General features: G+C 41.8%; 1 long non-coding RNA gene across 1 annotated transcript; it reads left to right on the top strand.

Annotated features, from left to right (window-relative positions):
• The first annotated feature begins 32,482 nt into the window (after positions 1-32,482).
• Positions 32,483-50,674, top strand: LOC123850423 (uncharacterized). The gene is made up of 6 exons (XR_006792343.3): positions 32,483-32,562; positions 33,130-33,327; positions 34,780-34,953; positions 46,399-46,494; positions 50,188-50,273; positions 50,361-50,674. It is a non-coding gene; the product is annotated as an uncharacterized LOC123850423 (long non-coding RNA).
• The last annotated feature ends 21,415 nt before the right edge of the window (positions 50,675-72,089 follow it).

Raw genomic sequence — 72,089 nt, 5'->3', positions numbered from 1 at the left:
CCCTTCTTTATATAAAATTGGATCTTAGCATTCTCCAAAGGGTGGCAACCCCTGGATCGCAGATGAAAAGGGCCCAGTTTTCCCAGTGAATAATCTGGGACAGGGACGTGGAGGTGAATGGCTTCCTGGAACTGTAAGAAATCTCCCCAGCCACCTCCCAGGGGACAGAGGGAATCCTCTGGGGTCAAGGATCTGAGTCAGCAAGAAGCAGGGAGACAAGAGAGTCGGAGGGAGGCTGGGAGTGGGAGCTGACACCACACAGCCCCTCTGACCTCCTACCTAATCTGGGGCTCAGCAAGACTCCCTGGCGTTCTTTCTATCTTCTCCAAATGCCAAGAACAGGTTGAAAGAGGAAGCACTAGGTAAGAAGATTGTGAAGAACTCCAAACTTGGAAGTATTTATCGATTGATTCGTTCATTTATCATTCAGGAAGTATTAAGTATCCACTGTGCATTAAACCAAGGCCAAGGTTGGAGGTACAGAGAGAAATGATTCCCAACTGCTGTCTCCAAGAAGCTTCCAGACTAAGGGCCCAAGAAGAAGCTGCATCTCACCAAGAGTCTTGGAATTGTGGCTGCCTTTGTGTTCGGGGTTCCTTACTCATTGTTAATTTACTGTGCCAACCTTTTCCAATGTATAGGGAACACCAGTATCTTTTATTTTTTATTTTTTATTTTAGAGATTTTATTTATTTGACAGAGAAAGAGACAGCGAGAGCAGGAACACAAGCAGGGGGAATGGGAGAGGGAGAAGCAGGCCTCCCGCCGAGCAGGGAGCCCGATGTGGGACTCGATCCCAGGACCCTGGGATCATGACCTGAGCCGAAGGCAGACGCTTAACGACTGAGCCACCCAGGTGCCCGGAACACCAGTATCTTACAAGATGATGGAAAGCAATATAACCGGCATAACCAGGAGAATTTAGGTAGCGGCTGGGCCTCAGGGCAGGGCTTAGGGTGTGGCAAGCGAGATGCCCAGGGCACAACATCTGTGGAGGAGTCACAGGGTCATGCTGTGCTGGGTCTGCCTAATGCTGATGGGTAGAGAGATGTCGTACAAGTCATTAAACTCTCTGAACTTCAGTTGCCCGTCTGTAAAACAGGGACATGCTTACCTCATAGATTTGCTGAAGCAAGTGATAATATAATATTTACAAAATGACATAAACATGTTAGTTTTATCAAAAGTAAGAATTGTTTTTGACCTTTTTCATGAAGCACAATGATGTCATTAATAACCACAACCAAAACATGCTTTGTGGTAGATGCAACACATTGTATTGGGAATGGACTATAGAAATCAAATGATCTGATCCTATGCTTTAAAGAAGCAAGAGTTAAATATAGTTAAACATAATATAGTAGTTAAATATAGCAAGATCTTGAGCAATGGACTCAGACTTGGATTTTTTTTTTAAAGATTTATTTATTTGAGAGAGAAAGAAAGAGAGAAACAGAAACAGAGACAGATCTGAAGCAGACCTCCTGCTGAGTACGGACCTTGATCTCATGACCCTGAGATCATGACCTGAGCGGAAACCAAGAGTCGGATGCTTAACTGACTGAGCCACCCAGGCGCCTCGAGACTTGGATTTTAATCCAGCTCTGTCACCTACAAATACTTAAGCTAGCCTCTAAAGTCTCCCATTTCCTCACTTGTGGAAAGGGAATCATAATAATGGCCCATAGGGTTGCTACTGAGGACTCCGCGAGACTATGTGTGTAGCACTCAGACTGCAGGGCCTTGGAGGGCTCTCAGTAGACGCAAGCTGTGCAGCTGTGCAGGCTGCAGCCAAGCCAGTCCGTGCTGGACCAGAATGGCTCCTGACATACCTCATGTTTTCCAGTTCCCGTGGCTGAGCTCATTTTACACCACTCTACATCACAAGGACGTTCTTCCTATGGGCTTGGTTTTAGGAATAATTATACTAAGTGTTGTGTCTTTCTTTCCTAAGTTTCTCCAGAATTCTAGCTGTGGTATGAGTGCCCAAAATGGAAGCTTTGAACTTTTCCCTTAAAAATAGGAACAAGGAACTACATTAACGGAATCATGTTTTTATCTTATTAATTTAGTGAGTTCAGTATTTACCTTAAATATTATTTTAAGTTGGCAATTTCAATATTTATTTAAGTTTTTTTTAGGGCAGAGGGAGAGGAAGAGAGAGAATCTTAAGCAGGCTCTACACCAAGCGTGGAGCCCAACGTAGGGCTTGATTTCATGACCCTGAGATCATGACCTGAGCTGAAATCAAGAGTCCGACACTTAACTGACTGGGCCACCCAGGTGCCCCTATTTCAATATTGATTTTAAAACTCAATTGTGAAGCTGAAAGTGAAAAAGAAAGACACACTGTGCTGCCTTTCTCCTGCTTCTAGCTGGAAGCTGGAGGCATGAGCTGGGCTGGTGCACAGAGAGACACATGGGGCTCTGACAGTCGGGCTTGGAAAAGAAATATTGTCCTCGCCCCAGAAGGAGGAGCAAGTTTGGACTAAGAGAAGGCTACGATCCAGGCTCCAGAAGGGGTCAGACAGTACATCCATGGGTTTAGGGAAAGACCTAGTGGCTCGGAGAGGATGTGAACCCCTTCTCTCAGCAGTACTTACTGAACACTCAGTGGCACCATCAAAACCGCAGGTAGCCTGGACATGACCTAGACCCCGACCCTAACAAGCTTCTGTCTGGTGTGAAGGCAACAGTATTACACACAGGATAGAGGAACTCACTCCCACAACCCCGGCATACAGAGATTCACAGGTAAAAATGGTTACAGCTCATCAATTTGTTTTTTTCTGGTCATATCTCATTCTCTCATCTTTAATCTATCAGTTCCTGTTGGCCATTGCCTTAATCCAACTTCTGGCCTAGAATAGCCCTTAAGAAAAAGTTGTGAATGGATGAATGGATGAATAGATGGGCGCTTGAGGCATGTCTTAGCCCTGATATCCTAGGAAAGGGATTTTTTTTTTTTCCAAATCATTTATTTTACAGTTGTCTGGTCAGATTCAGTTAATAAATGAATCTTCATATTTCATGACTGATTTTTCTCACATTTGCATATAAAACAGGGCCTAATTTACACAAATCTTTTATTTTTTAATTTTTAAAAATTTTAAAATTTAAATTCAACTTAGTTAACAAATAGTGTATTATTATTAGTTTCAGAGGTAGAATTGAGTGATTCATCAGTTGCATATAACACCCAGTGCTCATTCCATCAAGTGCCCTCCTTCATGCCCATCACCCAGTTACCCCATCCCCCAACCTACCTCCCCTCCAGCAACCCTCACTTTGTTTCCTATAGTTAAGAGTCTCTCATGGTTTGTCTCCCTCTCTGATTTCATCCTATTTTATTTTTAGGAGAGGGATTTTTAATGAGGATGAGCCACAGGATTCTTCTTCACCAGGGAGAATTTTGGGCACTGTAAATTTCCAGTTATTCTTGAAATGTAGTTAATCAGATCATTGGAGGGATGTCCTCTCAGTTTCATAGAATGCATTTCTATGCTCAAAAGATATCAAAGCTGAAGACTGGGATGTATGCTGTCAAGATCCATGTGATAATTTTTTCCTTGAATTTAAGTTTAGAAATAAATGTGTCTCTGAAGATGGATTTAAATGTTTTGGATTTGTAGTTAATAACTATTATTAAACAAATGTGCTTCCCTTTTGTTTTTTGCCATCAGTGTGCTTAAAATGGAGAGCCCAGTTGTGCTAAACCTACCTCAGTGCCTGATAATGCCAGGATAGGACCCATAAAAAGTCACTTCTAGCCAATGATAGCCCACAGACTGCATTCCTCAATAGTTCACACTTTCCCACGATTTCCCGTAAGACCTTTGGCAGGTCAAACATCACAAATCCTTCCATGCTAAAAGTTCTGTGGGAACTGCCATTGACTTTCCTGTTTCCCTGTATTGCTTTGGAGAGCTATATAATACTGGTGAAGGAGGTCATTAGAAGAAGCCGGAGTGTAAGGACTGATAATGGAAATTCACAAATAGGGCTGGTTTCCACCTCTCTCTGGCTTGTCTTCTCACATTGCAAAGCTGCACGGAGAGTGTGGCTAGTTGATTTCTAAGGTACTTTCTATAACTCCCTTTGACTCCTGATCACTGTTTCACTTCTGGATACTCAGCAAATTCTGATACAGTAAATTTTTCTCTTATCTTGATATTACACAACCCCAAGTCTTCAGCTTTGATCACAATCACAAGATAAGGCAATCATCATAAACTGCAAATCTGGGCAGGGTTTGGGATGGTTGTGCTTAGTAGGTAGTTACAGCACCAACAATAAGTCTAAGAGGAAATTAAAAGAGATGAAGTCATTTCCCCAAGGTCACAAAATAACAAGAGAAGCAGAGATCTAAACCCAGGCCTTCCCAAATCCATGCTCTGAAACACTTTGCAAGACTATGAAATGGGGAAGAACATTCGAGAAGGTCAGTTATGAGATAAGGGGCTGCCTTGGGTAATGACATCACACATTAATTAAACACCACTTCTTCATGACAGCAACTGGACTCCAAGACTACCCTGAGGTGCTGCCATCGGAACCCAGGACACAGAGTCACTTCCAGTCTCCAGGAAGCCAAGGGTGTTAACTGAGCAATCCTAAGTGGATTTGCCAATTTAAAATTAGAATATGTAATAAAAATCTTGAAAATAAGAAATGCAAACACTTTGTTTCCATGGTTGTGTTTTAAAATTTTAAGGATATAATCAGAGATGTAGGCAAAGTCGTACATACAAGATGTTCATTTCAGTGTTATTTATAATATAAAAATGATAGAACTAAACTGATGGTCAACAAGAAGTCTGAGTAAATTATGGCATGTATGCACAATGGGTCTTAGCCCCTGTTTTGGAAGAATATAGACTGACAGGGGAAAGGTTTCTTGCAATGTTACTAAAGGAAAGGATAGGTTACAAAACAGTATTTTTATTTCTGAAAAGTATATTGACAGTCTAGAAGAAAGATTTGGGTAAACAAAACACAATGCCCAGAGTGGTGGAATTATGGTTGACTTTTGTTTTCCTCGTCATGCTTCTCCATGTTCTCCAATTTTTCTGTAATGGGCATACACTACTTTTGTAATCAGAAAAAAATGTCAAATAAATGTCATTTATTAAGGATACAAAGCCAAATCCTGCCCTCCAGCACTCAGCTGAGGACACCCATGAATTATGCTGCTTGATGCCCTCCGTCTCGTATAGGAGCTCTGGCCACACAGCTATTGAAGAGACCCACGCCCTCTGTCCTCCTGAGGACTCAGGACTGGCCCAGAGAGAGCCGGGCTGGAAGACAATTTGAGTGTCACCTTCCCTACAAGGCCATGCACATGATTTCATGCACCAGACCCATTCCTCCCGAAGAAATTCCTTCTCCTACCCAGTGTGTTGCCTCACGGAGGGGGCTCTCTTGTTCCCCCTGCCTGAAGGCTTCTCACGCTGCAGGATGTGGTGATGGTCAGCACTGGCTTTTCCAGGGGGTTCCCGAGGACCTCCTGCAGAGGAGGCTCGTGGCAGGCCAGGACATGCTTGGGCTTGCCGAATTTGCACAGGGTAACACCCAGGCTCTGCTGTGCTGTATTTTCATGAATAAATAACAGGTAATCCTTTTGGAAGGAGGTAGGATTTAAATCACACGTTAATGGCCATATACCCAGAGTAAGCTATTGGCCATACCCACTCCTCTACGTCCTCCCTTGCTCAAGATATTAAAGGTAGTTGGTTAGACAGGCTCAGAGTTGTAACCGGCAGGCTATGTATGGGCTGAATGCTTTTGAAGGGCAGCTGAGTTTCAGCCTTTAGAAATGCTGTCATTTGCTAGGAAATGGCAGGTGCTACGCCTCCAGTTGAGCTCTCTCTTGCCTGCTGGTGTCACGGAGAAGATGCCCAGCCCCAGGAGCACGGGCTCAAGCGGGGGCCGGGTTTGCAGCCCAAATAGGAGCTGAGGAGAAGGGTGGGCACTCGGAACAGGAAGAAGCTGGAGAGCAGCTCTTTTCACAGTGCTGTGACTGGGGAAGGAAAAGTCTGGGATGGACCAAAGACCAACTGCTTTTGCTCTTCTGAACTTGTGACCTGAACTTAGCCAAGTGCCTCTGTGAGAGCTCAGAGGGCAACGTTCAAAGTTCCACTGTGCTTGTGTTCCCTTGGTTTCCTTGCCTTTCTTCTCCCCTCTTTGAAATGAAAAATAAAGCCACCTGTCAAACCTGGTGATGTGTTCAGACCTGTAACCCACACAGATTCAGGAAGACTTCAAAGTAGAAACTCCTCGGATCAGATTTCATTTCACTGCAGATGGTAAATTTATGCCCTGAGCTCCCACCTTTGCTCTCACTTCTGTTCTTTAAGCTGCTGAAGAGAATATACAGTGGTGTTAGGTGCAGACTAATGAGTTAAATGCCACTTACTCTCTCAAACTTTATAGACTATCTGGATTTCAACAGAGAGGAGGTGAGACTTAGCTTTTTTTTTTTTTTTTAATAGACTCTGGGGGTCCTTGAAAGCATTTGCTGTTAGAAGATAAAACACCCTTTGAGACTCCACCTTCCCTACTAGGGTGTCTGTCAACCTTCATAGTACTTGGACTTATAACGGTGGGGACAAAAATAGTGTAAACTCATAGGGCGGTTGTGAGCTAATTTAGTTTTTTTTTTTTTTAAGATTTTATTGATTTATTAGAGAGAGAGAGAGAGAACATGAGCACAAGATGGGGGAGTGGCAGAGGGAGAAGCAGACTCCCCGCTGAGTGAGGAGCCCGACATGGGACTCAATCCCAGGACCCTGAGATCGTGAGCTGAAGGCAGACACTTACCCCACTGAGCTACCCAGGCAACCCTGATTGAGTTATTTTAGGCAAAGCAGTAAGAATACTGCCTGAGACAAATATGTGTGAACTATTGTTTCCCTGAGGAACCAGATATGGAGGAGGCTGGTAAAAGGAAGGTGAGTCCATATGCTGACTATTCATTCAAAGCTATCTTTGCCCATTATCTAGCATAAACTCCTCTGAGAGCTGTGATCTGGCCCCAGCTTAGAAAAGGGAGACAGTCATATGTACAGTGGTTTTCTTCCTTGGCTATTTTGTTCTGGAAAGGACAGAAGATCCACCCAATCTTTGCTCTGTCTGTTATCTCCGAAATTCTATAATGCATGTATTCCGGGCCATGCAGTCTCATCCGGTGATTGCACTGACTATAAAGCTGGTGTATTTTTCACTTATCCCATAAGGCTCCCTTTACTGCTACCCACATGGCTTCTTTGTTGTTGTACACATCTGTCAACCTCTGGTTTTCATTCATTATCTCAGCTAAGAAGCATTTGTAAAGAAAGGAGGAGCCATGGCTTGGAAGAGATGTTGAGTTCATTCTGAAGCTTCTCCCCCATACTTGGGACAGTGCTCTCCAGGTAAGTAGATCAGACAAGCTCTCAGGGGAGAGCTTGTTGGGAAGAGTGACTACATGTATATTGCTGAGGTGACACTCAGATTGTCTTCCAGCCCCGCTCCCTCTGGCAAGGGAGGGTCCGCTGTCTCATGTGGAAAGAGCGCTCATTTGCTTTCCAGATCAGTGACAGCTGACCCAGTAGGAGAGCATATTCCCCCATGGTCCAAGGATGCTGCTTTGTGGACTGTAAGGTTCAGGCAGAAGTCAGGTACTCTCAGGGCACAGGGCTCTTGGGTAGGGTACTCATGATGCCTTGCCTCTTGTTCATGATCTGGTCCTGTCTGGTCCCTCCTCTGGAGGACAAAGGATTCAGATGGAGTCTGGTTTGATACTGAGTAGGTCACCATGGTCAGTTGGCTATGGGTTAAGAAGTGTCCCCAGAATGAGCATTCCCAGAGTGCCCTCTTCGACTAACTAAAGAGGTATAAGGGAATGCTTTCATTTGCACCCCAAGTGGACTTTAGGACTCCCATTCTTCTCACCTTCTTTTCCTCTTTCCATGTGGCATTTTCTGCATGGATGAGAACCTTGTAAGTAAACACCTTCTTTTGACAATCACCACCACCACTGGACTTTCAGCCAAGAATAAGACCATTCAACAGACATTCCCAGGCTACAACTCTGTCCACAATCTTGGGGAAACACAGAGAAAATAGCTCCTGTTCTCAGGGAGCTCACAGTTCTGTGTGGTGGGTAGATGCGTAGAGAGAGAATTGCCAGGAGCCCAGAGACTGTTGCAGTGGAGGGATGCATGAGGCATGGCTGGAGGGCTGTGTTCTTGACCGGCTACTTTGTGTAGGAGTGGGGAGTTCCTTTCTCGTGGGAAAGGACATTCCCTTAGGGACTCTAATCTTCATCAGATGTAGAACATCTCCTCCTTTGGGGACTGATACCGATGTTAGCCACAGCCTTCCTTCACACTTTCAGAGAGTTTCAGAGAGGCCTGGAGTCTCCACACAGAAACTGAGCCTGGTTCTCAGTTTCTTAGAGCCATTTCTTCTGGCCTCATCACCTCATGCTCAAGCTTGTCAGCTGCACCTGGTTCACTTAGAGATCAGATGCTCCTGAGTTCCTTTCTCCTAGACTCCCTACCTTCTTATGCTCAGGTTCATCCTGGGGGGAGTCTTCATAGCCTACCCATCCATTCTCAACCCTTTCTTGAATTTCAGGAGTCACTACCCATCCCCTTCATGTGACAATTGCTGCTTATGTCCCAGGTCTGTCTTTGGTCTCAGGGTCTCATATTGCTGGCACTTTAGAATGCAGCTGAAATTTTCAACACTTTGGCACATAGATTCTGCCCCCCCCCTTTTGGTTGCCCCATACAAAGCCTAGAATACTGGATTATACACAGTAGTGACTCAAAAGCTTCTGTTTCATAATAATTTTATGCCTTTTATTTTCCCATCTGTCAATAAATACTACTTGACTGTATTGCTCTTCCAAAATGAAGACAAACTTCTCACACGCTTACACAGGTGATCATTAGACTAGCTCCTCTTTGTTGAGTATGTGCCAGGCTATAGATGACTCGCACACATCCTTTTATTTTAGCACATATGATAACTTGCAAAGTAAGTGTTGTTATACTTCTATTAGAGGTGAGGAAAGTCTAGGGGCGGTTGTAAGAGTCTGGATGGAGCTGGATGCTGACCATTCATTCAGTCGTGGTCTACACCCATCGTGTAAGCACCCCTGCCAGGGGAGCGGTGGGCTGGAGATCGGGGGATGGTGTGTGAAAGGAGAGTTATTTTAGGACCGATGAGTCCCCTTCAACTTCAGAATCATCTTCCCCCCCACCCATCTTTGGCCGTGTTAAGCTTTAGACAGAACTGACTTCAAATAAATTGATGACAAAAGGAGGGTCACTTGGACTTTTGTACTCATCATGTGACTCAGGTACTCAATATGGATTTAGCACAGCTGTGTTTTTAATAATCTAAGCCAGATTAAAGGAATCCATGTTTGAAAGGTGTGTTTTATTTAACAATGTGTTACTTGTAGCACTTCAGATACACGTGGGTTTCTGAGGTTCTATTGAGGAAGCTGCCCAAATGTTCAGTGTGCTAGGGTTTTCACAAGATTTGTCTCCTCCAAATCTTATAAAAAATAAGCTTTAGTAGCTCCCATGTCCCTCAAATAAATGAACACTAATCAACTCACACAGTTCAGTTCATTTAATTTTTAAAATAGCTCCATGCTATTTTACTTTTAAAATCTTAAAGAGATTTCCTGAATAGATCATTACCACCAAGTTGGTACTGACTTGTGGAGGCCATAAAACAAATAAAGTCATTAAAAATAATTTGAACAAAAGGAGTAACTTGATATTATGCCATCTACATTTGGTTAAAATGACGTTTTAAAGTTCTCTTTCATCTTACTAAACAGATCTCTAAAAGAAAAAAAATGTGATTAATAATTATCCTCCATAAATCTTATGATAACTATTATAGTCTTTGGAGAATTATGAATCCACATCTGGAAAAAGTATTTTATATGCTACTGCCTGTAAAACAGCATGCCATGCATTTTACAAGTGCACGTTAGTAAGTAAAAATACGGTATGTTTTTTGTGTTCATCATTTTCCCCTCCAAAAGAAGTGTAAGCCTAGTTTATTTCATTATAAAGAGTGCTAATAAAGTTTATATGATGCTTGTTTTCCTCCCTTACTTTGGTGCTGATGCAGTTTTCCTCGGTTATTTGAAATGAGCTTTCTATCAGAACTCAGGGAAGCCTTCATTATAAGCCGGTCGTTGGTCCCCTCAGAATCAATGCATGGGCAGAAGCCAGCTGGTCAAGGGGTGGCAGAAACATCACAGGAGTGAGCTAACGCTGTAGAAGCCACAGACTTCACTCTTTTTTTTTTATTTTTTTGGCTCTTGAATTTGATTCCTTTTATATTATTTGAAATGTACAGGTCTCATGAGCTAGTGATTCAAAATGCAACATCGGCTCATTTTTGGAATTAGAAATTTGATTAAACTTAAACATTTGTTAAATAAAATGAGTAAAGTACTTTGAAAGCCAACAATGTCCCTTGGAAATAGAAAATGTTTTTTCGTTTCCAAGCAGCTGTTTGCAATAAGAAGTGGCTGGTGAGTGAAAGGGAAGGACGCCATTAAGTGAAGGTAACCCCTCCAGAGTTTTATGGAGCTCTGCAGTCATGTGAGCGCCATCAGTGATAAATATCACAATAGAGGTTGCAATGTGCCTGGTTTTGTTTTCATGTGGATCCTTGAATACACTTTAACTCAAGTCACAGAATACATTTAATGACTGACCATGGAAAACCACGATCCTAGTGTGCACAAAAGCAACCTTAGTGAAAAAAGATGTAGAAATCTTATTTCTAGAAGAAAAACCTACAATAACCCATAACAATAACACCTGTAAACCAAATTTTCTTTTGTTTGGATTTCGGAAAAGCAGATACCAGGTTTTCTGTCTCCGGAGAGTTTTAATGCATTTATCTTTTGGGCCTCATTTCCAAGCCTTGAGTGACCAGATTAAGGGCTTGAGATGCTGTTGGAATGGTGAGGGCCATAAAGTTCAGCATCCAGCCCCCTTACCTCACAGATGAGGAATCTGAATGGCTGAGTGGGAAAGGAACTTGCTCCAGCACCATGACAAGCACAGATAGGACTAGGACCCATGTTCATTAGAATGGGGTCTTCCAGCTCCTAGCGACTCTGGTAGACTGACAAGCACTGAAAATCTTTCTAACCTAAAATGGGGGCAGCTTGGCCTATGAGGAGTGGGGTTTCTGTTCCTTTCATCGGATCATCAAAACACATCTCCTGGAGCCTCATTTATTGATGGTGCCACGCAGAGTGTCAGAAAAACACCACTTAATGACCAATAGATAGACAAAGGTAATCTTAGTGCACTTAGGGCATGTGGAGAAATAGTTCTATTGTTTGAGGTTTCGAGACTTATTTCCACCAATAATTAGATGTGTGAGCTTGCATAATTCTCACGACAGTGTGCATCTAAACCTCTTCTACTTTAAAATTTAAAGATCAGAAAAGATGATTGCAAAATGACCTTTTATGTATATGTTAAGGAATTATTCCAAGATTGGCTTCGGAGTTCTGATGAGTGACACGATTTTCTAATATCTGTTCCAATTTCTATCTAATGCTTATAAATGTGCCTGTATCACTTAGGCCTCTTCCAGTGGAACAGACCTGCCCAAAACTTAGAGGCTTAAAGCAATAGCCATGGATTTAACTGGTGATCCTGTGGGCTGGTGATTTGGGCTGGGCTCACTCCTATGGGTGCAGGATGATTCAGCTTCTGGGGTTAACTGGCCGTCGGTTGTTGGGGTGAGGGAGGCATCTGGGCACATGGTTTCTCTTCTCCTGTAGGCTAGCCTGGGCTTGTTCATATGGTGGTTGCAGGTTCTAAGAGACAAAGTAGAAGTAATCAAGGTCTCTTGAGGCCTAAACTGGAAACTGGCGCACCAGTTATTTCCATAGCATTGTATGGCCAAGTCATAAGACCCAGCAGATTCATGGGAGAGGGGAAATAACCTCTATCCTCCATTGGTAGGAATTACCGAGTCACGGTGTAAAGTCAAAGTGATGTGGATACAGAGATGGATAGAGGATTTTAGCTATATTTGCAGCCTATCATCATTCTTAACTCTTATTATTTAGAACACCATGTGCTCCTTGAATCTGCAGTGCTAAGACTTTTAGATTTCATGAACTGGTAAATAAAGCAAAATAATAAAATAAATAAAATAAAAAGCAGTATAAGGAATCCACATAAGTATTTAAAAATTGACAAAATTTGGTTTTAAGGAGTAAGAACACTTAAAACCAAATGCCAATCACCCTCTATCCCCATTATACATATAATATCAAAGACTTCATGAATCTCTAATTCTAGTGGCATAACACTGAGGCTCGGTGCCCTGGCTTTAGTCTTACCTGGACAGCTGGTAGGAGGAATTGGCCCTCAGAGAATTTGCTTCCTACCTCAGTACTGCAGTCAGCAGCTGGGAATCCTTGATTAAACCATTTACTTGGCTGAACTTGAGTTTTCTCATCTGTAAAATGAGACAGTCACAACACTTTTTTCATTGTGTTTTTGTGAGTATTAAATGAAATAACATATGTAAAATGTTTGACCCTCTGCCAGGCTCATAGTAACTGCTCAACATAAGACAGTTGATTATTGGATGGTTGATTTGGTTTTTAAAAAATGTTACTGATTTTTACATACACACCCTTCCCGTCTCTGGGTCGAGTAGGAAACGTCACAGATTTCTTTTTTGTTTTAACTCTGATTGGATTGTATTAGGAAAAGCACAATAATAAGATAGATATGAAATTCTACCCACATTTCTTTTTTTTTTTTTTTTTAAGATTTTATTTATTTGACAGAGAGACACAGCGAGAGAGGGAACACAAGCAGGGGGAGTGGGAGAGGGAGAAGCAGGCTTCCCGCCGAGTAGGGAGCCCGATGCGGGGCTCGATCCCAGGACCCTGGGATCATGACCTGAGCTGAAGGCAGATGCCTAATGACTGAGCCACCCAGGCGCCCCGAAATTCTACCCACATTTCATGAAAATGCAAACAAATAGCTATAATGGCATACCTTTCTCACAGATATTCAACTAATATCAGCACCTCCATAATTTAATCCTCACTCTGTGGATAGTACTTCCCAATCATGTGTGTTTTCTCTCAGGGGAAATAGTTTCCCAGGGTTTGTCTGATACCCTACGAAGTTTTGCGGGAAGTGATTTACTAGTCTTTCTTTTGCTACCAGCTTTTGTGACCACTAACTACCCCAATAACTAATATGTAAAGAACCACTTATAACTTCTCGAAGAAAAGACTCCCATTTACCCCTTTCAGTATACTGATCTTATGCTTACAATTCTCTCAGGAAAAAGATATGAAGAAACATAACAGAATCATGTGATGACCTCGGTTTGTGTGAAGCCACTGTTGAAGGGAAGGAGTAGGAAACGGTTTTGTGTAATCCCTCCTACCAGCTGTTTCTGAAGCTACACCATTTTTATTCATAATTTTCATTGAACGGTCCCTTAGCAGCTATTATTAAGACGAGATTACATGCAGAACTGCTTCTTGGTTGCACATTGGAGTTATAAAAATTTCAATATGCTAGAACTAACCAGGCTTTAAGACTAAGACAAAACGATTTTCAACAAGTCTATTTACATCATAGCCTGTCACCAACATTTTTTCCCACTGCTCTTCCTATCCAGTTGGCTTTCCCAGTCTATATCTGAGTGGTTTCCATTTTAGGTAGAGAGAAAACAATGAATGTCACTGCTTGTCCCTGCAGCACTTGGTCATCATTGGGCTTTATTTACACTGGTGACTTAACATGGTGCCTTTCTCCACACTGGTAGGATTGGTGTCCTCACCTCTGCAGTACCCTGCCCCCCTACCCCCTTTCTTAATCCTGTGTTGTGCCAAATGGGTCCACAACTCAAAGAAGTTTTCTGAAGCAACTGAAGAGTTAATTCTTTCTGTAGCTATCTTATTGTTTTCTTAGCATCCCTAAAGATGTAATTCTTGCCAAAAAAATAATCTCAAACTTTGCTCAAGCCAAAGAAACTGCCTCAGCAGCTTTCTTAATTCTGTCAGTGTTCATGAATCCTTCTCACTCCTCCATACATACCTTTATACCTTCGTGTTGAAAAATGCCTTGGGGGCATCTGTGCACACGTATGTCCCTGCATTCTTATTTTCTTTTGAGGTCTAGTGTCCAAGGTAGTTATTCAAAGTGATTGCTAATGCGATTTCTGTACCCCCATTCATCTGGAAAGATGACACAAAAGATGACCCCCATTGATAAACCTGAGAAAAACAAAGGGAAGGATGTTATGAATAATAGCAATAAAATTAACTTCCCTACATTAAACTGTTAATTCCCTGAACTTCATTTTAAAAGCCTTAGATTGGGAACTTGAAAATTTACCACACAGTGTCTCTCTCTCTCTCTTTCTCTCTCTCTCTATTGGATTGAGAGAAACCTGTGGATTATAGCAATCATATATGTCTGACCCTTCATTTGGATTTTAAGCTTTCTTTGGCAAGCATAATTTGGTACCATTTTATTTTTTCACTTTACTCAGAAAGATAAATATCTTTGTGATGAGGTGGCATGCAAATCCCTTGCCATACAGCAAACCAACCTTAAATACTATTCTCTTTGAAATGGAACCGACCTCCATAGAATAGAAAGGAGGCAATAAGAAAACAAAAATGTCTCCCTGAAACAGAACCCAGAATCTAAAACCAGTCATTCTCTTGAGGGTTGAAAATGTTTCCCTTCAAATGAACTTAGACTTGTGTTTCTACCATTATGGTTTTAGCAATGGACATTTGATAAGGATGGCTATTTTTCTGTTTCCAGATGGTCCAGAAGATCTGGATGCTTCCCCAGCAAGCTGCCCACATTGCTGAGTGGCAATTGTCTAGTAAAGTTAGGTACATTTCTTCTGGTGACACTAATGATGTCACACTGAACTTACACATCCCCTGAGGTTCAATAGCACAACTCTAGATAGGTACAGAGTATGTTTTAAAGTCAATGTGTTTACATGTATGAGATAAGTGACAACTTTTGAAATACATATCCAGAGTTGTGAGTACAATTTGCTAGGAAGAAACGATGAAGAGCTCTGTGGGTAGAACAACAGGCTGGCAAAGGTGCAGGTTATGTTGAGTGCCAGTTGAGAGTTCTCAAGGCTGCACTGAGCGTTCATGTAGAAAAACAGAGAAAGAGGAGGTCGGATGGATGCAGTAGACAGCTTCAGCATGGCTCCCAGTATTTGTGTGCCCTGCCTCCCGGTATTTGTGTGCCCTGTCCTTGAAGCTAGGCTGGACCTGGTGACTTGCTTTTAACAAATAGAATATGGCAAAAGTGGTGGGATGTCGTGCTCATGATTAGGTTATGAAGACTGTGACTTGCTTCTTGTTAGCCCTCTCTCTCTGGCTCCTTTTGTAATCTTGCTCTGATGAAACCAACTGCCATGTCATGACCTGTCCTATGGAAGGGACCATATGGCTAGGAAGTGAGGGCAACCTCTGGCCAACAGCCAACAAATAACTTTGAGTCCCTCATTGCAGGAATGACAAGAAACTGAATTCTACCAACAACCATGCAAAGGAGCTGGGAAGCAGATTCCTCCTCAGGCAGACCTTTGGATGAGACTACAGTCTTGGCAGAGACCTTGATAGCAGCCTGTGAGAGACTCTGAAGCAGGGGACCCTGTACACACTGGGCCCAGGTTTCTGGCCCACAGGAGCTATGTGAGAGTAATTGTAGTTTAAGCCTTTGAATTTTGGCATAATTTACTACGTAGCAATGGATGTTATATCAGTCAGGGTTCTCCAGAGAAACCCTATAGGGGATACACACACACACACACACACGTTTGTATATATTTTCATGGAGAAAGAGTGAACAAAGGGGGGGGGGAGAGGTGGAGGGGGAGAGAGAGAGATATCATCAAGAATTGGCCTGTGAGGTTATGGAAACTGATAGTCCATCTTCAGTGTGGACCAGCCGGAGGAGACCCAAGAGAACCATTGATGTGGAAGAAGTCCAAAGGCAGTTTGCTGGAAAATTCCCTCTTGTTTGGGGAAGCTGATCTGTTTGTTCTGTTCATGCATTCCTATGATTGGATGAGGCCCACCAATATGACAGAGAATAATCTGCTAACTAGAAGTTTACTGACTTAAGTGATAATTTCATTTAAAAACACCCTCTAAGTTGACATAAAATTAACTATTACAGATGTGAAGTCACACCTTAAAGATGCCTTCCAGAGAAGCTGGAACTCAGTAATATCCTGAGCAAGGGAGAGCCCATTTCAGCTCTTCAGCAGGCTGTAGTATGCAAGAAACAGCATTTTGGGAAGATAAATCTGACAGTGTTGGGTGACACTTATAAAGTTAGTTATATCTCATGCCATGGTAGATGATTTTGAGGACTTGGGAGCAGGTACATGTACATTTTAATCAACTGTTAGAGAGCAAATACCCACGTGGTGCCACGAAGATTATAAAAGAGCACAATACTAGCATCCCTGAAATCCCCATGTGGCCCCACCTGATCAGAACTCCCTATCTTCCATGAGTTTTTATAATATATTCCATAATCAAAGACATTTGGAAAATGTAACTAAACTTATAATTGCGAATATCAGTGGAACACAGAATGTATACTGGTTGTTTTAGGTGTATTAAGATTTCCCTTCTCAACTAGATATATTCTCCTAAGAGCAAGGGTCTTGTCTCATGTTCCTCGTGGGGACTTGGAGCTTTCAAGCACAGGCATGGCCGCCTTGTGGGTGCCATGTTGGTATTCACTTTTGGTTATTTGACAACTGGGTTATGAGAGCAGTCTCTCAAATCTCAGATTGAATTGTCAGGAGGTAAGATGTTTTAGTGAGAACACACAGGTACTGCTGAGCCCAAACATCCCCCCAAACCTTTAGTCTTTAGGAAAAATTTATCTGTCTGTAAAGAAAGAGCTGAGTGTAGCCAGCCTAAGCTATGTTTTGTGTAGACAGAGTTGAAATGATTGGGATTCTGAGCCTTTTAGAACTGTTTAAAGATAACCGCTGGTTTTCAATGCTCAAAACTCAGGGTCTAGGTTTGTGGCTATGTTATGAAGATTAACAGGCATCTTTCTCGGAGTTTAATTAGTTGTGTGTGTATGTGTGTGTGTGTGTAGGTGGGAAGGGAGGGAGAGAGAGAAAGACAGAGACTCAAAGATCAGAGCCAGTTCTGAAGGTCCCACAAGCGCAGTGGAAGCCCACTGTCCTGCCTGCAGTATTTTACCAGGTGACGAAACTTCTAGGCTCTGTGGAAAATATATTCTGAATTTCTTCTATAAATTTTAAGTGTTCGTTTCATTGTGGCCTGCTGGCACTAGGATTTGGTCTGTCAAGGGTATAATAAAAATGGACATAATGCTTTGAAATGCCAAGAAAAACAAATGCTAAACAGGAGCCCATGGAGGCTCAAATATGCAAACAAGCCAAGGGCTCTTACCCAGCAGCAGGATGGGGAGTTTGGGGTGTGCAGGAAAGGGGGAGCACTGTGGTGTGGAGTGAACCATAGGATTGCGGCATGCATGGGGAGAACACTTGCACACCAGGCACTTGATGCATGTGTCCAGTTGCAGCTTTAGTTGAGATTAATGTGCTTTGATGACCAGTCCTATCCTAAAGTTTCCAAGAGGAATCAGATTCTGATGCCAAGTTGCCTCAAAACAGATGGGCAAGACTTTTCCATGGGGAAAGAGCACCAAGGTGAAATGCCACATGTCAGGAGAAGGTATTTCAAACTTAATTTGCAACAGGCAGAAATGATATAGAAGAATAAACTGGCCTTCAGAAAATTCTGGGGTGAACACTGAGAAGGACCCCAAAACTTCATTTTTAGAAAAATTGTCCTCTCCCACTGTCCTCTTAGATTTCCAAAGTTCACCTGTTGTGAAATGCTTGCATTTGTTGCTGAAAAGGACACCAAATGATATTTTCATCCTCTGCAAAAAATCTCTGTTTTCATGAATTCAGTGTGAGACCAAATATGTCATCACTTTTGCTCAGTGTTACAAAAGGGGGAATTTTTCAGCTGTCTTTATTGGAACAGAGCATGTTTTCACACTACTTTATGTCAGTGTCTCCCATTTTAAGCTCTTGTTTTTATTGGACACTTTGGATTTTTTCAGCCCAAATTGCACATATCCAAAACCCACTAGATTGTAGGCCAGATGATTGGGCCAGAGAATAGCCACTTATTCCCAGATTCATGTCAAAACTGATTGAAGTAGAGATCCAAATATTACACCTGCATGGTCTCGTCTTAACTCCCCGGAAACTCTGCTCTTTCCCAAGGTGGTATGTGTTGGTTATAACTATAGGCTCTATTTTGACTAAGTCCAAATTTGTGTTATTTAGAACTTAAAAAAACTTTGTATCTCACAGAACCCCTAATATGTGTGGGTTACCACCACTGAGACTGCACATATGTCCTGTAGGCTGCAAGTGGGAGAAGGAAAGAGTAGGGGTCATACCTTCGGGGGGGGGGGTTGCAAAATAGATGGAAAGCATTAAAGGTATCTTTCTATAGATGTTTGGAAAGAAACAATGTCAGAAATGTTGCTAGGACAAATGAGTAACTGGCAAAATACAAAATAGAAACAAATTCCATATTTAGTCTAAGCACTAAAATTGCAGATATATTAATGAATTAGATGTCATACATAAATCATATAAGTCTTCTCTACTATGGGATTCATAACTCATAAGTATTCATAATTAATAACTATTATTTTGAATTCCTAGGTATTATTATACACTTGTTAAAGGTAAGTGTGGTACAATGAAAAGAACACTGGTCTTAACTTCAGAAAATATGGATTTTAATCTAATTTTATTATTAGCTGTGTGACCTTGGGCAAGTGACTTCTCTGTGTTTCAGTTTCCTTTGTAGTACAATGGAGATAACAATAGTCATCTTACAGTCATTTAACAACTGCTAAATGATACAAAATATGAGGAGCATTTAGTGCTATGCCAGGCACACAGAAGGTACTTAATAAATAATTATTATAAGAAGGAACAAAAACTTGGCATTTGTATAGGCGGCCCAAATGTGCTATGTACACACAAATGGGAAAATAATAGATCTGAAAGAGGCGTATTAGAGCTGGGAATGTAGGTGCAATGATGACTAAGGGTAAACAGGGTGCTGGGCTTCTCAGAATGACTATAGATTTTGACAGTAGAGATTATTCACTGCCCTATGTGTCTTCTTGTCCTTATGAGCTGTTTGTCCATCCCAATCCCCATTGTGATAACAGATTAATCACCTACCACTTTGGACAGGAGTCTTCCAGTGCCAACACAAAACTGAGTTCAAGCAAAATGACTTTTTAACTGGGTCAGAGTCCGTTGTTTTGAAAGCATTCCTAAGGGAATACCTGGACCTAGGCTAAGGGAAGGTGGAAGGTGGTACGGAAGTGATGGTCAGCCACGGTAACTTCTATTTGCCTCCATTAGCAACCTTCCTAACCCGCTGTGGACAGTGCAGTGTCAGGAGCACCTTTGTCCTGTAGGACTGAGGTTCAGGAGGTCGGAGGAGAGTCACAACCACTCTACATTGCATTATGAGTGCAGGCTGGTATTTAAGAGCGGAGGCTCTGCCTAATGAGATACTTTTCCATTGTCAGCAAGCGCTTCTCTTAGATCTGCCCTACACACGTTTTCCATTTGGGGGGGTTCGATACTTTCTCATTTTGCTTTGGTTCTCTAGGGTTTATTCAACAGATATTTACTGAGCACCTGCCATGTGCAAGATCCACTGTTGTAACTGAGGGAAATCCACCGATGGCTCATTTCTGCAACCAATTCTCACTCCTTCCACTGACCATTTTACCACTTTCTTTAAAGGTGAATTACACTTACTAATCTTTATGAAGTGACTAGCTTGTGGACCGCTCTGCTATGAGCATGGTAGACGATAAAGGAGAGGCACAGAATGGACCTCATGGTTTCATTCCAGATTTTTGGACCCTTCCTGAGCCAGCTTGGTGGAAAAGCTTTCCACGAGGCAGTGTGCTGGCAGAATGACTGCCAAGGAGAGACGGGGAGAAGAACAAGAGAGTAGGCAGAGGCACGACCAGGCAAAGGATGCTGGCCATTATTTCAGACATGTAAGCAAGAGTAAGATTCAGGGTCAGGAGCTTGAAGCAGGAAGGAGATGAGCTGGAAATCCCTTTTACATAACATTTGATGTACGCTCCAGGAGGACGTTAGGTGGCTGAATGGCAGAACATAATATATTCTACCTATAAAATGTTAACTAACCTTATTTTAAGATAGTAATAGATACATTGTCCAGAAGTTATTTTTTTACACTCATAATTACTAGATGATTTACACAGACTAAAATGCTTATAGAAATTTCATTTCATTTATTTTTATTTCAATTTTTTTTTATTTCAATTCTAGTTAGTTAACCTATATGGTAAAATTGGTTTCAGGAGTAGAATTCACTGATTCATCACTTACATACAACACCCACTGCTCATCACAACAAGTGCCCTCCTTAATCCCCATCTCCCATTAACCCATCCCCTGCCCACCTCCCTCCATCAACTCTCAGTTTGTTCTCTGCAGTTAAGAGTTTAGTATGGTTTAATTTTTAGAAAAGGGGTAGATTCCTCATTTTTCCAGACTTGAGGGAAAACTTTCTGGGGGAAGATTCAATTAGGGCTTGGTCTTGAGAAAGAGTGAATCTTGGGGAATCAGAGCAAGGCAGAGGAAGCTGACCGAGAGGCAGCCCACCATCCCTCAGCACACTAGGCCCCTCTTTATTCACCTCTGCTTAAAGCTCCTTTGATCAGCACCCCAGAGACTACCACTAAACACCTTCTGGGGCCCAGGGATGTGCTCTTCCCATCACTCCTACCAATCTAGTTCCTTTACAACAAGTAACACCTAAATCCTTCCCTACACCCCAGATCCTTCTCCTGCAGCCCCAACATACACCTGCTGCTTTCAATGGACTTTGTTCTTCCAGATAGCCTACCAAATTGTAAACATCATCTAGTAAGCCTCTTCAACCCACAATTCCTAATTTTTTGTTCAGAAAGCACAGGCATGATTTTGTCATTGGGTACCGAAAGTTTGCCTCAGTCTGCCCTGGCACTGTACCACAGGTCCACAGGTGCATGGATGCCCAAATCACATGCTTACATTCGATCTCTACAAGAGCATCCAGATGCTAATAGACAGGGCAAGTGTTATGAGTGACATTTTAGAAAAGGGAGGAGTGGGTTGTAGGAAGCCTTGCATGAGTCACACAGCACTTTGCCTGCTTAGGGCAAAACTAGGACAAAACACAGATCTCCTGATTCATGGTTTGGTACTTCTTCTCTGCCATGTGGTCCTGCCACCATTATCCCTCTTATAGGCAAGCCTGACTGAAGGGGCGGATCCTGCTATTGTGCTCATATTTCAGATGAATTAAAGATTGGAGAATTGACATAACTTGCTCAAAGTTAAGTAAGTGGCAGAGGCGGGGCTTGAGCTCAGGACAGAATGAGTGCCAAACCTATTCTGATTACCATCACGTAATCCAGCCATGGTTAAAAGAAGGGATTTGTTCCTTGTGACTTTAAGGCAGAATATACACTCATTGATGGGAAACAGAATCTTGTGCTTTGTCTCAGTGGAAGGAGGAACTTGGTCACAGAGGAGTGTTGAATAAAGAAATGAACAACCTTGTGAAGCAGTGAGTGCCCTATTAATGGAGTGTCTATGTCGTTGGAGATGCTGCAGAATAGAGCCCTGCATTATGAAGAAAGTTGGAATAAGTCTTTCTAAGGAGTCTTCTAGTCTTGGCATTCTTAACTTCTGTGAAGTCAGTGCCTACCATGGAATTTGCCGTAAGTGAAAAAGCCATGTTTAGACTTCCCTTCAAGTATCCTTGAGCTGAGAGATAGAAAAGTGGTCTTCACTTTCAGGGCATTTCCTTAAAGGTTGAACGAGTTGTGGCAAGTCTTACAAATGCCATTTGTATCACTGATGATACCCAGTGAGTCCCCTACTCCTGCTCTCTGTCCTCCCTTTCTTCTTCCCTTGGAGTCCCATCTAAGACTCAATCAAAACTGACACTTTCCTTCTGAGTTTTGTAAAAAACTCTTTTAAAAAGGAATAGAAAAGGAGCAAATTTGACTCTGTGTTGTGTCCTTAAGATTGGGCTACCTGAGCGATTGCTCATTTTCGTGTTTGCTTTAGGGTCTGATCCAAGGTGATTCTTAATCTCTGTATCGCAGGAACGTAGTTTCTAATATGTCAGCTCCATCCTGCTGAGTGTTCCATCAACACTCTTACCCCAGTTATCTGCAAGGACTTTGACCCCAGACGGGGAGTCCCAGATGGAAGCCAGGACATTTCTTCAGGACGAGCTATGAAAAATGCATGTAAGATAGAAAAATGTGAATTATGTGTGAAACAAACAAAAGCACCAGGCAACATGGAATTTATGTCAACAAAAAGCTTGCTGCAAGCTGTTGCTTGCTTCTAAGGGGGAAGTAGACTCTGGCGCCCAGGGAACGGTAGCAGAGGAGGACTTTTGCACAAGACTCGAAGAAACAAAAGTGGTGAATTGTTTTGGCTGTAATTGCTTTCAAGTTCTTAAGCTCTCCTCTCTCTCACAACCGCCTCCCCCAGCATTTGTTATGCAGCTGGGGAAGTTACTGATTATTGAGTCTGCCTGAGCCATGAGAATGGGAATAACTGACATTTCTAACATTTTGACATACTCAAGAGAAGAGAAAAACAGTCCAAAGGGTGGGACCTCCAGTTGACTTTCTTCTTGACTATAAACCAACTCTATGACTGGATTACTTGGGTGAATAAGGGGATGGCAAGTTTCTCAGGGAGATTCATGCACTGGAATGTCTAGCTCACGTTCCAATTAAAATATTAAATCTGGTGATATTAAACTACATAGACTTTTGCTGCCACCAACTGAAAATGTTATAAGTACTAGTTTCCAAGCTAGCTACAGAAATCCAAAATTATCATTCCCTCACTGAGAGATATTTCTAGACAAGAGACAACCAATATGCACATTTTTTTTTAAAGCAAATTATCTTCAGTTATTTGAAATGATTACCCCGTTCCTCTCTGGATCCCTGCTGGAGACCCAGGCATCCAAGTGCCATAGACTGCTATGTCAAATATAATAAGTAACATTCCAATTATGTTCTCGGGGGGCCTGCACACAGCTCGAAGTTGGCTCACAGCCACCCTTACTACCACCAGAACTGCCTTCCGAAGGTGTTCTGGGAGAAAAGAGCCCTGTGCAGTCCAACTGGCAAGACTTTTGCATAAATACATCTCCCTTTACAAGGCTGATGAGATTTTGCGGCCTACAGGCCATAGCCTCAACCCAAATCCATGACCACCGCACACATTCATTCATGTGGGAGGTATCATTTCTCGCTCTCACTTCTCCAAATGGCTCCTGGGGCTCATTGCAGCCTTTTAAAGAGAGACTGAGGGCAGCACTCTGCCAGGTCCGGCAAAATGAGGCACCCTAAAATAGAATTTGATGTCCTGGATAGAGAATATTCAGTTTAATTCCAGTCCATTTAATTCAATACGTATTTACTGAGTGCCAGTTTACCGTGGACCTGCTTCGGCTCATTTCTACCTTTTCTCATCCCCCTAAGTCTTGGTTTCTTCATTTATTAAATTGTTATAGATGGTAATATAGTTCCCTCTGGATTCCTGCAAGCTTAAATGAAAATGTGTGTGTAGTGTGTGCCCAGCCCATCCCCTGGTCCAAAGTGGGCATGTAGTGAACAGCAATGTCTCTTATCCTCCTCCCCTCTCTGCAAATGCTCAGAAACAGAAATCCATCAAGCCCCAGGAATCACTCCAGGCAGGGGCAGGAGATCTGTAGAGAGTGTCCCTGATGAAAATCTCCTTCTCAGGACTGTATTCCTACATTGAAGCTGTTGGGTTATACTGTCAACCTCATAGGGCTCTATGGGAATTGGATGAGACACTATCTGCAAAATGCTCAGCCCCTATTTAGTGACTCACATATTTCCTGCAAAGTTGTTACTATTATCTATCTTTATATCAATTTTGTCACTACTGTTTATTTTCTTGGCTTGAAACCTCTTGGATTCTGGAGGTCCAGTGGACCCTCTTTCCCTCTGTTGTGGCTTCCTGGCTCCCTAGAGTTTGGGTATTCCTTCATTCATTCCACAAACATTTACTGAACACCTGCCAATTGCCAGATGCTTTGCTAAGCCCATGGGTCACAAGGACAGATGGCTTCACCAAAACTTGTCATACAAGCAGGATCCCTGACCCCTAACAGCTTTTAGTTGGTTGAGGAAGCCAGAGAAGCAAACACATCGTTTCAATACGATGTAATAAATGCAGGGGCAGAGGTCACCATGGGATGATGTGGGAGCACAGAGTAGGGACATGCACCCTGCTGTGGGGCTGGTGGAAGGGGTAACCAGAGACAATTTCTGGCAGGGACAGCTCCGGTAACTGCATATTGAAGGACAAATGTTTCTCCATTCTCAAGACCTTAAAAGTACGACTTACACTTGTGTCCTTGAAGCATCATGAGCCATAACTAGTGACCCCACAGTCTAATTTCTGCCACCAGAATATGCTTGAAAGACAGCACAGCAGGCTGGGAATTCTGGGGGAATTTCATTTCAAAGGAAGAAACAGAACCACCTTCCTCCCCTTGGCCCCAGAGCAGCATTTTCTGAGCTCTTATGCCTGTACCCCAGGTTCTCCTCAGGTTTTTCCACAGTAGGCCTCCCCTGTAGGATACCCCACACAGCTGTGTCCCCAGGGTGGCCTTGAAGAAAGCCTAGCCGGAACAGGGACCAGGAAGCACACCCATAAATATAGAGACAAAGCTCCCAGGAAGACTAGGAAGGGAAAGACTAGGAAACCAAGACTTAGGGGGATGAGAAAAGGTAGAAATGAGCCCAAGACTGCCTACCTCCCTAATGTCCCTGTGCTGCCACTTTCACCCATGGAGGGACAGTAGGGCAAGGCTCATGCCATGGTGATGAGGACAAGAAAGTTTGTGACGCACTGGATAGCAAGTGATAATCAAAGATCTAGAAAGTCCGTGTAGAAAATAATGCTCTGCGATACCAGGGTTGGCTTCTTCGTTAATGCCTTTGACCACAGAGCAGGAAATCTTCCTCATCATTCCAGAAACATTTTTAAGAACCCTGACTGAGAAGCCTTATGCTTCCATCTCGGTCTGGGGCTGAGCTCGGATGTGGGCATGCCCTGTGTTGGATTTCTCCTGGCCATTTCTTCCCACTGTGTTTTTCTTCAGTCCTTAACATCCCTGTTCATTTCCTGTCCCATCTCACTCTCCCCCAGGAAGCCTTGAAAGTGGTCCCAAATTTCATAAAAAGTCAAACTGCTAGCTCAGCTTCCAGGATTTCTGAAGAAGCAAATATTAGTTTCTTTTATGAGGCACATGTTCATTTTTTTAAAAGACTTCATTTTTTTAGAGCAGTTTTAAGGGTACGGCAAAATTGAGGGAAAGGTACAGAGATTTCCCACAGCTGCCTGGGCATAGTCTGCACACATGCACCGCCCCGCCCCGTGCCCCCCACTGTGGTCAACATCCCACAACACAGTGGTCCATTTGTTACAACCGATGAACCTACACTGACACATAAGCACCCAAAGTCCTTAGTCCACATTACAGTTCACTCTTAGTGTTATACAATCTGTGGATTTGGACAAATCTATAATGACTGCATCCACCTCGCTAGTATCATACAGAGTGTTTTCACTGCCCTGAAAATCCTCTGGGTTCTGCCTAGTCATTCCTCCCCCACAACCCCTGGCAACCGCTGATCTTTTTACTGTCTCCATAGCTTTGCCTTTTCCAGAATGTCATATGGTTGGAATCATACAGTGTGGAGCCCCTTCAGATTGGCTTCCTTCACTGAGCAATATGCATTTAAGTTTCTTCTTAATGCTTTCTTATGTTTTCTCATGGCACATTCAGTTTTTAAACTTTCATGCATACGATGTTAGATCCCAGGAAGCTGGTCTCTGTCCACTTCGAGACATCAGGGACTCCTGAGGTTACGAGAACACCTGGATCTGACCGGTGGGTCAGTACATGGGGGTGGATGCGTGGGCAGTGGTTGGCTCAATCTCCGTTTCATAGCTGAGGGATCTCCTCTCCTCACTCTACTCTGTGCTGAAACTGGGTGCGAGAAGAGAATAAATGAAACTAATTCCTCCTGGAGGAGATTACTGAGCAATTGAAATGGGCTATTCAGAAGGGTCCTCCTTCCAGTTTCCATTATTCATCGTCATAAACAAAGGAGTAATAATGGAACTAGCAAAAGCACAGCAAATATAGGGCCAGTTTATTTGTGTACTGTGTTGAAAAATTGAAATAGACCTTTAACGTCCAGCTTCTCATTTGATTCCACAAGAATGATGGTATATATGGCAGGAATGAGACCAGCGTTTCCATTTTTCAGGTAAGGAGCCCAAGTCTTTCTGTGGCTGTGGGGCAGAGTGAGGGCAAGACAGTTGGTGAGCCTAGCAGAGCCAGTATCCCAATTCAGGTCTCTGACACCAAGCCCATTAAGGTTTCTAGTGTGTCATCGACCCAACTCACCTTTATTGAGCAACTACTGTGCTATGCACCCTGGGCTGGGATGTGAGAGAGGGTCCCCCAGGGGGATGGTAGAAGCACAAGTCCCTCAGACACAGAGTGCCATGCCTGCTAGTCCAGCTGTGGGGCTCAGAGGCAGCAGGGACCCCCTTAGACTGGGGCTCAGGGGAGGCCTCAAAGGAGAGATATCCCTTGACCTAGGCCCTGAGGATGGTCAGGCGTTAGGCAGAGATTTGGGGAGTGGTTACTACCTGGCAGGATTGGAGGCAGGCTCAGTACCACAGGGGAATCTATCACGTGATGCTGCACAATGTGCAGGTGGATGCAAACAGGCTGGAGAGAGAGCTGGGTCACCAGGATCTTATGTGAGTCCCACCAGCACCCCTCCCTAACCTTCTGCTCAGGCCCTGGCCTGCTCTGTCTCCAGCTTGGGTGGGCCCTGTGCCCCAGACATGGCACACTTTCCACATCAGAGAAGGTGGCCACAAGCATGATGGGGAACTGCTCCTTGCAGGCTCCCAGCAGGAGCCTCTCTCTCTTCAGCCCCTCAGGAGGGGTTCACGCACCAGCTCCTGGGCCTCAGCGAGGCTGTGGTGGGGAGACCCAGCTCCTCAGCAGTCGCACAGGCCTCTCAGCCAGCTGCTCCACATGTGAAAGGATACAGAACAGAGATTTTCGGAAGGCCCGGCTTGGGGGGAGGGGGGAAGGGGGACTTGAAATTCAAAGCCAAGGCCCTCATATGCTCTGCACCGTGGCATCTCATCAGTCCTTCCTCTTCTCAGCAGCATGCAGGCTCTTGCCGACTACAGCCTGGGAGGCATCTGTTAGTCATGAGTAAAGACGGGGGCGGGGGGGGCGAGGTGGGGCTGGAGGAGGGCAGGAGGAAGGTCTACTGAAACAAAGTGTGTTTGCTCACACACAGAAAACCACAGGCCTCCTGGAAGCAGGCACCTCACGAGGATGCCCTCCGTCTTGAATTGGTAATCAGGAGCATGTGATTGAAGGATTTAAGACTTGACTTCTCCTCAGTGGGCCTCAGGGTCCTCATTTCTGCCATAGGAGAGGCTCAGGTAAGCAGAAATATCAGGGCCTTTCAGGGGCTGATACCCTGTGTCCAGCAGGGAGAGGCTCGCCAGGCTAACTCTGAGAGCGCGCTAGTTCTCACACAGGGCAGGGAGTGCTGTAGAAGTCTCCAGTGTCCCTGGCCCATGAGGAAGGAGGGTGGGTCCTCTCTGGTCTCCTGAAGGGTGAAGCAGGCATTTCAGAAAGGCTCCCTCCTGCCCATCGGGTAACATCCAGCTCTTAACCTTTGTACCTAAGGCCTCCAGGACCTGATAATCAGCTTTCCCATGATTCCCATCAAACTGTAGTACATTCTTTCAAGGTCACAACCTCCAAGGAAACAAGGAGGTAAGAAAAGTGCCAGGGAGGCCTCAAAGCCAGAACTCAGAGTGACTAGAGTATTTCTGGAAGGCTGGACAGATGCAGGTGATCTTGTATAGAGAAAGAAAAACAGTTCTAATTTTTCTTTTTAGCGAGTAATCCTCTTAGGTAGTTATTGGGAGCGGGCAAGGAGCTGAAGGCTCCTTGAAAGTCCCTTAAGAACAGGAAATGGGAAAATAAAGTGTTTTCTCCCATTCCTTCTTCCTTCTATGGGCCTGAGAGGTAAGGGTCCTCTTGTGGCAGGGCTTATGGCCAGTGCTGAGGCCCTGCACCGGGTTCCCACCAATGAGGAGAATCAATAAACCACCTTGCCTTGGACTCCCTGTGCTCTCAGGCTCCTGTGACTAAGTTATGAGAGATTCTAGTCAGATTCTATTTTTAAGACCCTCCATTGGCTTGGAGCGATAGGTAGGTGGGAGATAGGAGGAAAAGGAAGAGGAGCAGAAGGTTTTGTGGTCTGGAAGTCTTCTATGCCTGTCTCAGAATAAGGGGCTATATCCACCAGAGGTAGATTATACTCAGGGAGGGGCTCAAATAGGACACAGGGTAGGTGTCCCTGATATAGAGGGAGGCCCCATGAGGGCTGCAAGGGGCTATGTCCACAACCCATTTGTGTCTGGGGCCAACCTCAACTGTGCATTCTAGGTACAGCTAAGGGGTCATCTTTGGTGAGCAAGTCAGGTGTTTTGTACCCCTGTTACAAACTCTGTGACCTGGGCCATCACTGACCCACGGTGTGACCCTGGGAATTAGCCTGTGAGTCCCCAAGTTTTTTGCATATCTGTAAATTGGGAATTCCACTGCCCAGACCCCTCAGCAGCCTTGGGGATTAATGAAAGCCTTGTTCACAAATGTCTTGGAATCCATAAAGGTTTAGATCGATAATTAACAAGAAAGAGAAGGCATAAACATTTCAAATATATATCAACTCCCAGATCTGTAACAGCCAATAAGTCTAAAAACTGAGTGGCCACAATTTCCCTCAGTGACAAGCAGCCCATGCACTTTCAAAAGTAATTCTACAATAAGCATAAATTACCACTTGGGGAAACCTTCCCTGTATGCCATGGCTATAGATTTATTAAGTGAAAATGAAACTTTTAAATAAATATCTGGAACAAAAATGTATTTCCCAATCTAATCGGACCACAGAGGCAAGAGTTTTTAAAGTGCTCTGTAGCCTGGAGAGTATAAAGCTGAGTACATTTTCTCAGAAGTCACTTGGCTGAGTCAGTCACTGCCATGCAATCTCCCTCCCTCCCTGTCGAAACACCTGGATCCTCCCGACCTCAGCCAAGAGCAGCAAGGGCACAGGAGGCCCCAGGGATCTTTCATGACCCTCAGGGAGACGGACAGATTCTGAGGCATCTTGATTCCCTGAGAAGGTCATGATGTGGAACTCCATTTGATTCTGAACCAGCAGACTTCATTTATTCACCCTCCCAACACCATGTTCTTGCCACGGTGTCCTCCCCTGAAGGGCAGAACAGTCCAGTGGACCCAAAATATAAGACGCAAGGGACACATCAAAAGGCTAGCCAGCGCTGTGAATTGTGCAAGACTGTTGAATCTCAGATCTGTACCTCTGAAACAAATAATGCAATATATGTTAAGAAAAAAAAAAAGAAGAAGAAGAAGAAGAAAGCAGGAGGGGAAGAATGAAGGGAGGGAAATCGGAGGGGGAGACGAACCATGAGAGACGATGGACTCTGAAAAACAAACAGGGTTCTAGAGGGGAGGGGGGTGGGAGGATGGGTTAGCCTGGTGGTGGGTATTGAGGAGGGCACGTTCTGCATGGAGCACTGGGTGTTATGCACAAACAATGAATCATGGAACACTTCATCTAAAACTAATGATGTAATGTATGGGGATTAACATAAGAATAATAAATAAATAAATAAATAAATAAATAAATAAATAAATAAATAAATAAATAAAATGGCAAAAAAAAAAAAAAAAAGGCTAGCCAGCCCCGCCGATGCTTGACGGCACTTCCTGTGGTATGAGCTCAGTACTGGTCTCTCCCGCTGTTCTTCCAGTCCTTCCCTGTTACGGAGCTTCTCGGCTCTGGGTCTCAGCCCTTGAATAGGTTCAGTCAGTCCCACCATTGCTATGTCTTCTGACAAAGAAGGATGTGAGGACTCAGGCCTAAGCTAATCACCGTCTGGCATTCCCTGGTAGCAAGAATTTGTTCCTAAGTGGGCAGGAAACATACTTTCAAGCAATAAGAGGACATTTTCCAAGGGCTTTTGGTAGAATTTTCCTTGGTCAGAAAAAAACAAAGCAAAACAAAACAAAACAAAACAACCCAGAAAACCCACCACTAGAATTTTCCTTGGTCAGAAAAAAACAAAGCAAAACAAAACAAAACAAAAAAACCCAGAAAACCCACCACCACCACCACAAAACACGCACAAAGAACCCCAGGAAGAGATGTTCTCCTCTGTTGGCAAATGTGAGGAAGTATTGCTGTTGGTAGGCATCTTGCGATAGCAAAGAGAACCAGCCTTAGGGTAAAGCTGAACCTGTGGAAGGGAGAACAGGGATGAAAAGGAAATAGGTTTCCGATGACCCCAGAGACGGACTAGGCTAATTTCTTTTTCCCTGAGGAAGTCCACGTTCTAACCCGAGTGTCAAGTGCTGTCAGAGTTAGGGTATCTCAGACCGTTGATGCTTCCAGCCTGTTCCTGGGGAGGGATGTCAGGGTTGCATTATATTACGGTACATAATGGCTGCGGTTAACATACTCATACAGTATTTTGTGAAGCATTTTTCCTTAATGTTCTTGAGGGATATTGATCTGTAATTTTATTTTTTTGTAATGTCTTGTAGGTTTTGGTTTTAGGATTATGCTGGCAGCGTAAAGTGATTTGGAAAGTATTTGTCTCCATGTATTTTTCATTAAAAGTTTGTATAAAATTAGTGTTATTTCTTCCTTAAATGTTTGACAGAATTCACCAGTAAAATTATTTGGTATTTTTTGATTAGAAAAACCCAATTTCTTTATAAAGTGCTATTCAGATTTTATTTCATCTTGTGCCATTTTGGTAAGTTATATTTTTTTCAAAAAAATGCATCCGTGTCACCCAAAATGTTTAATTTGTTGGTATACAGTTTGTCATAATATTATTTTATTATCCATTTCATATCTGTAGGGTGCACAGATATAACATCTTTCACTCACAATATTGTTAATTTGTGCTCTTCTTCATTCTTTTCTGAATATGATCAGTCTAAGTATTTCTCAATTTTGTTGAATTTTTTCCTTCAAATAACTGAACTTGGGGTTTCTTAGTTTGCTATTTTTTTTGTTCTAAATTTAATTGATTTGTTGCTTTCATCCATATTTATATCCTCCTTTTACCTGGATTTACTTTGCTTTTGTTTCTAACTTCTTAAAGTAGGACCTTAAGTCATTCTTTTAGATCTTTCTTTAGATCTATCTGTAGACATTAAAGCTGTATGTTTTCCTCTAAACACTGATTTAGCTGAATGCCAATTTTAACATGTTGCATTTTTATTATCATTGAGTTTAAAATATTTTGTTATTGCATTGTCTTTTTTTTTTTAAGATTTTATTTATTTATTTGACAGAGAGAGAGAAAGCACAAGCAGGAGGAGTGGCAGGCAGAGGGAGAGGGAGAAGCAGACTCCCTGAGGAGCAGGGAGCCCGATGCGACACTTGATCCCAGGACCCCGGGATCATGACCTGAGCTGAAGGCAGATGCTTAACCAACTGAGTCACCCAGGAGCCCCATCCTATCTTTTTTGACTAACATTATTTAAATATGTGCTGTTTACTTTCCAAGTATTTGGACTCTTTAAAGATGTTTTATTAATGAATCCTAATTTAATTTCATTATGGTCAGAAAACATACTTGATATGGTTTCAGTCCTTTTGAATACGTAGGGCCTTGTTTTGTGGCCCAGTATATGATCTTATATACATTTGAAAAGGACATGTATTCTCCTGTTGTTGGTGGTAATGTTCTACAAATAATAATTACATCAATGATATGAGCAATACATTACTTTTATCTAGTTATTATTTTAATAATATTATATTTGTATGCTTATACAATATATTATAATTAGAGTATAATATAAATTATGCAATATACATAAATATAGTATATAATATATAAATATATTTGTATAATATTTAATATTTATATAATATTTAGCTATTAAACTGTGATTATGAAATTATCTATTTCTCTCTCTTTTCAAATATACCTCTCCATTTATTTAGATCTTTGGTTTCTTTCTTTCTTTCTTTTTTTAAGATTTTGTTTATTTGAGGTAGAGCGAGAGCGAGTGAGAGAGCACGCAAGAGAGAGGGGCAGAGGGAGAGGGAGAAGCTCCCACTGAGTAGGGAGCCTGATGTGGGGCTCAATCCCAGTGGGATCACAACCTGAGCCGAAGGCAGACACTTAACCGACTGAGCCACCCAGGTGCCCCTTCTTTGGTTTCTTTTAAACTATAATGTGTGGTTTCAGCATACATATGCTGTACGTATTTTTTTAGACTTACATCTAAGTATATAATATCTTTAGTGATTGCAAATGACATTTTAAATTTAAGTTTCCATGTGTTCATTACTTATACACAGAAGTACAACTGATTTTGAATGCTGGTATCATATCCTGTGACCTTGACAAACTCACTAATTAGTTGTGGAGTTTTTTCTATAAATTCCTTGGATTTTCTTCTATTTCTCTTTTTAATTATGCAAGTTTTTGCTTTATGTGTTTTGAAGCTCTTCCATTAGCCACATAGATGTTTGTAGTCATCATGAATACCTGAAGAATTGACTCTATTATCATTACCAGGTGTTTCTCTTTTTGTCCAGTAATAACTCTATTTTGAAATCTATTTTATTTCATAAAAGTACAGACATCTTTGTCTTCTTATGCTTACTGTATTCAAAGTATATATTTTTCCATTCCTCCGCTTTCAAACTATCTCTCTTTATATTTGTTTTTATTATTTATATTTATTATTATTTTTTTTTTTTTTAGAGAGAGAGAGAGAAGGTAAGGAGGGGCCGCAGGACAGGGAGAGAGAGTCTCAAGCGGACTCCACGTCCAGAAAGGAGCCTGACACGGGGCTCGATCTCACCACCCTGAGGATCATGACCTGAGCTGAAATCAAGAGTCAGACGCTGAACCCACTGACCCACCCAAGCATTCCTCAAGCTATCTCTCTTTATATCTGACGTGAGTCTTACATCTTGCTTTCAAGAGTAAAATTTTCTTTTGTTTTAATCCATTCTGACAGTTTTCTGCCTTCTGCTTAGAGTGTTTTATTCATTAACATTTAATGCTATTATCAACATTTGGTGTAAGCCTACCATTGTATTATTTACCTTCTACTTATTTCAATTTTTTTTTAAATTCTGTTACTCCTTCCTGCCTTTTTTTTTTTTTGGATTATTTGAATAAAGGTTTTTTAAAATTTCATTTTAATGTATCCATTGGCTTTTTGGCCTTACCTTTTGCATATTTATTGGTGGTTTATTAAGGGCTCTAGGGTTTAAAATATACAGCATTAACTTTTCACAGTCTAGTTAGACTGTTTTTGATATATTTTGTATGTATTACATTTGCACTAAATGCCACATGACAATGTTATAATTTTGTTTTAACCAGTTCTGCATTTCTTTTTTTTTTTTTTTTTAAAGATTTTACTTATTTATTTGACAGAGAGAGACATAGCGAGAGAGGGAACACAAGCGGGGGAGTAGGAGAGGGAGAAGCAGGCTTCCCCGCAGAGCAGGGAGCCCGATGTGGGGCTCGATCCCAGGGTCCTGGGATCACGACCTGAGCCGAAGGCAGACGCTTAATGACTGAGCCACCCAGGCGCCCCTAGTTCTGCATTTCTTAAATAATTAAAAGAAAAAACATTGTCTTTTTATGTAAGCCAAGATATTTACCATTTCCAATGGTAGTCGTTTCTTCTTGAATATCTGAGTTTCCATCTACTTTCATTTCCCTTCTGTCTAACATACTTCCTCTCTGTTCTTTTGGGTTTATTTTATGTTATTTTATTTTCCTGAAACTGACTTTATTTACCTTTCATTCTTGAAGGATATCTTTCCTGAGTATAGAATTAGGGTTCGCAGTTTCCCACCCCTCTCCAGAACCTTAAAATGCTGTTCCTTTGTCTTCTGATACCTATATATTTGAATGAAGTCACTTAGTTCCTCCATATCAAATGTGAATTTTTGTCTTTATATTCTTTTGTAATTGTCTCGTTAGTTTTCATCAATTTTACTATGATTTACTTAGGCATGGTTTTCTTAATACTGCGCTTGAGTTTTGCTGCATTTCATAATTCTATAAATTTATGTACTTCACCAAATTTGTAAAAAATGAGTTCACTGTTTCCTCGATTATTTTCTTCTGCCCCATATTCTCTTTCCTCAGCTTCTGAGACTCCAATTACCCATATTTTAGGCCTTTTGACATTGTTCCACATGTCCTAGAAACTGTCCTTCCCGAACTTTAATTTTTTTGTTCTTTAAATTGGATAATGCTATTAATCTATCTTCAATTTCATTGATTCTTTCCTTTTTCATCTCCATTCCACTTTTATCAGGGTTCTCTATGTAAATAGAACCAATAGTATGTGTGTGTATGTATGTACAATGTTTGTTTGTTTGTTTTAAGGAATTGGTTCTCAACCTTGTGGAGGCTGGCAAGTCCAAGATTTACTAAGTGGCTGAGTGGGCCGGCAGGCTAGACACCCAGGGAAGAGCCAATGTGGCAGTTCAAGTTTGAAGACCATCAAGCAAGACTATCAAGCAAGCCATTAAGCAATGCCATCCTTCTCGCCTGGGAAAGGTCAGTGTTTGTTTTAATAAGACCTTCAGCTAATTGGATGAGGCCTGTTCACATTATGGAGGGTAATCACATTATGGAGGGTAATCAGCTTTCTACAAGCTCACTGATTTATATGTTACTTTCATCCTAAAAACACCTTCGCAGAAACATCTAGAATAATGTTTTGACCAAGTATCTGGGCACTGTAGTCCACCCAGGTTAGCACATAATATTAACCATCACACTACTGTTATGCCTGGCTAGTGAAATTTTTATTTTAGATATTATAATTGTTAAACATAGAAATTTCTATTTGGTTCTTTGTGTAGTTTCTATTTCTCTGATGATAGTTTCTATCTTTTCATTCATTGTAAGCATTTTAAAATCTCTCATGAGGCATTATTATAGTAGTGGGTTTAGAATCCCTGTGGGGTCATTATACTACCGTTGTCATCTCAGAGATCATTTCCACTGATAGTTTTTTCTCTTGAGGTTGAACCACATTTTCTTGATTCCTCACGTCACATAATTTTGGATCACATCTCGAGTATTGTGAATGTTATATTGTGGAGATTATGGATTTTTAAATATTCTTCCAAAGAGTCTTGTTTTTTTTTTGGAAGAGAATGAACTTGGTTTGAAGGAAACTGCAAACTCTTATCTTTTGGGAGACATGTTTAAATCTCAGTTCCTTCCCCTTTTAGCTCAGACACACACATGTACATGAATTAGGGATTGGCCAGAGGCTTGGGCAGAACGTAAATGCAAAATTTGTAACTACTTCTCTTTTGTGCTCTTTTTTTTCGAAATCCCCCTTCACTTCTCAACTCTCTTGTTGCTCAGACTTTTTCCTCTAGTTCCTCTAGTTTCAGGCTAGAAAGACTTGAGACATTCACTAGGGTTTACCCTCTGGCTAAAAGCTGGGATAACAGGGAATGCACACAGTGTCATTCCTTTTTGCAAGTGCTCATCTGTCTCCAGAATATTGCTACTTTTGTTCTGCTCCAGTAATTGTGGGTGGTTGTTTTAGTTGCCGTTGTGTGTGTTGCCCAGAATTTATAGTTTTATTTGCATGAGAGACCAGTCTAGTAGAAGCTACTAAATTATACTAGCAACAAACATCCTATCTTACTTTTGAAGGATATTTTTCTTGTATATATGTGACTAAAAGGACTTTTTAAAAAATTTCAGCATTTTCAAGATATTGTCACTTTGTCATCTGACTTCCATGGTTTCTGTCCTGTTATTACTCTTATTACTGTTCCACTATTTGTATTGTGTCTTTTTTCTCCTGTGGTATTTTTAATATTTCTCCTTGGTCTTTAATTTTATAAATTTGAATATGACATTCCTAGGTGATTTTTTTGGTTATTTTTTATTTTACTTGGAATTAGCTGAACTCCTTCTATCTGTGGATTAATTTCTTTTACCCATTTGAAGAATTCTCAGCCAACATAACCTCAAACCTTTACTTTCCTTATTTCTTCTTTATTTTTTCCTGGGACTCCAGTTCCAAGGATGTCAGACTATTTGATTTTTGTCCTCTAGATTTTGGATGTTCTGCTCATTTTTTTTTTTTTTATTATTTCTTTTTGTTTTCCTTCTTCTCTTCCTCTTCTTCCTTCTACATATAGTATCAGTTGGCCTGTCTTCGAATTCACTGATCCTTTCTTTGCTTTATGTAGTCTGTTGTTAAATCCTTTAAATGGATTCCTCCTTTTTCATGTAGTAATTTTCTTTTTTTTTTTTTTTAAGATTTTATTTATTTGCCAGAGAGAGAATGAGAGACAGAGAGCATGAGAGGGAGGAGGGTCAGAGGGAGAAGCAGACTCCCTGCTGAGCAGGGAGCCCGATGCGGGACTCGATCCCGGGACTCCGGGATCATGACCTGAGCCGAAGGCAGTCGCTTAACCAACTGAGCCACCCCGGCGCCCCTCATGTAGTAATTTTCATGGAATCATACAAGCTATAGTCTCCTTTCACTTAGCATAACAGATTTGAAGTAAACACACGTTATTGCAAATGTCAGTTTGCCCATTCATTTTTATTGCAGAATAGTATTCAATCATATGGGTATGCCACAAGTTTGTTTATTCATACGGGATGAAGAACATTTGAGATGTTGCCAGTTCTTGGCAGTTTTGAATAAAGTCTCTGTAAACATTCACACAGAGTTTTTATGTAAACATAAGTTGTAATTTCTCTTGAGTAAATATCTGGGAAGGGGATGGCTGAGTCATATGGTATGTATGATAGTCAACTTTTAAGAAACTAAAATTATTTCCAAAGTGGTTACATGACTTTACATTCCCACTAGCAGTGAATTAGAGTTCTAGTACTGTAAAGTCTTGGCAGTACTTGGTATTGTCAGGAAAAAAAATGTATATAACAATTCTTGCTGTTGTGTAAGTTTTTTGGAGCTTTTATTTGCTCTAATGACATATGAATGCTGAGCAAATTTTCATGTGCTTATTTTTCACCATTTCTTTGGTAAATGAAAATAACTATCCTAGGGTCATAAAATGAATTGAGAAATGTTTTCTCATTTTTGATTTTTTAAAAAATTTTATTATGTTATGTTAGTCACCATACAATACATCATTAGTTTTTGATGTGGTGATCCACGATCCATTGTTTTTGTATAACACCCAGTGCTCCATGCAGTACGTGCCCTCCTTAATACCCATCACCAGGCTAACCAATCCCCCCTCCCTCCTTCCCTCTAAAACCCTGTTTGTTTCTCAGAGTCCATAGTCTCTCATGGTTCATCTCTCCCTCCGATTTCCCTCCCTTCATTTTTCCCTTCCTTCTCCTAATATCCTCCATGCTCTTCCTTATGTTCCACAAATAAGTGAAACCATATGGTAATTGACTTTCTCTGCCTGACTTATTTCACTTAACAGATCTCTTCCAGTCCCATCCATGTTGATGTAAAAGTTGGGTATTCATCTTTTCTGATGGCTGAGTAATATTCCATTGTATATATGGACCACATCTTCTTTATCCATTCATCTGTTGAAGGGCATCTCAGCTCTTTCCACAGTTTGGCTATTGCGGACATTGCTGCTATGAACATTGGGGTGCATATGGCCCTTCTTTTCACTACATCTGTGTCTTTGGGGTAAATATCCAGGAGTGCAATTGCTGGGTCATAGGGTAGCTCTATTTTTAAATTTTTGAGGCACCTCCACACTGTTTTCCAAAGTGGCTGTACCAACTTGCATTCCCACCAACAGTGTAAGAGGGTTCCCCTTTCTCCACAACCTCTCCAACATTTGTTGTTTCTTTCCCTGTCCATTTTGGCCATTCTAACTGGTGTAAGGTGGTATCTCAGTGTGGTTTTGATTTGAATTTCCCTGATGGCTAATGATGATGAATATTTTTTCATGTGTCTATTAGCCATTTGTGTCTTCTTCAGAGAAGTGTCTGTTCATCTCTTCTGCCCACTTTTTGACTTGATTATTTGTTTTTTGGGTGTTGAGTTTGAGAAGTTCTTTATAGATCTTGGATACCAGCCCTTTATCTGTAGTGTCATTTGCAAATATCTTCTCCTGTTCTGTGGGTTGCCTCTTTGGTTTGTTGACTCTTTCCTTTGCTGTGCAGAAGCTTTTTATCTCGATGAAGTCCCAAAAGTTCATTTTTGCTTTTGTTTCACTAGCTTTTGGAGATGTATCTTGAAAGAAGTTGCTGTGGCCGATGTCAAAGAGGTTACTGCCTATGTTCTCCTCTAGGATTTTGATGGATTCCTGTCTCACATTGAAGTCTTTCATCCACTTTGAGTTTATCTGTGTGAATGGTGTTAGAGAATGGTTGAGTTTCATTCTTCTGCATGTGGCTGTCCAATTTTCCCAGCACCATTTATTGAAGAGACTGTCTTTTTTCCATTGCATGTTTTTTCCTGATTTGTCAAAGATTATTTGACCATAGAGTTGAGGGTCCATATCTGGGTTCTCTACTCTGTTCCATTGGTCTATATGTCTGTTTCTGTGCCAGGACCATGCTGTCTTGGTGATCACAGCTTTGTAATATAGCTTGAAACCGGGCAATGTAATGCCCCCAGCTTTGTTTTTCTTTTTCAACATTTCCTTGGCGATTTGGGGTCTTTTCTGATTCCATACAATTTTTAGGATTGTTTGTTCCAGCACTTTGAAAAATGTCATTGGAATTTTGATCGGGATGGCATTGAAGGTATAGATTGCTCTGGGTAGCATAGACATTTTTTTTTTTTTTTTAGCATAGACATTTTAACAATGTTATTCTTCTGATCCATGAGCATGGAATATTTTTCCATCTTTTTGTGTCTTCTTCAATTTCTTTCATGAGTGTTCTGTAGTTCCTAGAGTACAGATCCTTTACCTCTTTGGTTAGGTTTATTCCGAGGTATCTTATGGTTTTGGGTGCTATTGTAAATGGAATCGTTTCTCTAATTTCTCTTTCTACAGTTGCGTTGTTAGTGTATAAGAAAGCAACTGATTTCTGTGCATTGATTTTGTATCCTGCCACATTACTGAATTGTTGGATGAGTTCTAGTAATTTGGGGGTGGAGTCTTTTGGGTTTTCCACATAGGTATCATGTCGTCTGTGAAAAGAGAGAGTTTGACTTCTTCTTTGCCAATGTGAATACCTTTTATTTCTTTTTGTTGTCTGATTGCTGTTGCTAGGACTTCTAGTACTATGTTGAACAATAGCGGCGAGAGTGGGCATCCTTGACGTGTTCCTAATCTTAAGGGAAAGGCTCTCAGCTTTTCCCCACTGAGGATGATATTCGCTGAGGTTTTTCATAGATGGATTTTATGAACTTGAGGAATGTTCCCTCTATCCCTATACTCTGAAGAGTTTTAATCAGGAAAGGATGTTGTATTTTGTCAAATGCTTTTTCTGCATCAATTGAGAGGACCATATGGTTCTTCTCCCTCCTCTTATTAATGTGTTCTATTACATTGATTGATTTGCGAATGTTGAACCACCCTTGCATCCCAGGGATAAATCCCACTTGGTCGTGGTGGATGATCCTTTTAATGTATTGTTGGATCCTATTAGCTAGGATTTTGTTGAGGATTTTGGAATCCATATTCATCAGGGATATCGGTCTGAAATTCTCCTTTTTGATGGGGTCTTTGCCTGGTTTGGGGATTAAGGTAATGCTGGCCTCAGAGAATGAGTTTGGAAGTTTTCCTTCTGTTTCTATTTTTTGAAACAGCTTCAGGAGAATAGGTATTATTTCTTCTTTGTTTGGTAGAATTCCCCAGGGAATCCATCAGGCCCTGGACTCTTGTTTTTTGGGAGGTTTTTGATCACTGCTTCGATCTCGTTACTGGTTATTGGCCTATTCAGGTTGTCAATTTCTTCCTGTTTCAGTCTTGGCAGCTTATAGGTTTACAGGAAGGCCTCCATTTCATCCAGATTGCTCAGTTTATTGGCATATAGTTGTTGATAATAATTTCTAATAATTGTTTCTATTTCCTTGGTGTTAGTCGTGATTTCTCCCCTTTCATTCATAATTTTATTAATTTGGGTCCTTTCTCTCTTCTTTTGGATAAGTCTGGCCAGTGGTTTATCGATCTTATTAATTCTTTCAAAGAACCAACTTCTAGTTTCATTGATCTGATCTACTGTGTTTCTGGTTTCTATTTCATTGATTTCTGTCCTAATTTTAATTATTTCTCTTCTAATGCGTGGCTTAGGCCTCATTTGTTGCTTTTTCTCTAGTTCTTTAAGGTGTAGAGTTACTTGGTGAATTCAGGATTTTTCTATTTTTTTGAGTGAGGCTTGGATGGCTATGTATTTCCCCCTTAGGACCGCCTTTGCAGTATCCCATAGGTTTTGGACCGATGGGTTTTCGTTCTCATTGGTTTCCATGAATTGTTTAAGTTCTCCTTTGATTTCCTGGTTGACCCAAACATTCTTGAGCAGAGTGGTCTTTAGCTTCCAAGTGTTTGAATTTCTGCCAAATTTTTTCTTGTGATTGAGTTCCAGTTTTAGAGCATTGTGGTTTGAGAATATGCAGGGAATAATCTCAGTCTTTTGGTATTGGTTGAGACCTGATTTGTGACCCAGTATGTGGTCTATTCTGGAGAAAGTTCCATGCATGCTCGAGAAGAATGAGTAGTCTGTTGTTTTAGGGTGGAATGTTCTGTAAATATCTATGAGGTCCACCTGGTCCAATGTATCATTCAAAGCTCTTGTTTCCTTGTTGATTTTCTGCTTAGATGATCTGTCCATTGCTGAGAGTGGAGTACTGAGGTCTCCTACAATTAACGTATTGTTATCAATATGACTCTTTATTTTGGTTAACAGTTGGCTTATGTAGATGGCTGCTCCCATGTTGGGGGCATAGATATTTACAATTGTTAGATCTTCTTGTTGGATAGACCCTTTAAGAATGATATAGTGTCCTTCTGTGTCTCTAATTACAGACTTTAGTTTAAAATCTAATTTGTCTGATACAAGAATTGCTACCCCAGCTTTCTTCTGAGTTCTGCTGGCATGGAAGATGGATCTCCATCCCTTTACTTTCAGTCTGGATGTATCTTTAGGTTCAAAATGAGTCTCTTGTAGGCAGCATATGGATGGGTCCTGTCTTTTTATCCAATCTGCAACCCTGTGCCGTTTTATGGGAGCATTTAGGCCATTCGCGTTGAGAGTGATTATTGAAAGATATGAATTAATTGTCATCATGTTGCCTGTGAAGACGTTGTTTTTATAGATTGTCCCTGTAAATTTCTGTTGTAGATCACTCTTGGGATCTTTCTCCTTTTATAGAACCCCCCTTAATATTTCTTGCAGGGCCGGCTTAGTGGTCACATATTCTTTCAGTTTCTGCCGGTCGTGGAAGCTCTGCATCTCTCCATCCATTCTACATGACAGCCTTGCTGGATAAATTATTCTTGGCTGCATGTTCTTCTCATTTAGTACCCTGAATATGTCTTGCCAGGCCTTTTCTCTGTGGATAGGTCTGACGTTATTCTGATGCTCCTCCCTCTATACGTAAGGAATCTCTTCCCCCTAACTGCCCTTAAGATGGTTTCCTTGGTTCTAAGATTTGCAAGTTTTACTATTACATGCCGGGGTGTTGGCCTGTTTTCCTTGATCTTGGGAGGGGTCCTGTCTGCCTCTAGGATGCGAATGTTTGTTTCATTCCCCAGATTAGGGAAGTTCTCAGCTATGATTTACTCAAATACATCTTCTAGTCCTCTTTCTCTCTCCACTCCCTCCGGGATTCCAATGATTCTGACATTGGAACGCTTCATGGTGTCATTTATTTCTCTGATTCTATTTTCATGGATTCTGAGTTGTTTTTCCCTGGCCTCCTCTTTTCCCTTTTTATCTATTATATTGTATTCCAGGTCGCTTATTCGTTCTTCTGCCTCACTTACCCTAGCTGTTAGATTATCTAGATTGGATTGGATCTCATTGATAGCATTTTTAAGTTCTGCCAATTCACCTTTCATTTCTGCCCTTAGAGACTCTATGTTGCCCATTAATTGATTTCTCCATTCTAGCCATTGTCTTCACAATTGCTAGCCTGAATTCCATCTCCGACATCTTGGTTATGTCTGCATCCATTTGTAAATCTGCAGCATAAGTCATAATCTCGGAGTCTTTTCTGTTTTGGGGGCTCCTCGTCCTAGTCATTCTGTTGATGGGTGTTTGAGGGAATGTATAGAGTCCAAATTATTGACCAGAACCCAAGCAAGATGCATCTGTTTTCTTGGGACCTTAGGGTTGCTGGCCTCTTGTTTTCCCAGCCTGTCTTCTGCGGGAGGGGCCTGCCGCGCTGTTACTCAGGCAACGCTGTTTGGGTGGAGTTGCCCTGTGCCCCTGTGGCGGGGGATGAGCTCAGTGGGATCAGTCTTTGGGGCTTTTGTTCTCTGGCATCTTTCCCTGGCTGCTTTCTGGGTCTCTTCCGCGAGTCAGAGCAGAAGAGACCATTTCCAACCCTCTGCCTCAGAGCAGAGAGACCGCAGTCTGTTCTTCAGTGAGCTCTCCAGGCCACACTGTCCCCGTTTCTGTCTGTGCTGCTATAAACTGCAGCGTCCTGGGTTGTGCGCCCCTCCGCAGCGCCCCCAGTCCTGCCTCCAGGTCGGGGCACGACTCTGCCCTTTGTGTTTCTAAAACCGCCAGCCGCTCCCAGTTTGCATGCCTGACTCCGCTGCTCAGGGTTTCCACCCCAGGGGCTGCAGTTCACCGGCTCGACCCCGGCGCACCAGGTTTCCCTCTCGGAGGCTGCAGTTCACGTGCGCATGACCGTCACTCTGGTTTCTGTCCGGGGTGGGGGGGTGGGGGGATGGGGGGTGGGCTGCGGTTTGCGTGCGCGTGACCCCGCCGGTCTGGTTTTCCGCCCCGGGGGCTGCCCTAAAGTTCTTTCCCAATGCTGCCGGTCTGCGAGTCTGTGCCCCGTCCACAGTGCGCGAGGCTGTCACTCACCAGTGGTGTAGGATCCCCACAGCCAGGCACCCTCCCGCTGCCATTTATCCTCTGGTATCTGCCCACGGAATCACGGCTCTCCGCTTTGTACCTCAAAACCAACTGCCTGCAATATTCTGTTTGTAGAGATCCAGATCTTACATCTCAGGCTGGTTTCGTGGGTGCTCAGAGTGGTCTGGTAGTTATCCAGCTCAATTCCGGGGACCAGTTGAAATAGGGTCCCCTATTCCTCCGCCATCTTTCCTTCCTCTACATCATTTTTGATTTTTTTAAAAAGATTATTTATTTATTTATTTATTTATTTATTTATTTATTTATTTATTTATTTATTTATTTAAAGAGCATGCGAGAGAGAGACAGACAGACACAGAGAGCATGAGTGGGGGGACCGGTAGGGGGAGAGGGAGAAGCGGACTCCACACTGAGCAGGAAGCCTGACCTGGAGCTCCATCCCAGGACCTTGAGATCATGACCTGAGCTGAGTCGCTGAACTGACTGAGCCACACAGGCGCCCCTCATTTTCAATTTTCTTGAACAATTTGTGTAAAACTGACATTTTGCCCTTAAATGTTTGATAGAATATACCGTTGAAACTAACTGGGTCTGGGATATTTGCATGTGTGTGTGTTGGTGTGTGTGTGGGGGGGTGGTTGTGGGGTAGGTTTCTTAACTACAGCTTAATTTATTTAATAAATACAGGAATATTTAGGTTAGCTATTTTTTCTTTGCTGAGTTTAATAATAGATATTTTCCAAGGAATTTTCCTACTTTATATAATGTATAGAATTTATATATATAAAATTGATATATTATTATTCTTTTAATCTAAAAGCTCTCTAGCCATGTCTCTCTTTTATTACTGAAATTGGCAATCTGGTTTTTTTCCTTGTTAAATCTAGCTAGAGATTTTTGAATTTTATTGATTATTTCAATAAGCCAGATTTTTATTTCATTGATAGTTTTCATTGCTTTGCTTTTCTGATATCAAAATGTCATCGGTTTTTGCCTTGTGTGTGTGTGTAATTTAATAGTTGTCTTTTGTAATAGTTGTCATACTTGAGTTTGAGTGTATTTCTTTCTTTTTAATTCCCTGTTGAAGTAGTGCTTCAGAAATTCTTATAGTGAAGGCCTGTAACTGTTAAACTACTTTATACTTTGTGTAGGTGTGCATGTCTTTATTTTGTTCCCATTCCAAAATATACTTTTGTATATAAAATTCCAGATTTGGCCATCTCCTTGCAGCATTTTGCATATTTTAACCTACCATTTTCTGTCTCCTGTCACTCTGTTATTAAGTCTGCTTTAGGTCCTACTGTTGAAACATTGTGGTAGCCTATCTTTTTTCTCCAGCTTCCTTTGTCATTTTTCTCTTCACTCTTAATCTTTATTTATTATTTTTTTATTATTTTTTTAAAGATTTATTTATTTATTTGAGAGAGCGAGAATGAGAGAGAGAGAGAATACATGAGAGGGGGGAGAGTTAGAGGGAGAAGCAGGCTCCTCGCCGAGCAGGGAGCCCGATGCGGGACTCGATCCCGGGACTCCAGGATCATGACCTGAGCCGAAGGCAGTCGCTCAACCAACTGAGCCACCCAGGCGCCCACTCTTAATCTTTATGATATCTGCATGTGACTGTATTTTTATTAGTCATTGAAGTGAAATGTTAGTCTGCAAACTCATGTGTTCCACCAATTCTGTGAAATTTTGTCTTCCTACTTTCTTACTCTTCTATTCTCTTCATTTAAAATACACATTTGACAATTTTTTAAACTCTGTAGCTTTTCTATCTCTTAGTTGATAAATTCCTTTGTACTATTTTCCAATTCCTCTTTTGCTGTGTCAAGTCTGGATAGTATTATGTCTTTCTCATCGAAGTGACTCTATTTTTCACTTCCTGTTCTTGTTCAATTTCTGCCCATTTCTGTTTCATGTTTTCCTGGAAATTGTTCCTTTATCTCTTCGATATTCCTACACAAATTTATTTTGTAATTTTTCTTTAGCTGTTCTATAAAATTAATTTCACATAAAGAGAACAGCTTTTCAATCAGTATTTGGCTGTCTTTCTTACCATAAGATATATTTGTGCCTTTAACATTTGCATCTTAGATGGATTTGAAAGCTTACTCCCCCCTCTATATGTATCCTTCATATCCTATAAAGTTCGAAGGTGCCATGCTGCCTTGTAGCTGTACTGAGACCACAGATGAGCTCCGTATCTAAGGCGCTTCTGCATTTCTTCCCCGTGGCACTTTCGTGGACATGACAAACCCTGTCTCTGAGCCAGTAGGTAGCCTGGTTCCACTTCTGGTATTTGTGCTCTCCTGTACCCCTTCTCCTGTGAACCTGAGCTCGGGGCAGAATTAACCACAGCCTCATGTCATGGTTGGGAGCTGCCCCTATGGCACTTTACTCCAGGTGCGGACTATAGCTTTAATCTCCCAATTTGTGTGGAGCACTTTTAGTCCATTTTGCCCCATGGATTACTGGCCACCACTGCTTTGGTTTGGATCACGACCCAGAAGGCTTGTGGCTTCAGCTCTGCTCATTGCTTTGCGTTTAAGTTTTGTTTCAGTCCATGGTGACGTTTGTTAGGTTTTTGAGCCCAACTCTCTCTTTTCAGATTTCTCTTTTTATGCTTAATTTATCATTGCTTTGTGTTTAAAGCTGACAGAGGGTATTAGACATATATTTAATGTCATCTCTATCAGAAGTCTTCTTGTCTTTTTCTAAGAAGAGAGCTGAGATTCAGGAGGGGGATCTGTCTGGTCTAAGGCCTTAGAGGGGGCTTGTCCCAGAGCCTGAGCGGGTCCTCAGATCTCCCAACTCCAGGCCCTGGGGCCTTTTCACTGTCCCCAGGTGCTCAGAAACTGCGCCGAAGGACAGGTCTCAGCGCTGAGCTGCTTCCTGCTTCCTTGCAGGAATGGACTAGGAGGCAGCTGCTGGAGAGAATCACCTAATGTTCCCTGAGAAGGTAGAGAAGATGTTTAACAGATTTCATCACCCCCAAAGTCTTGTCTGACTAAAAACCTTGTCTTTCAGCAAGCTGTCACTGCCTGAGGGAAGCACACCCGTGTGTGGTGCCACACGCAGCCGATGACCTTTGCATTCACCGCAACAACTGAAGCTCTAGAAACGGCAAGTTTTTCCCTTTGGAGGCAATGTGGCTTCCTTACAAAGAAGAGATATGAAGGGAAATTTTGATTTTCAATTTGAAATAGGCAAACATTTAATTGTGTGCTGCACAAATATAATTGTCAGTTGAAAAATGTCACTCAGCTGAAGAAAGAAAGTGTTCCAGGTGGTATGTGTATGTGTAGGGGGAAAAAAAAACCTGGTTGCTGGGAGCCGTCACCTGATTGGACACCCATTCCTCATAGTATTGCAGAGCTTTGTAATTAAAGGCTGTCTGATGGAACTATTTTACGACTTAGAAGTCTGTAAAGATAAAGCTATCAAGCAAATTCCCAACTGAAATCAAGATTTTTCAGTTAGAATTAGAAGGTAGATATTTTTCCTCCTTTTCATTACTTTAAAAATTAGAGAGAAATACTTTTAGTCTCTCTAGGCCTAGCAAATGTGCTGGAGGTTGAAAATGACTTTAGATTATCTTCACACTCTGGTTGGGCTGCTGCAATGCACGGAGACCTCTTACTCCTGCAGCTACTTGCTCATTGCACGTCTGCGGGGCTACTTTCTCCCTCATTTCTATAATTCAAAGCTCCAGATGGAACCCGACACCCTCAGAGAGCTACTTTTACTTGCAAAACGTGTATTGGGAGATGATTCAAGTTCCGTACATTGCACCGTTTGGGATCTCTCACCACCCAGCGGTGGTATGAGTGGGTATTCCGCCGAGCGAATGCCAGAAGGAAGGTGGTTGCAGATAAAGGGCATCCACAAACCTCAGAAGATTGTCATCACTGAGAACAGCTCCAGGAAGGGGGTATTTCCCTTGCTATGTCCTAAGATTAACGTGTGTAGCAATTGACCGATGTGAGTAGGCCAAGTCGGGGGTGTTTAAAGGATCAAGTCAGTGTTCGTCTAATGCTTTGAAGATAAAGGTGAAGACAGTAGGGCAAATTCCTATTCTTGTAAATGATCTAATAATTACTGTAATAATTATCCTCATCCAACCATAGACCAACAATATATTTGAGAACATTGAATTTCATTAAAGTATCGTGCATCTCAGCGGCAGTTGGGCTCATTGTAATAGTGCAGATCAAATAACCGTGGTAGCAAGGCCCCTCTGCTCACTCTCTCACACCTTGCAATCAAGTAACATACAATAGCAAATATACTTCAGGAGGCTGGAGGGAGGCCAGGGAGGCGAGAGGGCGGCCCGCTCCCAGGTTCTCTGGCTCTGCTGTGTCAAATGGTAAGTGAGTCTCTCCAGTGAACCAGCTAATATCTTTGTGTTGAACTGACAGGCTGTTTTGACATTATTAGACACAGCCAAACAAAGGATGAAAACCAACTGGTAGCCACGTTTCACAGTTCCTGGTTGTAGGCACAAAGCAATCAAACACACCTGCCAGAAAGCCTGAAATGTGGGCTTTCATCCCAGCATTGTTCAAGGTCCCCACCAACCCTCCCCTCCTTTATGAAGTTTTTCCAGCTAAAGTAACCATGGAGCGAGTCCCAGCCCTGTCCGAATCACAGAGTGAGACTCATGTTTTGCCCCAGCCCTCATAAACAGGTGCTTAACCTGTTTAACCCCAGATGGCAATGGGCCACCACAGTCAGGAAGGTGTAAGAGAATGACAGGGAGATTCTCAGGCATAGAACATGCTAGAACTTAGAGACCAGGCCTGCAGGTGGGAAGAGAGGGTCAAATATCAGGAGGTTTGATGCTCTGCGTTCAACCTAGTTTCCACATCCCAGACCTTGAAAGCCTTGATGCTTAAAGGTTCAGTAGAGTTTTGGGGCAAACCAAATGGTACTACCTTACATGATGTGGAGTAAATTTTGAAAACTTAATGATGTAGCAATGGGTCTGAAAGAGTTTTGAGTCAATTCAGAGACAGTAAGTCTATCATGTATTAGAAAAGAAGCTGTTATGTTCAGGTATCTACCCTTAATCAAGTTCTCCACCAATGGATCTGTTAATATCCTTATTAGAGAAAGAATCCAGGGCTGGAAGGATGGTGGTCCTGGTGGCATGTGTCTTTTCTCTGATGTAGCAGGAAAATTGAGGTTTGGCATGCATCAGCTGTGTCTGAGACACAGGATCCTGCCCTTCCTCTCTGCCTCCAGGCTTTCTGGGATATTCTTACTGGAACACAATTATGAGTCTTGCTTCAAACACCTCTCCATCTACTGTAGGTCATCATTAAATAGTCAAACCAATGATCAGTGAGCTTTCAAAATTAAGTGACTAACAGGGTCTTAAGGATATAAGGAAAGAGCAAAACAGTGATAATTTTCCCAGAGCACTGGAGTTTTTAGTCAGACCTGGAATAAAATCTCATCTGTGTCACCTAGAGCAAGTCACATTGGACTTCCTTAGGAGTTAAAAAAAATACAACAATACCATTTCTCTTGGCTTATAGAGTTAACATAAAGGTAGAAACAGATAATCTTTTGATTTACAAATTTTGCTTTTGGTGTATTGCTTGAAAATGTCTATGAAGACGGTTTTCTACTTTGTTAGCAGTTTAAAGTTTTTTTTTTGTTTTTGTTTTTGCTTTTTTTAAATTTATATTTGGGTTTCTTTTTTGGTGCTGTTTAAACAAGGTCATTATTTTTGTCCATTAATGGATAGCCTATTATACTAATGCCTTTCATAAAAGACACTGTCTTTCCTTAGTGATTTATAATGTGATTTTTGCTATAACACAAGTCACCATTAATGTGCAAGTTTGCTTCTGGGCTCTCTCTTTTGTTCACTTGTTACTTTTCTTTTATGCAAATACATCAATTTTAATATTTCTCTAGCTCTAATTTCTGGTAGGAGAAATTCTTTCCCCTCCTTCTCTTGACTTGCCTCCTTCTCCTCCTTTCTCCTCCAAAGATGTTTGATTCTTCTTAGATTTTCCTATTCCCCTCTGTAGTTTAGAAGTGATTTGAAAGATTCCATCTCAAAAATCTTGTTGGAATTTTCTTTGCCAGACTGATTTCCAGGATCTTTAATAATCATATTTTGATTGGTTCCTGTCAGCTGATGGAAAAAATAATGATTTATATTTGCTGATCTTGTGTTCAACACAGTTGCTTGTATAAATCCGTGTCTCAGCAAGAATGGGTGGAACCCTCAGATAGGTTAATTTGAGATGAGTTTAGTGAAGGGACTATTTACAGAGGTGTGGGCAGGGTATGTAAAATCACCATGGATAATACAGCAGCCTGGGGCTAGTAACAGTAAGGCTCAATCATCAGCCCTCTACCTGAAGGGTCAGAGGAAGGAGTAATACCTGGAACAGGACACAGGGAGGTCCCCATAGGAGGTCTGCCTGACAAGTTAAGACATTTGTGGAGGGGATCAATTGGCCAGAAGCAGCCACACAGAGTTGGGGAAGCAATATCCTGGCTTTACTTTGCTCTGATAGATCTCCTGCTTTGCCTCTGCTCTCCTTCTCACCACTGGCCAGATCCATCTGAAGCTCACAGAAGTTAGTGCCGTAGGGCAGAGACAGAGTAGGGAAGGCTGGGGATGGGTGTGAAAGTACAAGCGGAAGATAACCCACATGTTGCTGACTTCGGTTAGTTTTAATAGTTTGTCTGTCAGTCCTCTTGTATTTTCCAGATAGACATCTATGACATCATCAGATATTTGTCACTATTGATCCTTAAACACATTTGTTTTTCTTGTCTTATTTCACTGTCTAGGTCCACCAGTATAAGGTGAACTAAAGATTGTGATGGTGGTTTGTCTTGTTCCTGATTTGAATGGGACTACTTCTAAAATTTTACCAGTAAGTAGGCTAAGTGCTTTAGTGTGGATTTTGCTTTACATAGTGTTTTTTTTTTTTTTTTTAAGATTTTATTTATTTATTTGACAGAGAGAGAGAGCGCACAAGTAGGCAGAGTGGCAGGCAGATGGAGAGGGAGAAGCAGGCTCTCCGCTGAGCAGGGAGCTGGATGTGGGGCTCGATCCCAAGACCCCAGGATCATGACCTGAGACGAAGGCAGCTGCTTAACGGACTGAGCCACCCAGGCGCCCCTACATAGTTTTTTTTTAATCAAGTTAAGCTGGCTACTTTCTGATCCTAGGTAAGTACTTCCTGTTGTTATATAAAAAAATCATGAGCAGATTGTTATATTTTAACAGATACATTTTCATACCCCTATTAAAAATATTTCTCACTAACGGGGCACCTGGGTGGCTCAGTTGGTTGAGCGACTGCCTTCGGCTCAGGTCATGATCCTGGAGTCCCAGGATCGAGTCCCGCATCGGGCTCCCTGCTCAGCAGGGAGTCTGCTTCTCCCTCTGATTCTCCCCCCTCTCATGTTCTCTCTCTCTGTCTCATTCTCTCTCTCAAATAAATAAATAAAATCTTAAAAAAAAATATTTCTCACTATGTTAATGTGGTAAATTCCATTATTATGTTTTTGTGTGTATGTGTGTGTGAAAAAACACTCTTGCATGTCTGGAATAAATTCTACCTGGTTATGCATTTAAAAAATATATACTGCTATTGTTGATATGTTAATATTTTGTTTAGGAGAGTCACATCTATATTCATAAGTGAGATTGCCTGTAACTTTCTTAATTATCCTGTTTTCAAATTAAGTTTATACTGGCCAAATGAAATAAGATACACTTTTTCTTTTTTTTATTCTTGTAAATTTTGAGTGAAATAAGAATTAGCTGTTTTTTGAAGGTTTGGTAAAACTTTTTGGTATGGTGTCTTGGCTTGAAGGGTTGTATGTTTTTGACTGTCTGTGCCATTTGTTTAATAGTTACACATAAATTTGGGATTTGATGTATTTTGAGTCAACTAACATTTTGCTATATTTTAAAATTATTAATGCAAAATTATTCTGAATATACTTTTATAATGTCATTTAAATTTTATGTAGTTATGGCATAATTTACATTCCTCATATTATTTGTATATATCTGCTTTCTTTCTTTTACTCTTTTTTTCCATGATTAACCTTGCCAGAATTTCTTTCATTCATTCCCTCTGTCCTTCTTTATACCTTTCCTGTTTTCTGCTATTTCAGTTATCTTTCAGTTATTAATCATCTCTATAATTTTCTTTGTTTTATTTTATAAATTTTCCTCTTACCTCCCTTTTGACTTTTCAATACCATCTCTGGATTTACTCCTTTCTTTTAAGCTTTAAACCTATATAATTAGTTTTGATATTTATTTTTTTCTAATACATAAATGTGTAAGACTTCACATTTTCCTCTGAGAACTTTTTAGACGCCAGATGCCCAATAGAAATAATTATATAACCATGACTACAACGACAGCTACCATGGCAGGTATTTGTAGATATATATTGCCTTCATTGTAATTCAGTTCTAAATATTTAAATTTCTATTATAATATTTTTCAGCAATATTGTGTTTTCATTTTGCCCCAGGGTGTTTCCTTTTCTCTTTTTCCTCCATCCTTGCTTTTGTTGGCTAGATTGTTTTCTTTTTTTCTATTTCTTCCTCTAGAGGGTTGAAATTTATACATTTTATCACTATTCTTTTGGTGGTCACTCTAAAATTTTTTTACCATTCATACTTCAGTTAACAGAATCCAAGGTTAATCAATATCCTTATCTTCCTTCTGAACCTCTCTTGTTGTTGGCATAATTTAATCTACTTTGCATTTAAACTCTCCCAAATATATTATTTTTATTGTTGGTATTTTTAACAGTTAATGCTAATTTAAATGTATCAAAATGTTTTTTGTCCTTTGTTTCTCCTCCACTGATTTTTATACCAGCTATTTTCAATATGTCGTATCTTCAATAAATTGATGTATCATATCAAGTTTACAAGGTTCATTTCTGGAAGAGTGTGCACCCTTCACAGTTATCCTTGATATTCTTTTAAAAACCACTTCTATTCCACAGAAAGCAGCGTGGCAAGTTAGCTTACAAGACAATGTGGATTTGTCCTACATCTGCTAGATCAATGTCAAGCCTCAAGAATTGCAACTAACTAGGAAAAGTCGGTCAGAATTATATTCCATTCAGGAAAGAAATGTCATTTTGTGACCATTCAAGCCCCTAGTCCTCCTCCTTTTTCTCAAGGTGTGGTATCAAATGTCTGCTAGCAGAAGCCTCCGGGTTTAACGGAATGAAGAAGAATGATGTGTAAGCAATATGCGCTTTGAGTGAATATGGCGTTTCTGAACCATCTGAAACCCTTCTCCCTGTTGACTCTGGCTGCCGACATGATGGTCCTTCAGTTTTCAGGATCAGATTTGATGTGTGGATAAGCTGGTGATATACTTGAGGATTTTAGTATTCTTCACATATAAACCGAATACATCAGCCTCTCTGTGTGTGTGGGGTGTGTGTGTGTGTGTGTGTGTGTGTGTTAGAAATCTGTATTTTCCTCACATATTAGGCCATTCTTTAGCTAAGTTGTGCTTCAGATATGTTGTGTCCCTAATCTGAGGAAAAGAGAAATATTTTGAGGTTTGGTTTTTACAGCAATGGGTTTTCTGACACTCCAATATCTGAATAATTTGGAAGTTGTTGTGACCTTATAATTCAATACATCTCCAAATCTAAATCTATATGTTAATGGATAGGACTGTGTGTTTAATGCTTGCAATATAGGCAGAAGCTAACACAAAAAGCACTTTGTTTATTGTAGGCAAAATATCTGGCTTAAACTTTCAGCTTTTCATTCAAATTACCACTTGTTTCTAATTGGCAAAGTTATGTAATAAATACTCTGTCTGCTCTTTAAAAAATGAACCATTAATAGTCCATTTAATATAGATTACATGATAAACTTTCCCCTCTTTTAATAACCCTGACTCATCTTTGCTCCTGCTTTCTTCTTCCCTTTGTGTCTGGTGTTGGAGTAATATGCATCCTCCTTTTTTTTTTTTTTTAAGATTTTATTTGTTTATTTGAGAGAGAGAGAGAGCATGAGCAGGGGGGAAGGGTAGAGGGAGAAGCAGACTCCCCGCTGAGCAGTGAGCCTGATGTGGGACTCAATCCCAGAAACATGGGATCATGACCTGAGCCAAAGGCAGATGCTTAACTGACTGAGCCACCCCAGATGCCCCTGCATCCTCCTTTAGATCACGAACTCCCTGGAAACAAGGATTGATTTTATTCATTTTTGTATTTCTCCTGGAATGTTACACAGGGCTTTATAGGCAATAGGGGATGCCATTAATGCTGGCTCAATGAATGGATGAGTGGATGCTATTGTCCTTTGTAGCCCTGGTATTTTGGCTCAGGACCTAGGGATGATGGAGGGTGCGTTTACAGGATGATTCCTGTAAGTGATAGCCAGCATCCCACGTGGCTCGCCACAGATGCCTGAGGAAACCTGCCTTCTCCCTCTCTCTGTCCTTGCTAGAATGAGCGAAAGAAAAGAAGGACTGGTGGCAAATTTGCATGTTGAGTGAATTTGCAAACACATTATATATACAAACTCTCACGAGTTCTGTGTCTGGGCATCGCATGCCTCCCTCTCCACCTAATTATATTGCATAAATCTGCGAGTGAAAAAAATTGAATGAATCTTCACAATTTCTCAGATTCTGAGTGTTTATTCACCACTGTATTTTATATCAGCCACACTCTTTTCCTTGGCCATGTGTCTACATTTCTGTGCGCTTACTGTCTGGACACACTCCTTCTTAATACTTAAACAAAGGCTTAGATAGGCATATGCAGACACAGTATTAATGGGAGAAAAGTAGGAGCCATTTACAACTGGCACGTGTCCAGGAGACAGACACAGTCATGCCAGTGACAAGAGGAAACACAGTCTTCTCTGCTTTAGACTCTGAGTGCGTAATGAGCAGGGAATTGAGGAACGGGGCACTGCCTGGGCAGAGAACCAGATAAGGTGGCGGGACCATTCCCAATCTTGCCTCTGCCATACACCTCGTAAACTGATAACTCGGGGTAGAATTTCCCAGCCAGCAACTGGAGAAGAAGTGGGTTTTACAGCAAACTGAGACAGGCTGACAGCTCCCAGTAAACAGACATAGGTCTTCTCTGTAACCTGGATAGGAAGTCGCCGTCTGCTTCCCCATATCTTGTCTTTTGCACAGATCTTGTGCTAGTGTGTCAGAAGTTGACCCACAGAAAATAATAATGATAAAATCAATAGGTGGGTCACATTTATTGAACGCATGTCACGTGCCAGCAACTGTGCCCCGTGCTTTATAAAGATTTTATTTCCTTATTTGTCAGAGAGATAGAGAGAGCACAAGCAGGGGGAACGGCAGGCAAAGGCTCCCCGCCGAGCAGGGAGCCCAATGTGAGACTCGATCCCAGGACTTTGGGATCATGACCTGAGCCGAAGGCAGACGCTTAACCGACTGAGTTACCCAGGCGTCCCTGCCCAGTGCTTTATAAATATGAATCTCATTTCATCTTCTGTAAAAGTCCATTGAACTTATTTTGATTTCACAGATAATGAAGTCAAAACTCAGAGAGGTTAAGTAATTTTCCTAGCATCTCCCAGCTAGTAAGGGGCAGGGCTGGGGCTATGAGTCAAGCTTGGTTGTATCTGGCGACAGTGCAGCTCTTCGCTCTTTGCTGTGCTCTCCCACTCCTGGTATAACCCAGACCATGCCTCCAGAACCCCATGATGCCTTCTACGGACAGCCGGCATACCTTATACAGCAAAGTAATGTGCTTCCTTGCTTAGGTGTCTCACCCCACCGGGCTATGAACTCCCTGGAGATAGGACTCGGCTCATCTCTGTATCCCCACTGCCTAGCGTAGTATCTGGTGCAAAGAAGGAGCATAGGAGGGCGCCTGGGTGGCTCAGTTGGTTAAGCGACTGCCTTCGGCTCAGGTCATGATCCTGGAGTCCCTGGATCAAGTCCCGCATCGGGCTCCCTGCTCGGCAGGGAGTCTGCTTCTCCCTCTGACTCTCCCCCCTCTCATGTGCTCTCTCTCTCTCATTCTCTCTGTCTCAAATAAATAAAATAAAATATTTAAAAAAAAAAAAAAAAAGAAGGAGCATAGGAGATGTGTGATGAATGAACCGATACGTAAAAGAAACGAACATTTGGTAAGGCGCTGTTCTGTCAAAGACCCCTGATTGCTGTTTACTGGTAATCTCTGCCCCAGTAGAGAAAATCATGTCACATCATAGGATTTACATTTATTTTTATTATTTTTATTTTTTAAAGGTATTTTTATTTGAGAGAGAGAGAGAGAGAGAGAGAATAGGAGCATGAGCGGGGGGAGGGGCAGAGAGAGAGGGAGAAGCAGGCTCCCTGTGGAGCAGGAAGCCAATGTGGAGCTCCATCCCAGGACCCTTGGATCATCATCTGAGCTGAAGGCAGACGCTTAACCGACTGAGCCACTCAGGCGCCCATTTATTTTTGGATGTAGATGGCAAATAGTTTTTTTGGTGAAACAGTCGAGAACTAGAAGCATCAGCAGAAGGAAACTAAAGGTTCTCTTTGGGAATAGGTGATTCAACGGAAGATTCCAAGTTCATAGTTAAGATCTTGAAGAACAGGTAGTCAATCTGTTAAGGTCAAGCTCAGAAAGGCTCATCTCTCTTGTGTTTCAGAGCCTAGAGTAAGCTGTTCCGATGCAAACTGACAGCCACCTCTCAGGGTGTAAGTCGGCTGCCAGCCGGCTGGGTTAGGGCTCCTTCCAAACCTAGGTTTCATTCTTTCTGAGACAGTACCAGCCAGCAATATGGTCTCTGGGTGCTCCTTTAGAAATACAGCGGTCACTTTGCAGAGCCTGTTGGAGGAAAGCTACACCCCATGGAATCAATAGATGTGTTCTGAGTTTGTAAATGCTGAACTCAGAGCACGGAACAGACAGCTTCAGGCTGGCTCTGTGGAGCCCAGAGTGCACGGCACACAAGAGGATTTGCATACGCCTGAGCCCCCAGCCACACTAGTTAATGGTTCTCACCAGCTCCTTAGAGAGAGACCACGAGGTAGTGAGGTCAGTCTGTAATGTGTGCCTCACCTGCTGTCATCCGTAAGGACCCAGGGTAAACCAGCAGGCTCTCAGAGGAGCATGGAACCAATTAGAGCTTTTCCCTGCTATCCAAAAGTGGACCGTTCCTATGAAAATTTCATAAGCTGAAATGGTGTAAAGCAAAGAAGCAATTCCTATTCACTTATATGAAGAAAAAAATTGAGTGTTTCCAGACCCCCAAAATAACCACTCGGGTTTTTCTGATATCTTAGGACACAAATAGCTAAGGAATGCACAAAATAAACCCGGATAAAGGCAGATGCTTGCAGATGCAGTGTGAAGCTATGGTGGCTTGTGCGGAGCTGCAGCGCGTGGCCCCCTGGGAGGGAGCTCGGCGGGGCCGCCCCCCTGCTCTGCTCCGCGTCTACGCCCACTCGCTGTAGAGCAAACGCGGGACGGGATTTTCACTTTTCGCCTTTTTTCATCCTCTTCAGATTTCTTTCAGTTAGCAAAACCAGGTACTAATGTAGGTCTTTGTGTAAAAGTGAAGTGGCCTTATCACAAACTTTTTGAAAAGCAGAGGATACCTGTATTCTCCACGAAGCTGTGAATTCAAGGGTTGAAAGCTTTTCCAGATATGAACGGAATCGAGTCCATCCATTTATTGGAGGAGCCAAACCAAGGAGACAGCCCTTTTTGCAAGACGCTGAGTGCCTGACAGGCTGTCGAAGACGTGGGAAAATGCAGAACCTGTGCTTTGTTTTTCTTCAGATTGCTAAGAGGTCAGGTGTTTTAGGAGGGTAGCAGGCTTGTGTGGAAACCACGGACAGGGTTGCAGAGAGAAGTATGCAAAGGTCTAACCACCCCCCAGGCAAGCCGTTCATTCCTGTGCACGCCATCCTGGGCTGTCCTGGGTGTGCCTTTGCGTGATGAATCTCAGATTGCTAGAAGATGTTCCCCTGCTTCTGTACTTAGAATAATAGGTGCCCGTGATACTGAATAATAGAAAGTATGGATTTCAGTAGTTTTTAAGGGACCCAGAAGCACACCTGGGGTGGACTAAGTGACCTGGGACGTCAGTTATATACCTACGCTATGTGCTGCCTGGTGTCCACCATTTCCCAGGGAAGCCCGGTAATCTGATCTCTTTTTATAAAGTTAATTTCCTAAAAGGCATGTCATTTTACAGGGGGAGCCTCCTTTTCTGCAGTGGAATGCTATCAAAGTGCACATTTCTATGGTGGTATTATGACCAATAGGCGCAGCGTGAGCCGAGGGTAGGTGAGATGTTTTCTGATCAAGTCACTAAGCAAGTGTAGGATTTGGATGCAGCAGGGATGGAAATAAGGAAGCTGCTCCTGGCTCTTCTTTCCTGAAGAGTACGGATTGGGTAGTCATTCGTCTCCTCCCGCCCCCCTCCACACACATATGTCCACACACACTGCCTGCACACTCACACCCGAGTCGGGGGCAGACTTCCTCTCCCTGTGTTCAGCCCAGAGGTTTCCCACAGCTGGACTGGGCGCGCCACCTGCGGGGCTCTGCTCTGTGTCTGCCGCACTCACGCACAGGCAGGCCTGGTAACCATCTGCATAGGTAGGTAAGGCCCAGGCCGGGCCTGTGAGCACCAACCAGCACAGCTCCTGGGGCCCAGAGGAAACCTGGACACAAAGCAGGCGTCCTGCCATACCTGAGAGGGCCTGCTTCATGTCCCTGGTTCTTTCACACAAGGAAACTGATGTGCACATTCCCTTTCTTTCTTAATATTCATGTCTCTTTGTTTTCATAGCTGAGTCATTCTGGGAGGGATGAGCTGAGGATGACTCAAAATTAAGTGCCTCTGTCACTGATTCCTTCCCTCCCTCCCTCCCTCTCTCTCTCTCTTTCTCTCCTTTCCCCCTTCCTTCCTTCCTTCCTTCTTCCCTTCCTTCCTTCCTTCCTTCTTTCCCTCCCTCCCTCCCTCCCTCCCTCCCTCTTTCTCTCTCTTTCTGTCCTTTCCTCCTTCCTTCCTTCCTTCCTTCCTTCCTTCCTTCCTTCCTTCCTTTCTTCCTTCCTTCCTTCCTTCCCTCCCTCCTCCCTCCCTCCCTCCCTCCCTCCCTCTCTCCTTCCTCCCTTCCTCTCTCTCTCTCTCCTCCTCCTCTCTCTTTCTGAAACTTCTCTGTGCCAGGCTGTGTGGAGACAAACCTGCACAGAACTTTAGTCCTACACTCAAGGACCTCAGAGTCTATGGGGGAGACAAATGTTGACTCATAATTGCAGCCCAGTGTGATGAGAACTCTTAGATGGGTGCATGGAAAGAGCTTTTTAGGCACAAAAGAGAAAGCTACAAACGTCCTCTGCCAGAGTTTGGAGAGATTTTACAGAGGACATCATATCTGAGTTGGGCATTGAAGAATGGACAGGAGTTTGCCGAATGGAGAAGTGGAAAAAGGTATAAAGTCACAAGTAAGAAATCACAGTGTTTCTTAGAAATGGCAGATTGGGAAATAAAAAGCAAGAATAAATAATTCCACAGTAGAATTAAAAACCAATAATGGAAAGATCTCAGGAAAAGTCCTCAAATTTTTGGAAATTAAATAACAAATCCATAAATAATTTGTAAATCAAAGAAGCAATCAAAAGGAGAAAAGGAAGAATTTGGAACTGAATCAAAATGCATATACAACATTAAAACTTGCAGAGAGAGGTGCTCTGTAAGCAGTATTGGGGGAGAACTTAGAGCATTCAGTATCTATATCAAAAGAGAAGAGTGGTCTTAAATGATTAAGCTTAGTTTCTACCCTGAGAAACTAGCAAAAGAAGAAAATGAACACAAGTAAGTAGAACAAATGAAATAGTAAAGATCAGAGCAGAAATCGGTATAATTAATAACAGAAAAGCAATAGAGAAAATTAATGAGATCAAAAACTGCCTTTCTGAGAGGAATGATAAAATCAGTAACCTCCAGTCAGATTGGTGAGGGAGAAAAAACGGAGAAGACACCATGTATAAATATAAGAAATGAGAAAGGTGGCATTCACAACAGACTCTACAGATATTAAAAAGTTAACTAGGGAAGAATATGAATAGGTTTATGATGACAAAGACACAAACTATCAGAGCTCAAGACAGAGTAGATAAATGGCCCTGTATCTATTTTAAAAATTGAATTTATAGTTAAAAACCCTCCCTCAGAGAAAACTCCAGGACAAGTTTGTTTCACTGGTGAAATTCTGCCAAACATGTAAGAGAGAAATATTATCAATTCTACATATACTCTTCTAGAAAATTGAAAAGAATACTACCAAACTCATTCTATGAGGCCAGCATTCCCTTAATATCAGTTAGAGATATTGTAAGAAAATACCAATAGTACCTTTCATGAACATATTGTAAAAATTCTAAACAAAAACTTAGTGGATTGAATACATCATGACTAAACTAATTTATCCAAGAAATGTAGGGTTGGCTTAATGTGGAAATATTAACAAACTAAGGAAGAAAAAAGATGATGATCTCAATAAAAACATTAAAAGCATTAAAAAAAACCCAACACCCATTCCTGTAAAAAACTCTGTCAGTAAACTAGGAATAGAAGGGACCTTCTTCAGTTTGATTAAGGACATTAATAAAATAATACACAGCTACCATCATGCTTACTGGTCAAAGACTGAATACTTTCTCTTTAAAATCAGGAAGAAGACAAAGATGACCACTCTAACCACTTCAATTAAACTGTACTAGAGATTCTAGCAAGTTCAATAAGGCATTTGATGTAGAATATTTGATATCCTTTACAAAAAGCTAGTAGAACTAACCGAATATACTAAGGTTGCAGGAAAAAAGATCAATATCCAAAGACCAATTGTATTTCTATATATAAGCAGTAAACAATCAGAAATTTAAATAAAAAACAATGCCATTCATAAGAACATAGAAATATGAAATGTAGGGGGATACATCTGACAAAAGATGTGTAAGACCTATATACTTAAAATGGCGAGGAATGTCAGGTGATGTGTCATATCAACTATCTGTAAATTGATCTACTGATTTAATGCCATCTCAATAGAAGCCTCAGAAGCTGTTTTTGTAGAAGTTCACAAGCCGATCCTAAAATTAATATATAATGCAAAGGACTTCAAGTAGCCAAAACAGACTTTAAAAAAGAACAAGTTTGACAGAGAAAGAATTTGTGTAGAAAAATTATGACGATATTTGTTGATACCAGACCACGGTGAGTCTTGAATTATATTTTAATCATTTAAAAATAAGAAATCCACACAAAACCTTGCACACACATGTTTATAGCAGCTTTATTCATAATTATCGAAACTTGGAAACAATCAAATGTCCTTCAGTCCATGAAGGTATAAATTAATCTGAGGTATATTCAGACAACTAAATCCTATTTAACATTAAAAAGAAATGAGCTATCAAGCCATGAAAACACATGGAAAAAAGCTCAAATGAATATTATTAAGAGAAAGAAGCCACTCTGAAAAGACTGCATACCGTACGATTCCAACTCTATGACATTCTGGAAAAAATGAAACTCAACGGGCAATGAAAAGATCAGTGGTTGCCAAAGGTTTTGGGTAGAATGAATGAATAGGTGGAGCACAGGGGATTTTTAGGGCCCTGAAACTTCTCTCTGTGACACTGTAAAGGCGGACACATTATGCATTTATCAAAACCCGTGGAAATGTACCACAAAGAGCGAGCCCTAATGTAAACTGTGAACTTTAGTTAATAATAATGTATCAGTATTGGTTCATACTTGTAACAAGTGCACCACATCAATGCAAGCTATCAATGGAGGAAACTGGGAGGCCTGTGGAGAGGGTCTATGGGAACTCTTTGTACTTTCTACTCAGTTTTTCTGTAAATTGAAATTTCTCAGAAAAAAATAAGGTCTATGTAAAACAAATTTAAGGGGCCATTTCTTCAGCAGCGTCGTTATTCTAATCAGAGCTGAGTGGAATTCAGGTTTTGCCTGAAGAGCAGGAAGGAAGACCAAAAGCAAGCATGTCAGCTAGGAGGTTATTGCAATAGTCCAGGAGGAAGGCAGTCAGGGCCTGGGTAGGGTGGTGGCAGCCGGAATGGAGAGTTAGAAAGATATAAAAGGCTCTGAAGGAAGATTCGGGAGAGCCCGCGGACGGTTTAGGTGTGGCAGTGAGGAGAGAAGTCAGCATACACGGTGTTGGAAAGAACAGTTGCTTAGGTTTGAGGACCTTTGAGCCGGTCTTGGCTCTGGATCTTGATGACTGCAGGAATGCCCAGGAGGCATTAGTATGATGCCGGGGCTCGAGGCTCAAGATCAAAAGCTGTCCAAAACCTTAGCCATTAAGCTCATGTGGCTATGATGCCCTAGAAGTGTGGCTTGTCTGAACTGAGATGTGCTGCGTGTGTAGAACTTAGTGCAAAAAAGACTTAGAACCAAACATAAAATGTCTCAATAATTCGTATACGGATTACATCATTTGAATTTCACCTGTTTTTTTACATCTTTGCTGTGGCTACTAGAAGTGTTAAAACTACACGTGTGGCTCACAGGATTTATCTGCACTCTAGGATGTGAGGAGCGAAGCAAGGTGGGGGAGGCAGGCAAGATTCCCGGGGTGACCTCGACACAGTCCGGGTCTCCTCAGAAGTCACTTTCCCTGCCACTTGAGAGGGTGACCTGGGAGGATCCAGCCAAGCAATACCCAGCCTGGACTTCACCAGCATATATAACTGAAGAGGCCAGTTCTCCTCTAGGAGCAGAGATCATTTCTAACCGTTCTCCCCTTACTCTGCCTTCATGCAGTGATGAGCAGTCCAAATCTGGGTCTGACCCAGGCAGCTGCATCTCCTGCCGCACCCTGCCCTGTGACTTGGCAGCGAGAGAAAGCCACGACTGGGGATCGCCATGTCTTCTTGAGGCAGTGCTGACACCCGTGTAGACAGGTGCCCTCACTGCAGGGAGAGTGAGCCTGAGCTCCTGCTTGTTCCCACGGCTCCCCAGACTCTCAGGTCCTTTTCCGTGCACCCCCACTGTGCAGGACCCAGAGCACACATCCCTGGCAACTCTTACCTGCTCCAGGGACACCACGCCGTGTATATTTATCCTGGCCATCCCTTTTCCATTTGGCTTCGTTACGGTGTCGTGTTCACCCCTGGCCTTCAGGTAAGGACCTGTACGGTCCACGTCCCCATCCACAACCAGGGAGCCTCAGAAACATAGCCATCTGCCCGTTTCCATGAGTCACTGCTCAGCTCACAAACAGTCCCACCCCTTTTCCTCCACCGTCATCCGTGACATCCTGAGTCTGGCACTTAATCTTCTATATAATGACCAAGCCAGCTTTCCCGATGCATAGCTCATGTTCTCAGCAAGCAGGGTTTCTTCTTCTCTCTAAAAACACCCTTTCCCATATGCAACAGGGAAGGCGCTGTGGGCACAGTCGTGGAGATGCTGGGGCTGCTGAGGCCCAGTTGGGCTGATGCTAACAGCTACGTCTTTGGAGTCTCCTGTTAGGTCTCAATTCATGTCAATTTTATATTGTTACACACACAGACACTTAAATCATCATTTCGTAAAATTGTTACCCCTGGAAGATGTTTCATTGTTTTACCCTGGGTTCTTATGCCTCCTGGCACCTCCTCCCCGCCCCCCCACCCCCACCCCCAAGGACTCCTCGGAGTAGATAGTCCTCAGTTTCAGACAAAATAGGCAACAGGAACCTCCTTCACCAGCCTGGTTTCTGCAGTGAGGAAATACACCACCCAAGTTTCTCTGGCCCCTAGGAGCTGTGTGGCCTCTCGGAAGGTTCCACGTATTTGAGTTCCTTAAAACGACTGCAGCTGTATTCAAGTTTCACTGCTTCCAGGCACGATCTCTGATGGCGCCACCATGACAGGCTCTCACCTCAGCGAGCTGCTGTCTCGGCGTCTGTCCGTGTGTCCTGCTTTGTCCTGCTTTGTCCTGAGCTGCTGTGTTGTGTTCTGTGCCATCTCCCGGGCTGCACATGCCGTGAGGTTGCAAAAGGCAGAACCCAGGTCTGTCTTGTTCATATTTTATTCCTACAAGTTAGCACAGTGCCTGGCATAGAGTTAGTGCTCCCTGAGGATCTGTTGAGTCCATGAATGTTTGTGAAAAAAGAGTTGACGTGTCTTATGTTAAGAAACTGTCAATAACCTAAGGACAGGATCTGCCTCCCATGCCCTTGTGTTTCCCTCTGGCCCTTGTGACTAATGCTCATTTGTGTTTATAGAAGGATGGTGGGTGTGATGGATAGAGAGTGTGGAAATTTGGTAGAATTACCAACCAGCTTAACGCATTTTCTTTACAAATTACTGGAGTGAGACATCCTATATTTGATGTTTCACATGAGGATATGTTTTAAAGTAGCTCTGTGCCTTGTTACCACGTACCTGTTGGGGGCCATCGAGAGCTGGGAAGTAGAGGAGACTTTGGAGGGCTCTGTGAGAAAGGGTCTGGGTGGCAAGGGGACAACTGGATAGCCACTGCCAAAAAGGAGGGACGAGTGCTCCCCTCATCAGCATCATCAGTGACTGATGGTGTCTGTCCAGCCTCCATGACTTTGATGCCTTTGATGAGGAGCATGTCAGATGGTACATTTACCACGAGGCTTTGTAAGAAGGTGACTAGAGAGATGATATAACCCTGGAGCAGAAATGGGATTTCCAGACATGAAATTGCCTTTGACATTCAGTGTACACAGTGGGGAACTGAGAGATATTAGAAAGCAGAACAGAGAAGAGTGAGCAATACACACCCTCCTGAGAGAAAGGAGGTATTTAGTGGGAGTGGGAAGGAAGGGTTTTACAAACTAGGTCTAATCAGTGGCCTAATGTTTGGGCTTTCTGTCATTTAAAGCACTTTATAGACTTGTGGTTCAAGAGTTTCTGTCCCATATTCAGCGATTTCCAGGAGCAGTGGGGAAGGTGACTGGGAAAGTCCAGAAAGGGCACATGTGTATCTTAGTCTGTTTGAGCTATAACAAAATTCCATAACCTGTGTGGCTTATAAACAGCAGAAATTGCTCACAGTTCTGGAGGCTGGGAAGTCCAAGATCATGGCACCCACAGACTGGTGAGGGCCTACTTCCTACACAACTCTCTTTTCGCTCACATAGCAGAAAGGGCAAGGGAGCTCTCTCAGGCCTCTTTTATAAGAGTACAAAGCCTTGCATGGGGGCGCTGCCCTTCAAATCACCTCCCAAAGGCCCCATCTCCTAATATCATCACTTTGGGAATTCAGATTTCAGCATATGAATTTGGGGGAGGAGGGCACAAACACTCAGACCATTGCAGGATGGATATGTGGCAACCTGACATTATTCCTGAATAAATCCATAACTGATTGTAGGAATTATCCTACTCCAAAACGTATTTGTCCTTTTGGCTATAGGAGAATAGAATGGATGAGTGAATTCATAAAGCCAATCCCAGAGGACACCGATCCATGGTCTATAGCAAGTCAGGAGCATACTAGGGCCAGACCCAGGCCTCTGGGTTCCTCCCATGGCCTCCCAAGGGTAGGGCCCTGCATGCTTAGCTCCATCAGCCTGCCTTTCCGGCACTGGTTTCATTTGGCATGACTGATCCTCCCTAGGTATTGTCATTTAGTATCACAAAATATCAGTTGACACCATTAAAAAACCAAGTACCCTATAACCTTGGTATTTGAAGTGTGGCCTGAGGACCAGTGGCCTCGTGTCACCTGAGAAGCTCAGGCTGCACCCTGAATTCACAAATCAGGACTTGAATTTTACAAGATTCCCCCGTAATTTACATGCACGTTACAACTTGGCCGCGCTGCCCTCTAACACCCTTCCCTGGGCTGCCTCTTTATAACGGCCATTCTAGTCTCTGAAATTCAGCTTCTTCCATCTCAAATTACATCCTTACATCTGGTCATCAAACGTTTTTTTTTTTCCTTCCCCATCTTAGAGCTGGCTTTTCCTGGCCCGCTGCTGGCAAACGCTGCTTTACTACCTGGAGTGCATTCAAAGAGAGAAGGAAAGGAAATAGTTTAACTTTTTTGTCCACTTAATTTCACATAGGACACACGTGCCTTGTTTTTATTTTCCTAAGGATATCAGTTCCTAAATTTCCTGAAGTTCTAAATCGTTAAACAGTTGTTGCCAGTCTTGTTAAAGTTGGGCATATGAGAGCAAGATTATAGTTTTGATCCTTGATGTTAAGAAAGTAACTTTCCAAATGCTACGAATGCTAATATTTGTGATGGTAGGCCATTTATACAATACCTTTATGGGCCTCTTGGGGAGTGATTTACTAGGCAACCTTTTGTAACCAAGAAGACCAGGATAGGAAGTCTCCATCCTCTCCCACCCCCAGTGTAACATCCCACAGGGTGAGGTGCCCTGGTCAGTACACTGGGAAAAAAGGGAATGTGCTAAAAACAAACAAACCTATCAGATAATTAAGGTGGTCTTGGCTGGGGATTTCAGTTTGTAATGTGACATTGTTGCAATAAACAGATGGGGATGAAGAGGGACTTGACTGACATTTTATAGTTTCCAAATGTTCACCAAGAGTTCTTTTAAGAACTTGTGGCTTTTCAAACTATCCGGTTTGCTAGTAAATTTCCCTAAAATTGTGCATTTTATAAGGAAAGAAGTCAGGTTTCAGACTAAGATTTAGATTCAAGTGCTGGCATCAGCCTGTACTAGTCCTGTGAAATTGGACAACTTGACTTGCTCATCTGTGAAATGGGGGGCCTCATAACTAATTTGTAGAATAGTGAACATAGAGAAAATGAACACAAAGTTTCTAGCATGCGGGAATCAGTAGCTGGTAGCCTACTAGTACCTGGCTTCGAGGATAATGCTTAGCAGAGGAAACATACAAGAAATATTTGCTGAATTTGCTTCCTCTCTGAACTCATCTCCATATGATGTGGGACAGATAATAGTAATAATCTGGGGGAAAGGTCTTCTCTTGATAACTTGATTTCCGAGTTAATTTACATAAGCTGTCCCCAGTTTAAAAACGGATCTTGTTCACTGTCAATAAGACAGATTTTAGAGTGACATTTCAGGAATACAATGAGTCAAATAGGCATCCACGGACACTCTTAAAACAGCCACAGTGTTTCTTTGAGATGATTTCTGGTTCCAGCCTAGAACCCCAGAGTTCTCCTCTGTAGCTGTTAGCACAGGTCAAATCTTTTTACTCATCAAGGTTTGGGGGAAAGTATCTCTGATCTTGGCATGGGACAAGTGGCACATTTATCTGCCCATGTCGTTTGCATGTTAGGTATTCATATTGCAGCCAAATTGCTGTACGGCAGAAGGGCTAGTGGTGTGGGACTTGGAAGATGGATAAAACATACACGAGAGGGTTTGGGATAAAGTGTTATAGGCAGGTTAGCAGAGGGATGAGGGAACAGAGCTCAAAACAGGATGTCATGCCTTAATCAGCAGGGAGGCTGTGGTCAGCCTATAAATCTGGGACCTAACTAAAGACTAAGTAAGCCTTAGATTCCTCTTTTGAAATCCAAGCTTGCATGCGCAGAGGTGCCTTAAATGACCAAGAATGACCCCTCCACTAGAGGCGCCAGAGGGCACTTGGTGTGTTCTGTGTATATTCAGGGTGTAAGCACAGAAAATGCTAGGAGGCATGTGACAGATAACTAGAAGTAAGCATGTGCGCAGTCCCCAAAGCCTCCTCCTCATTAAAGAAGAAAACCCCTTCATGAATATGCCACCCCTTACCTTAACCTCCCTGTAAGTAGACAAGACGCAGACCTCCCTGGGGACTCTCTCTCAGAGTGTACTTTTGCTTTCAATAAACTTATTGTTGCTTTCACCTGCCTGGCTTATCTGTGAATTGTTTCTCAGGCAAAGCCAAGAACCTGGGCCGTCTGTCTGGAGTTGAGGTCTCATTCTCACCTCTCTGGAGACCTCCTTGGGCGCTACAGGGTAACGAAAGGACCAGGAAAGCAATACAGTCTGTCCTGCCCTTGGCCGTGAGTGATGACCTCGAGTACACACTTAATATTTATATTATGTGCTTACATGTTCTATTAATTAAACATTCTATAACCTCATTCAAATAGTTCTCATAATTAAGGGTTAGAACATTGACTGATATTTTTTAGATTCCTTATGTGGTAAAGGCAATTTTTGAAGTTAACGTTCATGGTTGAATGCACGTGGTATCTGGGCAGGAAGGAGAAGTGCACTAAAAATCCTTGACCTAGTTCTTACAGGTTGCACTAAAAATGTGGCTCACAATTGAAAAATATACATCTCTAAGTTGGTGAGTAATCTCCACTTATCTTACTCTATAATGATAAAAATGGAAACGTTATTCAAACCATTGAAATTTTTTCCCGAGATGGAACCTATCAGATGGTTGGATTTTTCTTTATTCAGTCCTTTATAATGGACACTTTATTTTTTCTCCTTGGGTAGTTTTGCTCTGCTCTTTGAAAAGATGAGTGATATTAGAAAATTTAAAAGTATCTTTTTCACAGCTATATTTGTATGACCAAAAAGCAGTGTTTTCAGATTGAAGAAGCATTTACCTGTCTTATTACTTTCCAACTTCATATTCTAAGGATTTTAGTTTGGTTTTAGAGATGCCTTTTAGGAATTAAAGTAGAATTTTTTTTTCCCACCAGTGCACCCACCATCCTGCATGAAAATGAGGATATTGACAAAAATAAGCCATGTGATTCTCCTGCCACATCTCCTTTCTCTCCCCAGTTAAGGTAACAATCATCCTTAATACTGTGTTCATGTTAGTTTTATTTTCTATTTAAATACTGCAGTTTTTTTTTTTAAGATTTTATTTTATTTATTTATTTTTATTTTAATAATTTTTTTTCTTTTTTTTAAAGATTTTATTTATTTATTTGACAGAGAGAGAGACAGCGAGAGCAGGAACAGAAGCAGGGGGAGTGGGAGAGGGAGAAGCAGGCCTCCCGTGGAGCAGGGAGCCCGATGCGGGGCTCGATCCCAGGACCCTGGGATCATGACCTGAGCCTAAGGCAGGCGCTCAACGACTGAGCCACCCAGGCGCCCTAAATACTGCAGTTTAACATTTGACAAGGAATAGCACAAATCACATTTTATGACACTCTAAACATAGTTCTACATCTTCCATGAGGAACTTGCAATCAAATAAGAAAACTATGTCATTTGCCATCTAGAACTTGGGTAACTGGCCAAATATTACTCAAAGAGGACATGGTTAATAACGAGTTACATGTGTACTTGTCTTCCCCTTTGTGCTGCACAGTGAAATCATGCCAATTTCGAGAGACAGAACATGGCCCTTCTTGTTTGCCCCCTATTATGAGTAATCAGATCAGGAAACAATGATTGGTTCCTTACTAGTGGATAAACACTTCTTAGTAAAGATCAAAACAACTTGCATTTGGGAAATCTATTAACCATTTTATTTTTTTTTTGGTTACAATTGTTTTTTATGGAAGTATAGTTGACATACAAGGTTATATTAGTTTCAGGTGTACAACATAAGGTGTACAACATAGTGATTTGACAATTCTGTATGTTGCATAATGCTCGCTATGAAAAGTGTTGCTACCAGCTGATGTTACGATTGTTAATTAAGTTTCCTGTATTTGTTATCTACTTGGCTGAAAACCTAGTAGGCAATGCAAATTTGACCTGCTAAATAATAAACATTAGTCAAATTTTCAGCTCCTAAAAAATATTCACCTTTGGGGAACTTCGTGGGATTTAATTTGGCAAGTAGAAGAGTTGCTACTATGACCTAAGCGATTTTGGTTCCTGATGAAAATGAGCTACTTGGGCGATTGAAGCAAAAATCTACCGGTGACAAACTGCTCTGATTTCTTTAAAGTGTTCTCATTTTCATCAGATCAATTACTGAGAAGTGAAGTAATGGTGTCAGGCCATATCACATGTAATATGAAATATGTGCATTTGCCTTTGTAAGAAAAATGATACACTGTATTAGAGAACATTCAAAAATATGCTCTCAAGGAGCAATTTTAGAAAACAATCTCTAGCTATAAAACCTGTTTTAACATATACATTTTCACCTTACATGTAACAAGCTGAATAAAGTATTCCACATAAGAAATTTATTACCATTTCATCCATGGGAAAAATAAGGAGACAAAAAAAAAAGACAAAAATTAAAAATTTCCCATTTTGTAGAACATATCTTTCAATGACTTTTAGCTTCTTATTTTGTTACAGAAAAATTGAGATATTGATCAAAAGAGTCAGATTGTTAGTTTTCTGTGCCAACTTGACTGGATCACAGGAGGCCCAGATATTTAGCTACATATTATATTATTTCTGGGTGTGTCTGTGAAGGTGTTTCCAGATGAGGTTAGCATTTGAGTCAGTGACTAAATAAAGCAGATTGCCCTCCCCAGTGTGGGTGGGCCTCATCCAATCCGTTGAGGGCCTGAATGGAACAGAAAAGAAAGGTGGAGGGAGGGAGAACTTGCCTCTCTGCCTGATGGCTTGAGCTGGAATTTCTGTTTCTTCTCATTTCCTTAGTTCAGGACTTACACCTTTGGATCCCTGGTTCTCAGGATTTTAGACTCAAACTGAACACTACACCAAGGTCCTTCCTGGCTCTCCAGCTTGCAGACAGCAGATCAAGGTTCTTCTCAGCTTCCATGTTCTCATGAGCCAATTCAAAATAACAAATTTCTTTATTTATTTGTATCCTATTGTTTCTGTTTCTCTGGAGATCCCTGAGCAATACAGAGAGATTTTTAGAATAATTCTTTTTTTTTTTTTTAATGATTTTATTTATTTATTTGACAGAGAGATAGAGAGCACAAGTAGGCAGAATGGCAGGCAGAGGGAGAGGGAGAAGCAGGCTCTCCACTGAGCAGAGAGCCAGACGTGGGGCTCGATCCCAGGACCCCAGGATCATGACCTGAGCAGAAGGCAGCTGCTTAACTGACTGAGCCACCCAGGCGTCCGAGAATAATTCTTGCATCTTAATGAAAACCTTCATTAAAATTTTTGGTCTGGTTTATCATTTCATCATCTTCTGTAAAATTCTCTTGAGTATCAACTGCCACTGTTCAGATTCGGTGACAGGTGTGACAGTGAATTCTTCTGCCAGGTGAGAGATAGAGAGGGACACCTGAGGTGGCTCAGATGAGAAAGGAGAATAACCTATGGCTACGCACTGATTAATTCTATTATTTGAAAAATTAATATCTCAGGGTTTGGTGTGTTTGGTTTCTAATTGGAGAGAAATCTGCTTTCCAGTTCTCACTTCTAAGTAAGAGGTAACTTCAGTAATTTCAACTCCAATAAACTCAGTACTGAATCATCACAGTGAAAGCATTAGGCCATGCAGCTTCATGGAACTTTCTATCCTGACAATCGTATTTTGAAACTGGGGACTTTTTTCAATGCTAATTACACCATCACCATCCTGTAGGCTAAGCCTGGGGTGACAGAGTCTCACAAGAATTTGCCATATGTATTTGTCATAAATGTTCAGTAGCTATTCGAGACACCACGTCCACACAGAGAGGGATACTGATGACATTGCTCTCTACTTGCTTCAGGTGATTGTAGATAGTAGTCACACAATTGACAACTGTCAATATGTCCTAAGTTGGTCATTTTGCATATGCTTGTGCTAGTCCGATGTGTCACGTGCAGCTAACAAACTCAAGAGATCTCCATGGGCCCTGAGCTGTGCCTCCATGTCCTGCACACCTGCCCATCTCACCTGGGTGCTCCCACCACCTCCCAGCTCCCTGTTCTTTTATTACATGTCCCTCAAAAAGCATATAGTCTGGTTTTTGTCATTTTAAAGTTATAAAAATATGCATCATGTGCTATGTAATGTTTTGAGATTGACTTTTCACTCAGTTATATACTGCTGTGATTTATTCATATTATTGCCTACAGATATAGTTCATTCTTTTTAATAGCTGTAAAATATTCTATGGTGCAAATATACCACAATTTATTTCTCTGTTGTACTGTTAAAGAGCCCTGTAACACCTCTCATTTTCTTTCTTTCTTTCTTTCTTTCTTTCTTTCTTTCTTTCTTTCTTTCTTTCTTTCTTTCTTTCTTTCTTTCTCTTTCTTCCTTCCTTCCTTCCTTCCTTCCTTCCTTCCTTCCTTCCTTCCTTCCTTCCTTCCTTTTCTTTCTTTCTTTCTTTCTTTCTTTCTTTCTTTTTCTTTCTTTCTTTCTTTCTTTCTTTCTTTCCTTCCTTCCTTCCTTCCTTCCTTCCTTTCTCTTTCTTTCTTTCTTTCTTTCTTTCTTTCTTTCTTTCTTTCTTTCTTTCTTTCTTTCTTTCTTTCTTCCTTCCTTCCTTCCTTCCTTCCTTCCTTCCTTCCTTTCTTCTTTCTTTCTTTCTTTCTTTCTTTCTTTCTTTCTTTCTTTCTTTCTTTCTTTCTTTCTTTCTTTCTTTTCTTTTCTTTTCTTTTCTTTTCTTTTCTTTCAGATTTTATTTGTCAGAGAGAGAGAGAGTGTGTGCACAAGCCGGGGAGTTGCAGGCAGAGGGAGAAGCAGCTCCCTGCTGAGCAAGGAGCCCAATGTGGGGCTCGATCCCAGGATCCTGGAATCATGACCTGAGCCAAAGGCAGACGCTTAACCGACTGAGTCCCCCAGGCTTCCCTCCTTTCCATTTTCGATCTTATGAATAGTGCCGTTAGTGAACGCTCTTATATACGTCTCCAGGACATATTTAAAAGT

Source organism: Mirounga angustirostris, unplaced genomic scaffold (assembly GCF_029215605.1).
Source record: "Mirounga angustirostris isolate CCGP_5_RB_7025 unplaced genomic scaffold, mMirAng1.0.hap1 SCAF_10, whole genome shotgun sequence".
In the NCBI taxonomy this organism is placed as follows: Eukaryota; Metazoa; Chordata; class Mammalia; order Carnivora; family Phocidae; genus Mirounga; species Mirounga angustirostris.
The sequence above is the reverse complement of the archived record's forward strand: the minus strand, read 5'-3'. Positions and strand labels throughout refer to the sequence as shown.